The 66,004-nt window shown below is 40.7% G+C and overlaps 1 protein-coding gene across 1 annotated transcript; it reads left to right on the top strand.

Moving 5' to 3' along the window:
* Positions 1-16,210: 16,210 nt before the first annotated feature.
* Positions 16,211-32,396, top strand: LOC309973959 (uncharacterized protein C8orf89; the record flags this gene model as incomplete). The annotated part of the gene is made up of 5 exons (XM_082858429.1): positions 16,211-16,337; positions 17,892-18,045; positions 21,729-21,784; positions 30,358-30,396; positions 32,266-32,396. 5 exons carry the CDS (start codon positions 16,211-16,213, stop codon positions 32,394-32,396), a joined length of 507 nt encoding a protein of 168 aa, XP_082714555.1.
* Positions 32,397-66,004: the final 33,608 nt, after the last annotated feature.

Genomic DNA, 66,004 nt, shown 5'->3' with positions numbered 1-66,004 from the left:
CTTTCACATCTTTACCTTTTCCAGCAGGGTCTCTACCCACATTTCTATCTAAATGTCATTTTCTAGTTTCTTCCGAGTCTTTTTTGAACCCCCTTGTGAAAGTTATATCTCCCTCCTCTGAATTCCTCAGATGTGAGATACTGTATATCTGTCCATCTAGCTCCCCTAAGACTGTAATGTGACACTTTGCCTTATACTATAGTTGTATGAGTGGCTACAGTTCTTCCTTTTGGACTGGAAAATCTGTGAAGGCAGAATCTCTAGTTCGCCTTTGTATTTGTCATGCACATGGCACATAGACTTGCAGATAGTATATGCTTAGTGAATATATTTGAGTAAGTGAGCTAATATATTCACCCTTGGGAATAAAAAATTGCATGTATTAGGGTATTGATAGCTATAACGACAAACAGTCCCCAACATTTTAGTGATTTAGGATACAGAACTTTAGTTCTTGCTCACATAACAGTTCCAAGGCAGGTGTTCCTGGTCAGCAGGGAGCTTTCTTCCCATTGATAGTAGGACCCAGGCTCTGCCATTCATTAGCTTCACTATCGGCTAACTGCGGCCAGCAGGATGGGAAGGAGGAAGTATGGAGAAAGCAGGCCTGGGGGAATTTCCTGGCGGTCCAGTTGTTAGCATCCTGACTCTCACTGTCGTAGGGCCTGGGTTCAGTCCCTGGTCGGGGAACTAAAATCCCACAAGCTGCGTGACCTCAAAAAAAGGAAAAAAAAAAAAAAAAAGCAGACCTGCTTCTGAAGTTTCTTGCACAAAGTGTCACACGTTGCATTCACTCCCATTCCAACCACAAGGAGGTAACCACTTTCTAGGAACAACTGTATTCTCCAGAGGAACCAGAATTTTGGGCATCCAGTCTTCTCTGCCACAGTCCATTTCTATTTATCAAAACCCGTGGGACTTGGCTTGAACAACCCTTGCCCATAAACAACAGCAAAACTCTCCTTCTTCCCCAGTCTGGTTAGGTCAGCAAAGGCCCTGTTGTCCCACAAAATCTAAACACAGATTTATCATCAATATATATCATAGTGAAGTGTAATTGTTTGGTTACTTTGTTCCCCCAGTAGACTGTACGCTTTTGCATCCTAATCATTTTTGTATTTCACCTCCTAGCACAATGACTGGCATTGCAAATATATAAATAACTAGCTTTCTCAATGAATCTACAACTTACCTTTCTTTATGTTCACTTGATTATTTTGGTTTAATCAAAGCTAAAAATAAAGATAATCTTACCATCTGCTCTTTGATGTTGGGCTATTTTCAGCCTTTTTGCTTTTCTATTATAGAACATGTAGGATTTGACATCCTTGAAGGTAAATATTTGGATGTATCATTGATTGTTCCTTTAGGATAAACTCCTGGAAGTGAAATTGCTGAGTCGAAAGTATATAAAATTATAGGGACATATGTATTGCTAGATTGCTCTCTGGAAATATACTAATACTTCCACTGAAACCTTATGAGAGTAGCTGTTTCCTTGAACACCATCTTACACTGTCTAGTAGTAGAGAAAAAAAGTTTTGCTATTTTCAGGGCAAAAGTTGTAGCTCATTGTATTATTTTGCTTTTTTTTGAGTATTAGTGAGGGCAAACTTTTATTGACCATTTTTTTCTGTAATGAGTTATCTGTTCTTTAATAAACACACTATCTTGGGGTCCACTTTCCTATTGATTTTTAAGTATCTTTACATACAAGAGAAATTAAATTCTTCAGTTCTTTATGTCATCGTTTGAAGAGCTATTCTGGGAACTTCTGGTCAGTGTGGCAGAGGAAGGCGACATGAAGAAATTCCATACTGCTTCCATATATTTCAAATGCGGGGTAAAGTATTTTAAGATAATTTATGGCCATGTGGCTGAGCTAGGAACCAAGAGGAGGAAACCCCCAGGTGGCAGAAATGAGGGAATGCTCACACAGGAAGGCAGCGTTGAGCATCTGCTGAGAGCTGGGAGTCACAAAGGAGTACTGTTCCAGTTGCCATGGATGCATCACAAACTTCTCCAAAACTTAGTGGTGCAAAACAACCCTTTATTGTCCTCATGGATTCTGTGGGACAGTGCAGGAATTTGGACAGTGAACGGCAGGGACAGCTTGGCTCTGTTTCACCATGTCTGGGGCCTCAGATGGAAGATTTGAAGGCTCGGGGCTGGAGTCACCTGCTCACTCACTCCTATGTCTGGTGGCTGATCCTGGCTGTGGACTGAGACCTCAGCTGTGGACGTCAGATGGAACCTTTCTACGGTGGCCCCTTCCTATCACTTAGCTTCCTCACAAAATGGTGGCCGGGTTTCAAAGGTGAGTGTCCTGAGAGAGCTAGCTAGTGGAAATCGTATCATCTTTTATGACCTAGCCTTTAACATCACAGTGTCAATTCTACTGCATTTTATTGACTAAGGAAGTTAGTTTCAGAGAAAGGAACACAGACTTCACCTCTTGATTGGAAGAGTGTCAATGTGACATTGAAGGAAAAACTTGCAGAGATGATATGTATTGGTGCATCCTTCTTTGGAAAATACAACCTGACACAAGTACCTTGACACAGTGATGATAACTAGAAAAATACCCCTTATTGGCCTGGGGAGACTGTAAGGAAGCTTGCCATCCACTTGAACTATGGTAGGAAAGAGTCAGCTGCTAGACATTAGAGCATCATACCCCGCACCAGCTCAAGTCTGAGGTCTGAATTCACTTTACTATATGACTCAGGGAACACAGTCTAAGAAATTGGCATATTAACTGGCCTGACACCTCTGAAACCCAGGGCCAGGCAGAGACCAATGGGAAGTATACAGAGGGATGTATAGCACAGTTTCCACAACTCAGGGAACACTGGACTCCTGTAGATAGCAATCTCTCTAAAGATGAGCTCACAGTCAAAGATTACAAATCATATAAGGAAATGGAACCACAAGGAAGGAGACTTGGTGAATGCAGCAAATGGGAAAACTAAAAATAATAGACATCTTGGAAAAATATTTAATATTATTCAAGGAGAGGAAGGAATGGAAACCGTAAGGCAAGAACGGGACAGTATGAGTAAGAACAGGAGAGATCTAGGGCTGCATATTTACCCTGACAGGGAAAGAAGCAGCACTGAGTCAACCAGTACCTCCTGGACCCCAGGTATTAGTTGACTCTTGTCCTATAACAATAACAGTCATGATGACTATGATAATAATAGCAGCTGTCGTTTGTTTCTGTGTATAAAAATACCTTACTGTGGTCTGAACTGAAGATTCTTCTTTGAGAATTAGAGCAGTGTACTGGGCATTTAGCTAGGTGCTTTTCTTAAATTCCCTTTAAACTCTACAATAATTCTGTAAGGCAGAGATTATTATTCCCTAGGTAGGGAGACTGAGGCACAGAAAGGTTAACAAGAAAATAAGTGGGTTTTTTCCATCCAGGATTGGGTGACAGGCATGGGGAAGGAGCAGAGGGCTTTAGGGTGTATAGGTGGGTGTGGATATATTGTAGAAGCTATTGCTTCTTTATTTCTTCATTTCTTTTTTTTTTTTTTTTAATTTGGCTGCTTTGGGTCTTCGTTGCTGCGCGCGGGCTTTCTCTAGTTGTGGCGAGCAGGGGCTACTCTTCGTTGTGGTGCGCGGGCTTCTCATTGCAGTGGTTTCTCTTGTTGCGGAGCACGGGCTCTAGGCGCGCGGGCTTCAGTAGTTGTGGCTCGCGGGCTCTAGAGCGCAGGCTCAGTAGTTGTGGTGCATGGGCTTAGTTGCTCTGCGGCATGTGGGATCTTCCCAGACCAGGGATCGAACCCATGTTCCCTGCATTGGCAGGTGGATTCTTAACCACTGCACCCCCAGGGCAGTCCCTATTTCTTCATTTCTTAAATCACAGGCTAGTGTGTTCTTAACTTAGAGAATGCTTAAGTAACTCTTCCGGTGAGTTGAATATTTAAACACAAATGGGCTAATTAACTGCTTATGAATTTTGGGAAATGGGAAATACTTGTGTCCAGATAAGAACTTTGCATACAGTTTTAGCAGTTACTTTCCCTAGTATTTTGCATGCTTCTTATTTTTAATTTTGCTAGAGCTTAATCTTAATACTTTTTAAATTGCTTTCCTTTGTCCATCTCTCCTCCCTCCTAAAAAAAAAAGAGCAAGAATTTGATAAAATTAATAGTTATTTTTTTTGTTCCTTGTTATATACACATTAGAGGTAAAGCATTTAACCCTCCCAAACCTCAGTTGTTTAATTCAAAAATTAGAAGATTAGGTCTCTTACTGGTCTGTAAGTCAGTGATTTCTGTTGAACCAGTCCTTAATTTTCAAGTAAGAATTGGAATTCAGACAGCAGTAAGATATTCTTTTTATACAGATGTATAGACCTGACTGAAAACCTATGCTTACCTTACTAAATTTCCAATGACTTTCACTTAACTCCTTCCTCATCTTTAGATTTTGGCTTGTGGATGTGGGAGTATGGACAATTCTAATTCCAGGAATTCTTCCATAAGAATGAATTTTTACTGCAATGACCGAGGCTGTTTTTATTTTTTTCTCTCTCTGTTTGTTTATTTACTTAGGCTGCACTCCGAGCCTTGTGCGATCTTCCCCGGGGCCTCAGGCAGTGAGAGCCCAGAGTCCTAACCACTGGACTGCCAGGGAATTCCCAACCCAGGCTGTTTTTAAAAACAGAGGTTTTAAATAGTTGTTTTTCATTTCACTGAACAATTTTATTCTCCATCACTAAGAAATTAAAGATTTTCTTGATACTATAGGTTCTTAATGAAAGTTCCTATATTAAGCTCAGCAACTTTTCATTAACATGCTAGTGTTACTTCAGTATGTTCAGTCTCTATTAACAGGTACCTCTTACCTTCTTAGTACTTTCAAAACTAAAGATAGATCTAACCAGATTTCTGTTGAAGCCACCTTTTATTACATTTAAAACATTTTGGGGGCTTCCCTGGTGGCGCAGTGGTTGAGAGTCCGCCTGCCAATGCAGGGGACATGGGTTCGTGCCCCAGTCCGGTCGGGGAGGATCCCGCATTCCGCGGAGTGGCTGGGCCCGTGAGCCATGGCCGCTGAGCCTGTGCGTCTGGAGCCTGTGCTCCGCAACGGGAGAGGCCACAACAGTGAGAGGCCCGCGTACTGCAAAACAAAACAAAACAAAACAAAACAAAAAACATTTTGGCTAAGGATTCTGCTTTTAAAAGCAATATGCTTAAGGGACTTCCCTGGCAGTCCAGTGGTTAAGACTCTGAGCTTCCAAAGCACAGGGCACGGGTTCGATCCCTGATTGGGGAACTAAGATCCTGCGTGTTGTGTGGTGTGGCCAATCAATCAATAAATAAAATATAATACATTCTTAATTTTTTAAAAAAGCAGTATGTTTAAAATGCTGAGTAGTGCTGATCTTAAAAGAATAGTCCAGTGAAAGCTAAAGCTTTTTGATGCCTACTCCATTCCAGGTGCTGTATTAAGTGGTTGTATCATGTGGTCCTTAATGAGCTGGGTTGTTGATGTTGCATCATTGAAAGAGGCAGTAGTACATGCGGGCAGAGTCCAGAGGAACACTTAGTAGATCATTCTTTAAATCTACTTACATATATTAAGTGCTCGGAAAGGTCTGATGAATGGATGAATTTATCATGTGACAGGGTCCCTGGAAGAGTCTGTGGCCCACATTAATGGAGGGGGATGTTGTGGTTTTGCCACTATTTACCATCAATATAGATTCTACTGTACTGATTATTCAAATTTTTCTATTGGGCTTGGAAAAATTCTCTATTATAACAGAAACTATCGTTACAATGTGGGTTATTGTAGTAGTATTTGACCTATAGTTAACTGATAAGTTTTCATCTTGATTTTATATTTTAGGAGAGCAACGACTTATTGCCTGTTTTGTTTTTGTTTTTGTTTTTTGCGGTACGCGGGCATCTCACTGTTGTGGTCTCTCCCGTTGCGGAGCACAGGCTCCGGACGTGCAGGCTCAGCGGCCATGGCTCACGGGCCCAGCGACTCCGCGGCATGTGGGATCCTCCCGGACCGGGGCACGAACCCGTGTCCCCTGCATCGGCAGGCGGACTCTCAACCACTGCGCCACCAGGGAAGCCCTTATTGTCTGTTTTTAAAGAGTTGTGACATAACGACCCAAAATCTGTCATACTCTGATACCTTTTGCTCAAATTCTGCTGGACCATTATTAAATAGGTCCTGTATTATGTTATCAGACATGGAGGGAGGGAAAGACATGTTCACATGTTTAAATAGATATTTTGCCTTAGCCAGTGTGGCAGGACTGCTAAAGTTTTCTCACAGCGCCTGTTCCCTCGTCTTTCTAGTAAAAGGACCCCTGATTTTTCAGCTGGGTACATGATGCCCAGAATGGAAGATATTTTATCACTTCCTTTTACAGCTCGCTGTGGCCACGTGACTATGTTCTGACCAATGGGATGTAAGCAGAATTGTATGACTTCCAAGAAGTGACTTTAAATAGACGGAGAGTACCTCTCTCTCTTCCCTTCCTTCTCTCTGTAAGCTGGAGCTCAGTTTGGTATTTTTTAATCGTGGAGAGTGCCCAGCGTATCCAAAGGTAGAAGGTGGTGGATAATAAAATCCAGTGTCCCAGCCCCTGAGCTGTGACAGTTAGCAGCTCACGGCTGATCTTCTTTCATCTCTACTCTCACCACCACCGTCACCCTCTCACACCCGTTGTATTGAAGCAAATCGCAAACATTTTATCATTTTATCCATAAATATTTCAGTACGTCTCTTTAAAGATAAGAATTCTTTTAAAAACACAAACCACTATTTTCAAAACAAAACCCACCATTACACCTTAAAACATTAATTGTAATCCCTTAATGTTACCAAAGATCCAGTCAGTGCTCAGATTTCCGTGATGGTCTCATAACGGATCTTCTTTTTTTTTTTTTTTAACAGTTTATCCAAATGAAGTCCATACATTGCAACTGTTTGCTATGTCTCGTCTCTGTTAATCTATATATTATCCCTCCCATCCATCTCTCTATTTATTTATAACAATTTATTGGTTGAAGGAACAAGATTATTTGTCACAAGTCGAAACTCCACAATCTGTTATTGCTGATTGCATCCCTGTGATGCCATTTAATATGTTCCTTTGTGCTCTATATTTTTTTCTAAATTGATAGATCTAAAATCTTGGTCAGCGTCATCATGTTTGTTTGTTTTGGCAAGAACTGCCTTTGATAAACATTGCTGTATCTGTCCGGAAATATATACACACACACACACACACACACACATATACGTGTGTGTGTGTGTGTGTGTGTGTATATATATATATATATATATACAGAGAGAGAGAGGGATTTCAAGGAACTGGCTTATGGGATTATGGGGGCAGACTGGCTGGAAACTCTCAGGCAGGAATTAATATTGCAGTTTTGAGGTAGAATTTCCTTCCTCAGGGAAAACTCAGTTTTGTTTTAAAGACTTTCAACTGGTTAGACAAGGTCCGCCTAGGTTTTTGAGGGTAATCTCCTTTACTTAAAATCAACTGGCTGTAGGTTTTCCCCACATCTACAAAATACCTTCACAGCAACACCTAGATTAGTGTTTAATTCAATAGCTGGGTTCTAGAGCCTAACCAAGTTGGCACATAAAATTAACCATCACAATTGCCAAGATCCATTAATTAATTAAGGTTTGCAAGACTATAACACTGTAATACTATCATTTCTTCATTTAGTAGCTGGGGTACTCTGTGAAGAGAAACTTCCCTATCATCATTCATGTGGATAAATGCTTGATTCCTCTATTACATGACCCGGGTTTCAAATCAAGTTGATTCTTTAGTGCCCTCCGAAGATGATGAGTGAGGTGTTGTTTTCTTAAAGTATCATTATAAACATTTAATATATTTGTATACCTTCCAAGTATATTTCATATAACATATACATGTTTAATATATTTCAATTCATTACAGTTAATATCTTATTAATATTTATACTCTTAGCTTTGGTTAGTTGGATTCTCTTCAAGTTGGTGACTACCATGATCGTAGTCATCTTAGATTCCTAGATTTCTGGAGTGAAAAGATGTACTAGGTTCATCTTGTACATTTCCTGCCACAGACCTGGAATTAAGTATTTCTTCAAGGGGCCCTAGCTGTTTTTAGTTTTGGATTTTTTTTTTAAGTTAGGAATGGGCCCACAATCTAGTTACTAGGTTCAGTGGACAGAGCTAAGAAACACTTTTTTTTTTTCTTTTAAGATAGAAGTCTTATACTGATACTTCCAATTCATATTTAGGACTTTGGGGTTTTTAACTTATCATATTGATGTTAGATCTGTATCTTTTTCTTCCACCCAATAATACTTGTTCCCATCAGCACTGATATGAATGTTCATTTATTCAAACAGCCATCTTGAACTCTGAAGGTAGATACTGTATGTTCAGGGTGGTGGAACCATAAGATAAAAGGAGCCTGGGTCCCTGATACCTTGGCACCATCCCTGTTGTGGGAGAGGGGGGTCTGTCTAGGCTTTTATTTAAGGGAAAATCTTCTTGTTTAAGCCACTTGTTTTGGATTTTTCTGTCATTTGAAGCTAAATAATACAGGAGCTATAGAGGGGTGGGATAGGGAGGGTGGGAGGGAGATGCAAGAGGGAGGGGATATGGGGATATATGTATATGTATAGCTGACTCACTTTGTTATACAGCAGAAACTAACACACCATTGTAAAGCAATTATACTCCAATAAAGATGTTAAAAAAAACAAAACAATAAAATTGTGATGGTTGTACACATCTGTGAATATACTAAAAACCATTGAATTTTACACTTTAAATGGGTGAATTGTATGGTATGTGATTTATATCTCAATGAAGCTGTTAAGAAAAAATATGATGATACAGGAGCTACCATGGATTTCCAATTTTTAAAGGATTCATGTATAGTAAATGCATGTAACACTAAAATATTACTGAACTTAGCCTTCTCACTGATAAAGACCTCTAAGAATCTTTCCTTCACATTGCTATGAATATCAGTAGTCATTACTGTACTGTAGAATTGTGAAGGTCCCAATTATAGCTATATTATCCTTTCTTTTTTTCTTTAGAAATTGGTTTGGTAGGAGTGAATACATTCTTTTGTCTGCTTGTTTCTTGTTTTTTTTTTTTTTTTGGCTGTGCCACGTGGCTTGCAGGATCTTAGTTCCCCAACCAGGGATTGAACTCGGGCCCTGGCAGTGAAAGTGCTGCATCCTAACCACTGGACCGCCAGGGAATTCCCTATGTCTGCTTGTTTAAGTAGTGTTTTTTTTTCTTAATTGTCTCCAACACATATTTTATATTGGCTGTGATGTGTTATGTGTTAAATTGTACCCCTCTGCCCCTGCCCCCGAAATTCATATGTTGAAGCCCTAACCCCAACCTTGGAATGTAACCTTATTTGGAGATAGGGTCTTTACAGAGGTAATCATATTAATATGAAGTCATTAGAGTGGGCCCTAATATAGTATGACCAGTGTCCTTATAAATAGGGGAAATTTGGACACAGAAATATGTACAGAGGGAAGACAGTGTGAAGACACAGGGGGAAGGGAGTCATCTGCAAACGAAGGAGAGAGGCCTGGAACAGATCCTTCACTCACAGCCCTTAGAAGGAACCAGCCCTGTCGATGCCTTGAGTTTGAACTTCTAGCCTCCAGAAACATAAGACAATAAATTTCTGGTTTTTTAAGCCACCCTGTGGTACTTTGTTATTGTAGCCTAACAAAGTAATATATATTTATTGTTTTCTTGGTTCTGTTTCCTTATTCTGTCTGCTATTGTTTAATGATGACATTTTATTTTTTTTATAGATCTTTATCGGAGTATAATTACTTCACCATACTGTGTTAGTTTCTGTTGCACAACAAAGCGAATCAGCCATATGCATACATATGTCTCCATATCCCCTCCCTCTTTTTTATTTTTTTTTTTGCGGTACGCGGGCCTCTCACCACCGTGGTCTCTCCCGCTGCGGAGCACAGGCTCCGGACGCGCAGGCCCAGCGGCTATGGCTCCTGGCCCCAGCAGCTCCGCGGCATGTGGGATCCTCCCGGACCAGGGCACGAACCCGTGTCCCCTGCATCGGCAGGCGGACTCTCAACCACTGCGCCACCAGGGAAGCCTGACATTTTATTTTTTAATCTTGGATTTTAAAAAGCAGATGTTCTTGATCCTTACTCTTTCATCTCCCCCAGGAAAATGCTTAATCAATTATTTTCAACTTCTGTGTTTTCAGTGTCTCTCTTTTAATTGTCTTCATCCTCAAAATACTATACCCATGCTCAAGAGTCTCTCGTGTTTAAATATAGCTCTTTAGACATTATCGTTCTCTAATGAAATTGTTCACTGCTTCCTTTTTCTTAAAACTCTCTTTGCCTTTGATTTTTATCGGCACCCCATCTTGGTTCTTCTGTCTCTTTAACCTTTCCTTTTCCGTCTCCTTTGTGGTCAACCTATTCTTTGCCTGTCCCTCAAATATTGGTGCCCTTGGACTTGCTCTTATTCTTAACTTTTCACTTATACCCTCCACTAGCCCTGGACAGCCTTATCTGTTCTCAGAACTTTAACTATGCTGATGACTACTAAATCTGTATCTCTTGGCTAAACCCACTCCCACCTCTGGACCACATGTACCTTGAGCTCATTTTATCCACAGCTGAATTTCGCTTCTCATTCAAGCTGGTTCCTCATCCCTAACTCTTAACATCGTGAATGGTGCCAGTCATATGCAGTTCCCAGGTCCTCTAGATGCTACCACATTAAACTCTATCCAGCTTGTGTCTCAGTCTGCTTTTTCCTTGGTTTGGGCCCTCACTACCATTCACCTAAACAATTGTAATAGTTTCCTAATTGGCCTTCTCATTCCCATCTGTCTTCTAATAGTGCCAAAGTTAAAGCAATATTTTAAAATCTTAGGTCGAGTCCTTCACCAGCTCCCACTGTTTATAGCTGTGGCCTCTAAACTAGGGTGCATGCACCTCAGGGTATGATCCATTGAAAAAGAAAGTAGAATTCCTGTAACATATATATTTTAAATTTCAGAAATTTCATCTAGCGTAACACCTAGTAAGTACTCAGTAGATGCTTGTTGAATGAATTAGAGCCGGGGCTGGCAAACTTTAGTAAAATAGGTACAGTAAGTATTTTAGACTTTGTGAGCCATTGAGTCTCATTTGCAACTACTTAACTCTGCTCTTGTAGGCCAAAGGAAGCTATAGAAAATATGTACAAATGGACATTTGTTTCTGTGTTCCAATGCGAAGGTACTTACTAAAACAGGTAGCAGGCTGGACTTGACCTGGGGACAGTTTGCTGACCCCTGAATTAGAGTATGGGAGAGGGGGAACTGTCTAGTGACAAGATTGCAAAGGTAGGTCGGGAACAGATCCTAGGGGATTCTGTTTGCAAAACGAAAGAGCTGGCAAACGAAAGAGCTGGCAAAATAGAGTTTGGAGTTTTATTCAAATACCTGTGTCAGAGACAGACAATAAATAATGACATATAAATACAGGATGCTATTAACATGTAGCCAAAAAGCCCAGAAGGCTGCTTGTCCACTCTATAGTGATACTGAGGCAAGAACTGGCTGAAAGGTTTTAGCTCTTCTGCTCCCCCTTCTGTTCTCCAGGCGAATAGAGATATGTGAAGAGGTAAGAATCGTCTTTTTAAAAAGCAGCCTTCTGGGGCTTCCCTGGTGACGCAGTGGTTGAGAGTCTGCCTGCCGATGCAGGGGACATGGGTTCATGCCCCAGTCCAGGAAGATCCCACGTGCCGTGGAGCGGCTGGCCCTGTGAGCCATGGCTGCAGAGCCTGTGTGTCCGGAGCCTGTGCTCTGCAATGGGAGAGGGCACAGCAATGAGAGGCCCACGTACCGCAAAAAAAAAAAAAAAAAAAAAAAAAGCAGCCTTCTGGGCTTTTCACCTACATGTTTATAGCATATTGCCCATATAAGTGTGGGCTCATTTCTGGCCTCTGTGTTCTGGTCCATTGAGCTATATGTCTGTTTTTGTGCCAGTACCATACAGCTTTGATTACTGTAGCTTTGTAGTATAATCTGAAGTCAGAGAGCATGATACCTCCAGCTTTGTTCTTCTTTCTCAAGATTGTTTTGGCTATTTTGGACCTTTTGTGCTTCCATATACATTTTAGAATTATTGGTGGGCCAGGCTGGGGCCCACAGGATCCTGGGGCTGGTGCCCACCCACTGGTGGGTGAGTCTGGGTCCTAGGCCTAGTTCTGGCCCACTGGTGGGCAGAGCTGGGTCCTGGGGTCTCTGGCTGTAGGGCCTTGCGTGTCCCAGGGTTGGTGTGTTGGCCTGCTGGTGGGTTGGACCAGGGCCCTGGGGTCCTGGGGCTGTTGCCTGCCCACTGGTGGGTGAGGCTGGTCCCAGGGCTAATGCTGGTACACTGGTGTGTGCAGCCAGGTCCTGGAGCAGCTGTGGGCTCAGGGGTTCTTAAGGCAGCCAGCCTGCTGATGGGTGAGGTTGCCTCCCTGCCTGGCCAGTTGCTTGGCCTGAGGCGTCCCAGTAGTGATGTCAAAAGGCTGATGGGCAGGGCTGGTTCCCAGTGCTAATGAACTAGAGGAAGGACTCCAAAAGGGCACTTGCCAGCACCACTGTCCTTGTGGTAGAACGAGAGTCCCTGAATGGCTCCCATCAGTTATGTCCCCAGGGTGAGCTCCAGGGGACTCCTGCCTCTCTAGGAGGTTCTCCAAGATAAGCAGGTGTGTCTGATCCAGGCTCCTTTCAAATTACTGCTTCTGCCCTGGGTCCTGGATGTGTGAGATTTTGTGTAGATTTTTAAGAGTGGTGTCTCTATTTCCCACAGCCCTCTGGTTCTCCTGAACTTAAGCCCTACTGGCCTTCAAAGCCAAACATTCTGGGAGCTCATCCTCCTGGTGTAGGTCCTCCACACTGGGGATCCCAATGTGGGGCTCAGATTCCTCACTCCCTGGGGAGAACCTCTGCAAACTGTAATTATCCTCCTATTTGTGGGTTGCCCACCTGATGTTATGTGGTCTCAACTGTACCACATCTCTGCCCCTCCTACCTGCCTTGTGGTTCCTTCTTTATATCTTTAGTTGTAGATCTTTTTCTGCTAATCTTCTGGTCTTTCTCATCTATAGTTGCTCTGTAAATAGTTGTGATTTTGGTGTGTCAGTGGGAGGGGTTGAGCTCAGGATCTTCTTACTTCACCATCTTGGCCACACCTTCTTTAATTCCTGTGTTTTCTTTTAGGAGTTTTACACTTTCAGGTCCTAGGTTTATGTCTTTAATTCATTTTGAGTTGATTTTTGTGTATGGTGTAAGATAAGGGTTAACTTCATTCTTTTGCATGTGGATCCAGTTTTTCCAACACCATTTGTTAAAGGGACTATCCTTCCCCTATTGTGTATTCTTGGCACTCTCAGCAAAAATCTGTTTACTGTATATGTATGGATTTATTTCTGGTGTCTATTCTGTTCCATTGACCTATATGTCTGTCTTTATGCCAGTATTATATTGTTTTAATTATTTTAGCTTTGTGACATATTTTAAAATCAAAAAGTTTGATGCCTCCAACTTTCATCTTTTTCAAGATTATTTTGGTTATCTGGGGTCCTTTGGGATCCATATTAATTTTTATTTATTTAAATTGAGGTATAGTTGATTTACAATACTGCATTAGTTTCAGGTGTACAGCAGAGTGACTCAGTTATACATGTAAATGTATATATCTGTATTCTTTTTTTTCAATTCATTTCCATTATAGTTTATTACAAGATATTGAACATAGTTCCCTGTGCTATACAGTAAATCCTTGTTGTTTATCTATTTTATATATGGTAGTGGGCATCTGTTAATCCCATATTCCCAACTTATCCCTCCCCCCTCTTCCCCTTTGGTAACCATATGTTTGTTTTTTATGTCTGTGAGTCTGTTTCTGTTTTGTAAATAAGTTCATCTGTACTTTTTTTTAGATTCCTCATATGTGATACGGTATAATATTTGTCTTTGTCTGACTTACTTCACTTAGTATGATAATCTCTAGGTCCATACATGTTGCTGCAAATGGCATTATTTCATTCTTTTTTATGGTTGAGTAATATTCCCTTGTATATATATTTACCACATTTTCTTTATCCATTCATCTGTCAATGGACATTTAGGTTGCTTCCATGTCTTGGCTATTGTATATAGTGCTGCTATGAACATTGCAGTGCCTGTATCTTCTCTAATTAGAGTTTTCTCTGGATATATGCCCAGGAGTGGGATTGCTGGATCACATGGTACCTCTATTTTTAGTTTTTTAAGGAGCCTCCATACTGTTTTCCATAGTGGCCGCACCAATTTACATTCCCACCAACAGTGTGTAGGAGGGTTCCCTTTTCTCCATAACCTCTCCAGCATTTATTATTTGTAGACTTGTTTTACAATGGCCATTCTGACTGGTGTGAGGTGATACCTCATTGTAGTTTTGATTTGCATTTCTCTAATAATTAGGGATGTTGAGCGTCTTTTCATGTGCCTGTTGGCCATCTGTATGTCTTCTTTGGAGAAATGTCTTCTGCCCAGTTTTTAATTTAGGTCTTCTGCCCAGTTTTTAATCAGATTGTTTGTTTTTTTGATGTTGAGCTGTATGAGCTGTTTGTGTATTTTGGAAATTAAGCCTTGTCGGTTGCATCATTTGCAAATATTTTCTCCCAATCTGTAGGTTGTCTTTTTGTTTTGTTTATGGTTTCCCTTGCTGTGCAAAAGTTTATAAGTTTGATTAGGTCCCATTTGTTTACTTTTGCTTTTATTTCTATTGCCTTGGGAGACTGATCTAAGAAAATACTCCTACAATTTATGTCAGAGAATGTTTTGCCAATGTTCTCTTCTAGGAGTTTTATGGTGTCATGTCTTATATTTAAGTCTTTAAGCCATTTTGAGTTTATTTTTGTGTATGGTGTGACGGAGTGTTCTAAATTCATTGATTTATATTCCATATGAATTTTTAAATTGTTTTTAGTAAAATTTTAAATTCTTTTACATTGGCATTTTGATAAGGATTGCATTGAATCTCTGTAGATCATTTTGGGTAATGTGGATATTTTGACAATATTAAGTTTTCCAATCCATGAGCATGGGATGTCTTTCCATTTGTATGCGTCTTCTTTAATTTCTTTTATCAATGTTTTATAGTTTTTCAGCATACAAATCTTTTACTCCCTTAGTTAAGCTTATTCCTAAGTAGTTTACTCTTTTCGATGCTATTATAAATTGGATTGTTTTCCTAATATCCTTTTCAGATAGTTTGTTGTTAGTGTATAGAAATGCAAGTGACTTTTGTTTGTTAATTTTGTATCCCTCAGCTTTCCTGAATTCCTTTATTAGTTCTAACATTTTTTTGTGGAGTCTAGAGTTTTTGATATATATAAGATTATGCCATTTGAAAACAGGGACAGTTTTACTTTTTTCTTTCCAATCTAGATGCCTTTTCTTTCTAATTGCTCTGGCTAGGACTGCCAATACTATGTTGAATGGAAGTTGTGAGAGTGGGCATCCTTGCCTTGCTCCTGATCTTAGAGGAATGCTTTCAATTTTTACCTTTGATTATGTTAGCTATGGGCTTTTCATATACAGCCTTTTTTATGTTGAGGTAATTTCTCTCAGTTCCTAGTTTGTTGAAAGTTTTTAGTATGAAAGTGTGTTGAATTTTATCAAAAGCTTTTTCTGTATCTATTGAGATGAGCATGTGACTTTTTTAATCTTTCATTCTGTAATGTGGTATATCATATTAACTAATTTTTGTATGTTGAACCATCCTTGCATCCCAGAGATAAATCTCACTTGGTCATGGTGCATAATGGTAATAGTTTTGAGAGAATCCTGAGCATTACATTGTCATGTACATGACAATTTGCTGTTGAACCTTAGATTTTTTTATATTGCCAAATATCTGTAACCTCAAATTTGAAAGAATTCATTAAAATATAAAATATTTAAAAGAAAAAAGTCTTACAACTTATTTTAGCTATGTTCTTAAAGGCCTCTTGCTTTAAAATCCCAAGAATATGTATTTACATGTTATAAGTAAACTTTTCATTTAAATCTATGTTAGTATTTAATTTGTATGATGGAAAACAATTTGTTTTTTTGTATTTTGTGTCCTGAATCTGGTGCAGCATCTTACTTTCATCAGCACTGTTGAAAAAAGAAGAAAAAATGCCAATGCTGCCTCCTGAAATCAAACTTGAACCTTCTAATGTCACCAGAAATTCCCTTGACAGTTGTTTTCTTTTTGAGAGAAGTTGGAGGAAAGCAATTTTAGAAACACAAAAGATGAGGAAAGGTAACTTCATTTTATTCTTATTTTACTTACAAAAATATAGAAGTAGTACCTTGAATTTACATGTACTTTTTTAATCAGTCAAGAGACATTAAATAATTTTTGTAACATTTAGGTAAGAAGGCTAATACCATAGGCTTATGGAAAAGAAAAATGGAAGCAGATAAGGAATAATTTACTTACGGTAATTCTATAACTCATGATAAAAAACAAATTCTAAAGAACTACTCTTGATATCAGTGTAGTGCTACCTCTGTTGGATCATACTTCTTTTTGTAAGTCATGTTTGTTTTAAAATACCTCAAGTTGGTATTTATATTTTAAGAAACTCAAATCTTTAACAGCACCTTTTTGTATTAATAATTCTAACCCAAACTTTATTTTTTGAGTGAGCTATGTGGAAAGTATCTTATATCTTATAGTTGCTCAATAAAGACTAATTTCAGAACTTTTGACTTGTATATGAGTGTAATAACTTTCCCCCTTAATTTCAAATTATAATTGTATTTTTTGTTTATACTGAATTTTGCCTTTGCCTTTATTAATGGAGATAGAATTCTTGAAAACAGCAAAATTCAAACTCCCCAGCCATTTCATCACTCCTGGTTTTGAGTGTGTTACTGTATTTTTTCGACGTTTTTACTAGATTCCTATTAAAGATACACCAGTTTATCTGTTCTCCTACCTCCAAATCTAATTACTGAAAAGAAACTCTACATGATTTTGATCAAGAGAAACTATTTTTTCCAAAAAAGAATAATCAAAGGTTGAAAAATAGCATTTTGAGCATTTAATATTAACTCTAGTCCCATTAAATACTATTTCTATTGCTATGCTAGATTTACTTAGTAGAGAAAGCTTAGAAAACAATTCTCTATGTTTAAAAATCATCCAAACCTTTAATCTCTTAATCTTCTTTTTCCATTTACTGTCTTCATTTTGAATTTTTTTTAAAAAAAAGAAAAATTTGAACAACGTCTTATACCAGTGATACCTGAGGTCAGTAGAAGAAGCCCTCCTGATGCTTCAGATGTTGCTGTTTATAGATTTGATGGGGGACTTTGCAGAGTGAAAGTTAAAATCAATGCCTGAAATGGAATTCTTTTCTCTCTCACTGCTAGCTCCGATAATCATGTATTTGTACCTCTTGATTTCTACACAAAAGCAGGAAGGTGACAGGATTTAAAGTAGCAGATATTACAAGATTCTTGAAAGAGCCTTTAATCTGTCTTTCAATGTGAATGTATCTAATGTTCTGGGAATTCTGATTAAATAAAATAATGAAGGACAGTGATGACTATGGGAGATCTGTGAAGCTGCCCTTCTTCCTTTTTCTAATAGTTCTTAGCGACTTAGTCAGCTCTTGCCTACAGTCCCTATCCTCGGAATTGAAAGGTATTCTCTTGGGAAAGATGCTAGCTCAATTACAGTAGCTTAATTTTATTTTCTTAATGACTGATTTGGTATATTTATTATACATTTTAGTATATAGTAAAAAAAATTATATACATTTAATTAAGAAGTAATACAGATGGTTATTATACTATTTTTAATTAGAATACACCACAGCATTTGGTCTAGAAGAATTCAAAGAATGTGTCAAAATGCCATATTTACCAGGATTGCAAAATTGCCAAAAAAGTGTAAGTTCCACTCCACCAGCGGTTCATAAAAGACTCCTGCATGCTGATACCGAGATGCCTCCTGTCAGGTAGGTCATTTCTGTTCGATTCTCTTTTGTTGAATATTTATTTATAGTAACACTGCTGAATGTAGAGGTTTTTCTGGCTAGTGAATCTAATTCTTTCTTGCCTACTATTTTTTGCATAAAGGATTTAATTTTAAAAAATCTCAATTAGCAATTTTATTCAGTTTGACCAGTAGGTCCTTTTTTCTGTTTTCAAGTGACATTGCCAGAAGGAATTTAAGGACTTATTTAAAAAAATCTGTATTGCTTTAGCATAGATTGCTCATGAGAATATTGGAATTTTTAGCAATATAAATAAATGAACTCTTTGCAATATTAACAGGTTTCTGTACCGTGAATAGAGAACCTTGTGTTTCATTTCTAGTTTGACTGAAGTGGTGTGAGGGGAGATTCTGAATGAGATGTCAGCCTAATGAAGACCTTGCATTGCTATCAGATGAAATGAGTTTGTCAGCCAGAAAAGTCCCACTGACTTTGAATACTGGCATTTAAACACATTATGATAAACACCTTTCCTACTTTAAATCAGGTTGCCTGACATAGCATTAAAAGAAAACTTCTTTCTCCAAAGGGACCTGTAAGTTAGTAAGACAGTCTCATATCCTATTTGGTTTCTGCTTTGATTTATTTATTTATTCATCAAGTATTTATTGAATGCCTAGTACTAATTCATTTTTCCAGCCTAAAAAAAGATGAAGCATTTATAACAGTCTGAGTTGTAGCTCTCTTTAGGGGAGGATGTATATTTTCATATTATCTCCTGCCATAGTGTGCTTTGAAGTCATCTAGTTATGCATAGCACACACATATTGGAATTTCAGAATATATTTCTTGAGTTATCCACTAGTATTACTGGTCTTGTTAATTACTCTGGAAACAAATTTTGGTAATATAAATAAAGAATTAGAATATACTGAAAATGAAAAGTTGTGGATAGTTTATATCTAAATTATGAAAATAAGAACTTTGTAGAAAATTTGGGGAAAAAATAAAAATAATTATTTGATAATTTATCCATCCTAACATATCCATTTTTATTGTTGGAGGTTCTCTTCTACCCTCCTTCATTTTGGATTTTTATTGGAGTTGTGATTTTAGTGTACTTACAATTTTTTATTCTGCCCTTTTTTACTTAATAGTACACGTATGCATTTTTTTCATGTTATGACATAATCTTCAAACAGTCTTTACTGGCCACATTATATTTCATTGTTAGAGCCATAGTTTATTTAATTTCCCTATTGTTGGACTTTCAAGTTGCTTTGACATTTTTTTGATTTTGCAAATAACACCATAATGAACAATAACATACATAAAGCTTTTCCCATCTTTTTTTTTTTTTTTTTTTTTGACGGTACGCGGGCCTCTCACTGTTGTGGTCTCTCCCGTTGCGGAGCACAGGCGCTGGACGCGCAGGCCCAGCGGCCATGGCTCACGGGCCCAGCCGCTCCGCGGCGTGTGGGATCTTCCCGGACCGGGGCACGAACCCGTGTCCCCTAAATCGGCAGGCAGACTCTCAACCACTGCGCCACCAGGGAAGCCCCCCCCATCATTTTTGATATCATTCGAGGACAGATTGTCAAGCTATAAAAATATAAAAAGCAAAATTACTCTTTCTGAAGTGAGGTTATGGTGAAATAAGGCAGAATCAGAGATGGTAGAAGAGAGATTGTGAGTTGCTAGTGGAGTAGATGGTAGCAGTTAAAGAGGAGGGATGGCAGGGATGTAGAAAGAGGAGACACCATTGGAAACATGAATATGAAACCTACTTAAGGGCAGTGAGTTTCCACTGTTACCGAGACACCTGTATCCCTGACACTCAGCTCACTCTTGACCTCTGGGCAAACGTATGTAGGGCTGCCTATGGCCATGGACTTGTCTCAGTACAGACCAGTCTTTCAATGCATATGATCATCTTAAAGAAACTGGAAACCCAGAAAGCACCAACAATTAACCCATTGGGCCTCTAGATTTTAAGTCTTCAATTTGCTTCCTTTTTCATCCGATTTCAGTTCATTATTTTTTTCATTTGCAATTTGGCTGTTTGTGAAATGATCCCTTAATATTTTATGTTGACTTGAGTGTGAATTTACTTAATTTAATGAAGAATAATTTGACTATATTATATTCGTGTTATGACAAGTGTTCTTCAGACACAAAGTGGAAGAGTGGTGGCTGAGTGTCACACTGCTTATGAACTGCTTGGCGAACGTAAATGTTGGTTCTTTTCCGTGTCTTTATTTTAGCCATTCTACCGAGAACATGTCGGGTTGCCTACAAGTATTTTATTCTCTGCATATTGAACAACGCCTTGTGAAAGAACAGTCTTGGCAAAGCAGGGAAGTACTAATTTTTGTCTGTCTTGTATATAACCCTGTATCCTTTTTTTAAAAAAATCTCCATATGTGGATATTTGATTTAAAAACTCTGATAAAAGTTTAATGTGTTTTTAAATTTCTTAAATGATAAAATTTTTCAGTGAATCTCAAGGCATACTTTGATAATATAACTGAAAATAGTCTCCGAGGTGAAGTGCATTTAAAAATTACAGCTATCCTGCGGTATGACAAACTGCCTCTAGCTGGCAGGCTAGCAGACCTGATACGATGATTTGTGAGTTTAATTCCCTTAAATTAATATTATGAAACTGAAGCAATATGGCCTCTCAACTCACCAGTGTTATCTTTAAAAGTTCCATGCAGCCAATACACAAAGATATTTGTTCTGATATTGGACACTGTTTTAAAAAAATGGATGTTCTATGTTTTTTGAAGGACATAAAGCCCTTCACGCTAAGGAGATGAATCATAGAATTTCAGTTATCAGTCAGTAGGTGGAAAAGAATCTGAGGTGTGTCCGTAGGGACCACTAAAACCTTATCACATAACAATCATTAAGGCTGGTCTTGAGTTCCAAACCTCAGTGTGAATACTAGGTCGGCTCATCTTGACTGTACCCATATTTGACAACTACGAAGTGTGATGTTGCCATGGTAATAAGTTGCTAGGATACCTCCAAGCAGCCGTGTAAGCTGACTTCATTAAACTGTATCACATGGATTGAGAACTAATATATGTTTTGATTGAATAGAGAACAACAAAAAAAAAGTTATAGCTGACTTCTAAAGTTTAATGAAGTTACAAGAAATTTGGAATTCTTATGGGTTATCTCGCCCACAGCAGATTCAATCGTGACATATTTCCTCTAATAACCTACTCATTATCTATATCTATTCCAATAGGAACAAAAGTTAATTATGACAAAACTCAGATTGTGGTAATTAATAGGTAAAAAGAGCACAAATAACTGATAATTGGTATCTGGCATATCTAGATACCCTGTTCATCTAATCTTGAGTCCCTTCCTCTAGCATTTCCTGAATCATGATTAGTCATAAGATAAAGGTGGGAAAAGTCAGACCTAACACTCAGCCACTGGTAAAATTTATTAACCAAAATCGAGATACTGAGTTGGTTCATATCTGCTTCTGATTGGATTATTTGTGATAGAAGGAGTTTCCTTGATAGAAGGAGTTTCCTTTCTTTAACGTTTATTTAATTTTCATATGATGTCCTTCAACAAGTGAATTTCACTGAAAGCAAGCTTCTTATCTCTTACTGTATTTAAAAAAATTAATGTACCCTGGATTTATGTAAGAGTGAATTTATGATAATATATAATTTTAGGTTAAAGAAGACTAAGCCAGCATGTACTGTGGCACTACTTCAGGAGAAATCAAAAGGTAGGCTGGGTCATCTTTTTCTCCTACCACATGTCTTATTAACTATTCCATACTTATCTTTTTTAAACTTCCTTTCTTTCCATTGACTTAATTGTCTTTGTTTTGTTCATGTTTCTTTTAAGCTTTGTTTATAAACTTAGTGGATGTTGTGTTCAATATATACATACCATCATTATCTCATGTTGGAGGATGGAGGGAACAAAAAGTGCCTACCGAACTGAGAAGGCATCTTGAGACCAAAACCCGAGGCAGGCAGCTCCACAGAATCAATGGATCAGCTTATTATATGGTAACTTACTCACAGGATGGGATTGAGCGGACAGCCATCTGGAAACGTGTAGTCACACTCCACACTGCCGAGGGGCCATTGAGACAACTTTATAGTTAACCTAGGGCATGGGGAGTGTGTGCTTGAAAACAGGAAGTGTATTCCTAAGTCAAGATTTATGAATGGGTAACTATGCTCATGGACACCAGGAATATGTCAGGGAGGTCTTCATCATTGTTTGGAGGCTAACAGGGCATAGAGGTCACCTGGTCCTAATGATTATTAAGCAATATCTATTAACTACAAAGCCCTTAACAACAGAGAAGTGATTGACTGCACAGTACAGTCCCAGGTAAGGTCAGTGGGAGGACAGGAGAAACTGTGTGGACCCAAGATGGCATCAGTTATGCTAACAGGCATACCTCTCAGGACCTTGGGATAGGCCCTCATCATCTCTCATGTGGACCGTTGCATAACCTGCAAAATGGTCTTGCTTTAAGAGTTTCTGACCTTGGAAGTCCTTTAACACTACAACAAAAGCCTAAAACTTGGCCTCTAATCACATCACTCCCTTCTTCAAAAACAACTTGTTGGGCTTCCCTGGTGGCGCAGTGGTTGAGGGTCCGCCTGCCGATGCAGGGGATATGGCTTCGTGCCCCGGTCCGGGAAGATCCCACATGCCACAGAGCGGCTGGGCCCGTGAGCCATGGCCGCTGAGCCTGTGCGTCTGGAGCCTGTGCTCCGCGACAGGAGAGGCCACAACAGTGAGAGGCCCGCATACCGCAAAAAACAAAAACAAAAACAAAACAACTTGTTACCTACAGACTAAAGTATGAACTCCTTAGCTTGGCCTTGAACTCTTTACCGTCTTCCCCTAACTTTCCTTTCTAGCCTTATCTTCTAATTAATTTTTTCATGAACCTGTGTACCTATAACATCCAACTACAAAAACCTATCTATATGCCAACAGTTTGGGTTCCATAAAACTACTCCATGGTGACTAAGACACTTTACAGCACCAAGGAGCATTTCCACCTATTTGGAGTATGAGTTTGTCCTTTGAAGCTTTAAAACCAGACATTCTCACTTCCACCTTTCTGATACATTTAATCAGAATTTTGTTTTTCAAAAACAGACACTGTTGAGTCAGTTAGTTACACTTTTAATGATGCCTACAAGATTTTGGAGAATTTCCTGGCAGCTCTGGTATCTACACTTACTGCCTCATTCCTTGCTTCACGTGTTACAGATTCATGGGGCAACATACTAAAGGAACCATTTATGGCATATGACACAGTGCATATGTCTAGCATTTATGTTCTCCAATAAATTCTTAGCCATTTCCTGAAGTGATTTTACCCAAAGTCAGTGGTGAAGATTCTTGAGCTGTACAGTCAAACAGTTTTCATTTTGTCATTATATTTTCTTGCCTTCTGTTGATTATTATCTAAATAGGATTTTTCAACAGTGACAGTATTAACATTTTGGACTGGATAATTCTGCTCTGGGGGTCTGTCCTGTGCATTGTAGGATGTTTAACAGCATCCATGACCTTTACTCACTAGATGCCACTAGCACCTCCCAAGGTGTGGCAACCAAAAATGTCTCCAGATGTTGCCCAATGTCTCTGGGGTGGCAAAATCACCCTCAACTGAGAAACACTGTTTGAAGCATTACATCTTTAACATTATATGTTCCCTGTTACTTGTCCTTCAGACTATCAAGTGTTTCATCCTTTACCTGTGCACAACAGTTATTTCCTTACCAGCATAACATGTTTTAAACCTTACTTATTTTTAATTTTTGTCATAATCATAGTTGTCTTCTTACAGTGCATTCATCACTTCCATGATTTTGCACTTATGCAGGAATGGAGTTGATAGAGCACCTCCAAACAAACAACAAAAATGAAAACTACTAAGTAAGACTTCTATTGAGATTGTCAGTGGCAGTCCGATTGATTTGTTAGCAGCTTTGTAAGTTTAGCCTGTGGAAGTTCATAAACTTCTTGGATATTTCCTTTATCTGAATTTCCATCAGCTATAAACAACTTCTGTAATCAACAGGTAACATGAAATAAAAATATAAATGTTAATTAGAACAAAAGACATTTGTTTTGCATCTTGGCCCAAATGAATATTCGCCTGCCTATTTTCCAGTAGGCCAACTTTATGGTTCTTCTGGGCTGGATACTATGTCTTATTCACCTTTGTATCTCTGTAGTGCCTGTACCAATCCTACAACATATGGAGTCTTCAGGAAATATCAATACTTGTTGCTTTTCCTTCAGAGTCATATAAGAAGGCAGTTCATTCATTCATTCATTCATTCACCAAACATGAATTTAGCATCTACTCTGTGCCATTCATTGTTCTAGTTCTTAGGCCTAGAGTACGTCTCTCAACAAAACAAAGATCCCTGCCCTTGTGGAGCTTACATTCTAGTGAGAGAATACAGCCAACAAACATTAAATATAATAAACAAATCCATCACACAGTATATTAAAATACATACTATTTTTTTAACTTTTAAAATTTTTATTTTATTTTATTTTTATTATTTCTGGTTGTGTTGGGTCTTCGTTGCTGTGCGCAGGCTTTCTCCACCTGCGATGAGTGCGGGGCTACTCTTCGTTGCAGTGCACGGGCTTCTCATTGCAGTGGCTTCTCTTGTTGCAGAGCACGGGCTCTAGGTGCATGGGCTTCAGTAGTTGCAGAATGCAGGCTCAGTAGTTGTGGCTCGTGGGCTCTAGAGCGCAAGCTCAGTAATTGTAGCACATGGGCTTAGTTGCTCCACAGCATGTGGGATCTTCCCGGACCAGGGACTGAACCCATGTCCCCTGCATTGGCAGGCAGATCCTTAAACACTGTGCCACCAGGGAAGGCCCAATACATAGTATTTTAAAAGGTGGAAGTGAGGTAGAAACAACAACAAAAAATAGAACAGGGTAAGGTAGATCAGGAGATCTGCGGAGAGAAGGATGATTTACAATTTTAAATAGGGTGGTTGGCAGTGATATTTGGGCAAAGATTTGAAAGAGGTGAGGGAGTTAAACTCTGGGAAAATGTTATTCTCTTGGGGCCAGCAAAGGTCCCAAGGTGGGATGGTACCTGACCTGTTGGAAAAAAACATCAAGAATCAAGTATTGCTAATCTCAGAGGGTGAAAGATGAGGTAAGAGAGGTAATGGAGTATCTGACCTTGTGGGGCCCTGAAAGGGACTTTATATTTAACTTTAATTGAAATGAGGAGCCATTACATGATTGTAACAGAAGAATGATTTTAATGTGATCTGATTTAAATTTTGAAAGGATCATGTGGTCACACCTTTCAAAAAAATGGCCCAGAGAACTTCCATCTCTGATTATGTGGAATAACTTATATCAGACCAACTTTACTACCAAGAATTCGCATAAGAGCTAATCATAAAAAATAATTTAGGGCTTCCCTGGTGGTGCAGTGGTTGAGAGTCCGCCTGCCAATGCAGGGGACGTGGGTTCGTGCCCTGGTCCGGGAGGATCCCACATGCCGCGGAGTGGCTGGGCCTGTGAGCCATGGCCGCTGAGCCTGTGCGTCCGGAGCCTGTGCTCCGCAGCGGGAGAGGCCACAACAGTGAGAGACCCGCGTACTGCAAAAAATAAATAAATAAAAATAATAACTTAAATATATTTTATGATATATAAAATAAGTATAAAAGTAATATATTACATACATATTAATATACAGTAAAAACATTATTTTAAAAATATAAAATAATAAAAGTATTTAAAAAACAATGTTTTAAGTTGTCAAGAGCAATCATTTCCAACTCAAAAGGCTGAGATTCTGAAGGAATAACTGCAGAGAACTGAGCCCAAATGTCTGTGAGCAAATTCCCCAACAGGTGTTTGCCTGTTTCTAAGTGACATGTATGCTGGGTAATATTTTAGGACACGAAGCAGAAAATAGCTTCTTGGAGGCTAAAGGACTGAGCAGAGATTTCAGTAACTTAGCATTTGCCAGGGAGACAGAGGTGGGAGTTGAAGGGAGTTTAAGGCTTGCTAACGGCATACAATAGACTAGCTTTTTTTTTTTTTTTTTTTTTTTTGCGGTACGCGGGCCGCTCACTGTTGTGGCCTCTCCCACTGCAGAGCACAGGCTCCGGACGCGCAGGCTCAGCGGCCATGGCTCACGGGCCCAGCCGCTCCGCGGCATGTGGGATCTTCCCGGACTGGGGCACGAACCTGCGTCCCCTGCATCGGCAGGCGGACTCTCAACCACTGCGCCACCAGGGAAGCCCTAGACTAGCTTTTAAAAAAGCCTAAAACCCCATTTTTTTTGACATTTGGCATGCTATTTATTTCATCTTTAGCTCATCCTTTTACACTTTCTATTTATTGTGTTAAAACCCAGTTTTGACTGGATTAAAGTGATATGCCTACCAGAAGAAAATTAAATTTTCTTTGGAAAACTATAAGATAAACCAGAGCCTTACAGGTTTGTGTACACAGTCTCAAGCATTCAATCAAAACTTACCAGACATTAAAAGAAATATACCTTGGACTTCCCTGGTGGCGCAGTGGTTAAGAATCCATCTGCCAATGCGGGAGACACGGGTTCGAGCCCTGGTCTGGGAAGATCCCACATGCCGCAAAGCCACTAAGCCCGTGTACCACAAATATTGAGCCTGCATGCCACAATTACTGAAGCCTGTGCACCTAGAGCCTGTGCTCCACAACAAGAGAAGCCACTGAAATGAGAAGGCTACACACCGCAATGAAGAGCAGCCACCACTCGCCACAACTAGAGAAAGCCCACATGCAGCAATGAAGACCCAATGCAGCCGTAAATAAGTAAATAAATTTTAAAAAGTACAACTTATCAGGCATAAAAGAATGACAAAAACCAAGAGAAGAAACAGACAATATCAGCAGACCAGCAAAAGATCCAAATAGGCATTATTTGACAGGGATTTAAAAAACTATATTTAATATATTCAAGATAATAGAGAAAATGATGAAAAATTATATCAGAGAATTAGAATCTATAAAAAATAAATAGAAATTATTGAGCTGAAAAATACAATAATAGATTAGATTTAACAGGTGATAGGGCATAGGCAACAAAAGCAAAATAAACAAGTAGGATATATCAAACCTACAGGCTTTTGCACAGCAAAAGGAAACAATTAACAAAATGAAAAGACAGCATATGGAATGGGAGAAAATATTTGCAAACCATATATTTTATAAGGGGTTAATATCCAAAATATATAAGGAACTCCTACAACTCAATAGCAAAAAACCAGATAACCCAATTTAAAAGTGGGCAAAGGACCTAAGTAGACATTTTTCCAAAGAAGACATACAAATGGTAGTAGATACACTTGTCATCAGGGAAATGCAAATTAAAATGTAGAAAATAAAAGGAAGAAATAATAAAGAGCAGAAATCAATGAAGTCGAAAACAAATATTCAGTAGAGAAAATCAACAGAGCCAAAAGTTAGTTTTTTGAAAATGTGAATAAAATTGATAAATGTGTAGCAAGTCTGATGAGAGAGAGACAGAGAGAAAGAGACAGAGAGAGAGAGAAATTACCAATATTATATAAGAAAAGAGAAAACACAACTTAGAATTGACACAGAATTGACACTGGTGAATTCTTCCAACATTTAAAAAAACTATGTTACGTAAATTATTCCAGAAAATAGGAAAAGAGGGAACACTTAAAGACCCATTTTATGAGGTCTCTAACCTTGATTCTAAAACCTAGCTTTGACGTTATAAGAAAGTAAAATTATAGACCAATTTTTCCTATAAAATGGAAGTAAAAATTCTAAACAAGACACTACCAATTCAAATTCAGCGATATATAAGAAGGATAATGCAACACAATCATATCAGATTTACCTAAGGCATGCGAGATTGATTTAACGTTAGAAAAGCAATCGGTGTCATTCATCTTATTAATAGAATAAAGGAGAAATCTCATATGTTCACTTTAATAATTGCAAAAGATATTTTAATGAAATTCTATATTCATGATTAAAAATATTTTTAGCAAACTATGAGAAGGGAACTTTCCTAATTTGATACAGATTATCTTTTTTTAAACTCCTACAGTAAACAGTATACTCTTAAACAATTAATGAGTCAAAGAAGAAATCACAAGGGAATTTAGAAAATATCTGGGGACAAATGAAAACAGAAATATAACCTACCTATAGATTGCACCAAAAGCAGTGCTAAGAGGGAAATTTATGGTAAACACATAAAGAAAGGAAAAAGATTTTGAATGAACAACATAAACTTATACCTCAAGAAACTAGAAAAAGAAGAATAAACTAAGCCCAAACTTACAAGAAGGAAGGAAATAATAAGATTAGATTAGAGATAAATGAAATAGAGAACAGAAAACAACAGAATGAAGATTTAGTTTTTAGAAAAGATCAGCAAAGTTGACAAATCCTTGGTTAGACTAAGAAAAAAAGCAGAGAAGACCCAAATAGCTAAAATTGAGAATGAAAGAAGAGACATTATAACTGATCACAGAAATAAAAAGGATTATAAGAGGCTACTGTGAACAATTATATGTCAACAAATTGGGTAACCTAGAAAAAAATGGATAAATGTATAGAAATATACAACCTACCAAGATTAAATCATGAACAAATAAAAAACTGAACAGACCTATAACTAATGAGGAGATTGAAGCAGTTATCAAAAACATCCCAACAAAAACAAAAAAACCCAGAAATCTAGGGTAAGAGGATTATAATTCAAAGATGACCAGAAAGTTGCACATTTGCTCATATCTTATTGGTTCATACTTATTAACAAAGCTCTACTTAGCTCTGAAGCAAGCTGAGAAATGTAATCTCTACCTGGATGACCTTGCGCTCAGTAAAATCCTGTTTTGGAAGGAGTAAAAAGTTTTGAAAAGATCATTAGTAGTCTGCCATAATTCTTTTTTTTTTTTTTGCGGTACGCGGGCCTCTCACTGTTGTGGCCTCTCCCGCTGCGGAGCACAGGCTCCGGACGCACAGGCTCAGCGGCCATGGCTCACGGGCCCAGCCGCTCCGCGGCATGTCGGATCCTCCCGGACTGGGGCACGAACTTGTGTCCCCTGCATCGGCACGCGGACTCTCAACCACTGTGCCACCAGGGAAGCCCCATAATTCTTTTATAATTAAGATTTCTAACATTCTATTACAGATATTTGGAAATATAGTTAATTTTTGCAATTTGATCCACATTGCTAAAGTCCCTTATTATTTCTTGATATATATTATACATTTTATACTGTGTATACATACATATCATATATGATATATATAAATTTTTGAGTTCTCTACATAGATTATCATAATCATATGTGAATAATGTCAGTGTTATTCTTTCTTTCCGAATCCTATGCCTTTATTTTTCTGATTTTTCTAAGCTGGCTAGAACCACCAATACAATAGTGAAGAGAAATGAAAAGTTGGCATCTTTGACTTGTTTCTGATTTTAAAGGAAATGCTTTTAATATCTTCTCATAAAGAATGATGTTTGATGTATGTTTTGGGTAGATATCCTTTATCAAGGTAAAGAAGTTCCCTTTAACTTTAATTTGCTGAGAGTTTTGTTTTTTGTTTGTTTTGTTTTGTTTTTTTAAATATAAATGAAAGTTTAATTTTATCAAACATTTTTCTGAATGTGATTTTCTGTTTAATTTTTTAAAATAAATTTCTCATATTTTTAAAAATATTTATTTGGCTGTGCAGGCTCTTAGTTGCAGCATGCGGGATCTTTTTAGTTGTGGCATGCGAACTCTTAGCTGCAGCATGTGGGCTCTAGTTCCCTGACCAGGGATCGAATCCAGTCCCCCTGCATTGGGAGCGCGGAGCCTTAGCCACTGGACCACCAGGAAAGTCCCCTGTTTAATTTTCTAATGTGGACAATAACATTTGTAGATTTTGTAATGTTAAGCCACTCTTACATTCCTTGGATACCCCCATTGAAGGCATGATGTATTATCTTTTTCTGTGTACTGCCATATTTAATATGCTAATATTTTATTGGGTTTTAAAACCTATGTTGATGAGTGAGCTTACCACTAATTTTCCTTTCTGTCCTCTCCTTGTCTGGATTCAGTGTCAAGACTGTAATGGCCTCATGGAATGAACTGGGGAGTATTCTGCTTTTTCTATTCTCTGAAGGATAGGACCTAAAATTGGAATGATCTCTCCCTTGAAAGTCTGATAGAGTTCATTTGTAAAATCATTTGGATCACTTGTTTTCTTTGGAGGAATCTTTTAATATTAATTCAGTTATTTTAATTTTAGGACTCTTAAGGCATTCTAATTCTCCTTCCATCAATTTTGGTAAGTTATATCTTCTAGAATGTTTTGCATTTTGTCTAAGTTTTCAAATTTATTGGTATAAAGTTTAGTCTTTGCTCTACCTATACTTCTCCTCATATTATTTATTTGGGCCTTCTGTCTTTTTTTTAATTAATCTACCTGGAAGTTTTCCTTTATTATTAGTCTTTTCAGTGAAGAACTCTTGTCTTTTTAAAAATCTTTCTAATTGTAAGTTTGTTTTCTACTTCATTGATTTCTCCTCTTTCCTGTATTGTCTTCCATGTTCTTTGGGTTATTCTTTTCCTAACATATATCTTATATCTAGCTTACTAATTTTCCGTCTTCTTTTCTAACACAGGAAAAGAATGTTCAACTATGTTCTAACACAGGAAAAGAACTATGTTCTAACACAGGAAAAAGAACTATGTTCTAACACAGGAAAGAACTATGTTCTAACACAGGAAAAGAATGTTCAACTATGTTCAACTTTTGTTGCATCACACAAGTTTTGTAATATTTTCTTTATCATTTAGTTACAAGTATTTTTAATGTTTATTACAATTTCTTTTTTTGATGGATGAATAATTTAGAATGTGTGTATACATTTCTAAATATTTGAGAATTTTAAGACTTATTATTAACAACTTCCAACTTAGTTGTATTGGTCTGTATGATACCAATTCTTTAAAGTTTTTTGAGGTTTGCTTAATGCTTAGAATCTAGTTATTTTGTAGCCAGAGAGTCTAAGTGTCAAGTCCATCTTACTGCTAAGAACTGGAATCCTGATTGATTCTTCCCTTCTACTCTCTGTCTGAAATTCCCACTCTCATTACACACCCAAATAAAACAAAACAAACAAAAATTCCAACCACATTGGAGAATTGAGGTCAATTTTTGTTTTTGGCACGTGAAACTGAAGTTAAACAATAGTATTTTAAAGCAATATGGATCAGTGTATTATTTTCAAAGCCTTGTATGCTTCCAAATAAAAGTATTTATACATATTACATATTTAGGGCAATATTTGTGATTACATGGGAACTCCAAATTGATGCATCTGGGTTTAAATCCTGCCTCTAACAATGTCTAAACTCTTTTTTAAATCTGTAATCCAAGATAGTACTAGTTACCTACTTCATAGTTTTGTTGTGTGGATGATATAGATGAAAAATACTTGAAATAGAGAGATCATTCAATAATTGTTATCTGTTATTATTGTTATTACTATCCTTCAAAATAGAAGCTTGATCAATGCTGTTTCAGTTAGTGAGTGACTTATTTTACTTTATAATTTTACTCTTTCACCTCAACGTTTATGAGAAATCGTTTTGTTTGGAGACAGTAACTTGATAAGCATGTAAGGTATGAAGTGAGTTATTTATGGAGATCATGCCTTTTATTTTGGAATAAATTCCACAGCCATCCCATGTTTTAAGAAGCATACGACAGACTCAGTTTTATATCATTAAATATAAACATTAAGCATTTTTTAGTTAAATATTTTTTGAGATGACTTGCCATCCCAGTCACTTTAGAAAGTTAAGTAGCTTTCATTTCTACTTCAAAGAATGTGTTATATGAAGAGCTAGTGGTGTTTTTTTGTTTTTTGTTTTTGTTTGGCTGTGCTTAATTTTTTTTTTAACATCTTTACTGGGGTATGATTGCTTTGCAATGGTGTGTTAGTTTCTGCTTTATAACAAAGTGAATCAGTTATACATATACATATGTTCCCATATCTCTTCTCTCTTGCGTCTCCCTCCCTCCCGCCCGAGCTAGTGGTGTTTAATGGTGATTTGAGGAACAGATATTTGGTGTATACTCTTTTAGAGAATATCATTCATGTGTGCTTAATTTAATTGTAATAACAGTTTTGGGGTTTTTTCTTTACAGGTTCTGGCTTCAGCGATCCTCTCACTGGAGCACCATCTCAGTACTTACAGAGACTTTCTAAAATGGCCATTTTGGAGTATGATACCATTCATCAAGAAACAACCAGAAAATTTGAAAAGAGCAAGGAATAAGAGCTTTGAGACTGCTGATTATCCTTTCGTGGGATGCTTTCTTCACTGACTTCTAAGGTTTGTCTTTTTCCTTTCTTTTCCTTTTTTCGATATATGCTATGATGTGCAGCGATTTACATATAATGGAAATGTAAATAGGAAACAAATATTTTCTGTTATATACGGCATATGTTGTATTTTGTTAATCTTACAGACGTTTAAGTTATTATTTATACAGTTTATATATGGGGACATAAGCCTAAGAAGAATTATATTCTATGAATTTTATGCACATTGGTTATATCTTTTGATTCAGTTTGATAAATGTTTTTTGAGTATCTGCACAATGACGTTTGCTAGGAGCTGCAGAAGATTCAAGAATGAGTCCTCACTGTTAGGGTTAGAGGCTCCCCATGAGAACCCCTTCTTTTCCCTGCTCGAGCTTGAAAGCAGTTGTGAGATAAGTATTCAAGCAGATGAAAATGAAAATATTAGTTTTGTTTGCTGATAAAACCTGGAAGGGAAATCCTGGTTTAGATGTGTGGCAACAGTGGGTTTCCTAACACTGAACTTCAGAATTGGGCAAATGTACACACTCAGGTATTGCTCACCTCAGGCTCACCTGCTGAATTGGGCCTTTGCTACCAAGCAGAACAAGGCATCTCTGCTGCGTAGACAGGCGGATCCCTGAGGGGAAAGTGGGTGGGAAGAGGGACTCGCTCAGTCTCTAGGGGAGGAGGAAGAAGGTCTAGGTCAAGAGGAAAAACCCCTCCTCAAGAAAGCCTGAGGTGTTTGTCAGTGCAAGTCCCTGAAAAACAGGGAGAAATCAAGGATACCAATGGCCGATCCAGCAGAGAATGAGAAATGGGCCATAAGAGAACAACACAGTGTTAACAAAGGAACGAAAATGAGGCAGTAATGTCCAACAGGGAGGTAGAGAAAGCTTCATGGAGGATGCAGTGTTAGAAATGGGCCTTAAAGACATGAAAGATGGAGGGAGAAGGCATTTCTAGAAAGATGGAATAACATAGCAAGGACATACTATGCATTTGGGAACGATATACTTGGCCGGAGCACTAGGTGGTATAGGGCAAACTTCATCAATTCACGTGCCTACAGACACCAAGCCAGTAGCACATTGAATGACACCAATCAGATGAAGGCTGTGGTGACCTGGGTCATGTTTCTCCATTCATAAACAGGCACTCACTGCCTAGTTTCAGCCCTCTTGTCGTGTGGGAATGTGGACCCAAAGTTGCCAGATATTCTAACCTTTCATGAGAAGCCAGAATCTGGATTTTTGTGAAATCTTCCAATGTGTAAATATTAGCAACTAATTCAAAATAAGCAACTTATAATTAAAAATTTATAAAGCCATTGTGCAAGCCAAAGAAAATTACATGGGCAAGCCAGATCTGGTTTTGCGGGGCTATTTATTTAAATTTGTTTGTTTATTTATTTATTTATTTTGGGCTGTGCTGGGTCTTCACTGCACGTGGGCTTTCTCTAGTTGCAGCAAGCGGGGCCTACTCTTCGCTGCAGTGCACGGGCTTTTCATTGTTGTGGCTTCTCTTGTTGCAGAGCATGGGCTCTAGGCGCGCGGGCTTCAGTAGTTGCGGCACATGGGCTCAGTAGTTGTGGCACATGGGCTTAGTTGCTCCACGGCATGTGAAATCTTCCCGGACCAGGGCTTGGACCCGTGTCCCCTGCATTGACAGGCAGATTCTTAACCACTGTGCCACCAGGGAAGTCCCTGTGGGGCCATTTATTTATGCATCCTCGGGATCAAAGGACTAGAGGGCGATAGGGCTTATAACTTGATCACATCTGGTAGAGAAACTTCAGATGCCAAGCATGAGTCTATATTTCCTCTGTTTCACAATGGAAGATTTTGACAGTGAAAGTAAATTATTGCTTTTCTGATTTAGGAAGATTCATCCAGGTTTCATTTGTAGGCTAGATTGTAGTGGGAGGAGACTGGAGATAGGGAAACCAATCAGGAGGTTTTTATAAAAATTGAGGTAGGAATCTCTCAGTAGAAAGGTAGAAATAGGAATGGGAAGGACAGATTAAGATAATTAGGACATCAAGGCAAAGGACTTAAGATCCTTTGATATAGGCTATCAGGAGAGGAAGGATCAAAACCAGCTTATTTCTGGTCTTAGACATAAGATTCTCAGGAGATGCTAGTTTGGGGGAAAATGAGGATGAGTGCAACTTTGGGTATATTCAGTTTAATGTGCCATCAGGACATCCACAGAGAGATGCCAAGCAGGTAGTTGAAAGCAGATGTGTAGTTCCAGAAAAAGATACTGACTGGAGTTAAAACTTTGAGAAATATTTGCATAGCCAAGGCTGTGTTTTCCCCAATAAAAGAGGAGAGAGAGAAAAGAACCCAAATTTATAAGAGATGAGAGGAAATAGGTAGAAGATAAATGAAGAAGGAGAAGGAGAAGGAAGAGAAGAAGAAGGAGAAGAAAAATAAACTGTCACAGATGTAGGAGGATGAACATTTTCTATGTCCTTGCATGCTCTATATTAATGTATAAAATACACTATTAATGTGTGTTTATATGCATTACATGATGCATTAGTTTCTAGGGAAATAACCAAGTAAACTTAAGTGGATGTGTTTTTGCTTACATCTGAATTTTGACTGAGAATGATTTAGATATTACCTGTACCTTTTCTATGTTCTGACCACCTCCTCCAAGTGTGGCCAATGATTTAAGAAATGAGAAGCGGGAGAAGAGGTTTTCTCAAACAAAAATTTGATGAACTTTCAAAAAATTTATTTTATTAAAGTATAGTTGATTTACAGTGTTGTGTTAATTTCTACTGTACAGCAAAGTGATTTAGTTATGCATATATATACATTCTAAGAACACTGTACAATTTATGTCAGAGAATATTTTGTGGATAGGCACTTCTAAACACCTTTGCTTATCAGATGGATTTCATTTATTGAGCTCCTACATGTACTCTAAACATTTAATACTTTTGTAAACCTTATGAAAACCCTAAAAAGTAGGTAGGTGATATTATTCCTATTTTATGAAATAAGTAGATCGAGGATTGTTTTATACTTGGTCTCCAGCTAAAAATAGGAGAACTAGAATTCTAACCTACTAGGATTTAAAGCCCATATACATAAAATCAGTAGAATAATAATTGTTTTTAAACTTAGTTGATACAGCATGGTTTAATTACTTAAAATTTAGAGCAAGATAGTAAATACTTGCACAGAAAATAATATCTCCTAGTATTGAGTTGAGTTCCTGACTTATGACACTAACACATCTTGGAGCATTTATACCAGTAGAGTAGAAAGACCCCTCCCCCATCTCCCCTATGAAAGAGTTCAACTGAAGTCAATTCAAGAAAGGAGTGGAATGTTTATTTCTTTTTAATAAGTGAGATATGCTAACAATGATTAATCATCTTGGGATTGAATTTAACATGTTTTTCATTAAATCTTAAAAAAAAAATCCAACAACACAGGCTCTACTTCCTTACATTGCATTTACTCTTTTTGTTCCTCATGAACTTTTTAGAAAAACCAACATGTATTTGGTACTCAGAAGGCTCAAATCATCCCCAGTTGAGCACACCCAAGATTTAGACATAAAGATAAGATGCCAACTTCTGATATTGTAGCTACCGTGGATGTTAATTTTATGCTTGGGATGAAGACAATGTTGCCAGCATGACCCTTTTGCATTTGTGATTTGGAAATTCCTCCAGTGTAAGCAATATCAGTCACAATTTGGGGAAACTAGACCTTACGATAAATATTTAGGATGGAAGAATGGAGTCCTGATTTCCGAAGACATTTCCTGAGAAGACATTGTTCATCAAGCAACATTTTAATATGTAATTTAGACTCCTGAGTACATATGGCCACCATGAAGCAGATGCCATGTCTTAGACTAAGAAATGGGTATGTTAATTAATATCTTGTGATTCTGATTCACAGTCTCTGTGAGTTTGGTTGATGTGAATTGATACGCAGATCCTGATCATCCTGGGCAAATTAATGAAATGAGGGGTTGTTTTTTTTTACTAGAAAAATAACTTTAGTATTTTTGGAAAAATAGTGTACATTTTTAGGAATGTCAGCAATGTAGAAAAGTACAAATAAAAAGTTTACAAAACACTTCAAATCTCACCCACTCATAAATAACATCAGGTAAACATCTTTCTCTGCATATATGCAGATAGATACAGAAATACCTGTATTAAAACGGATCATTCTGTGCCTCCTATGTTTAAATAAAGTTAATTTTACTCTTGTAAAAGAAATAAGTGAAACTGAAGTCATTGCTAAAATCCAAATGTTATTAATTTTAAAATATTTTATAATATAGGTCTAGATCTTCTTTCCTAAAAGAGATTTTTTTTTTTTTCCCTAAAATATTCCTCTTCAAGAAACTTCTGGTTCTGGTCAAAAACATTTGTCAACTTAGAAAAACCTACCTAGTCTTCTAAAGATGAGTTTAAAAAGTTTCCAGATACCGCCTTTGTTGCAAGGGAAACTTAAGCATAAGTACTACACAGAGACCTTGGGACTTGAACTGCATTCTCCACTAGGATTGGTCTCTGTTTCACTTAGTCACTCACACTTATAACGGGTCTTCTATGGGACAATAAGTCACCGCACCCAAAGATAATTAACCCCTTTGCAGAACCAGCAAATCTTTACATTAATAAAGTGAACAAAATGTTGAGAGAGACACAGAGAGAGAGATTCTTCTGTAAGGTTTTTCAAAGTTAAGCGTGCATCCAGAGCTGGAGAGCTTGTTAAAATACAGATTCTTATAGGTCTGGGGTGGGTGTGAGAATTTGCATTTCTAACAAGCTCCCGGGTGATGCTGATACTCTGATCCACGGATCACACTTTAAGTAGCCTGCCTGAGAATCACCTGCACTTAGAGTTACCTGGTGCATTTTTGAGACACCATAGTCCAGGCTCTACTCCCAGAGAATCTCATCTAGCTGGTTTGGGGTGGCCACTGAACATGGGTAAGTTTTAAAATCTCCCCAAGGATCCTAATGTGCAACTAGGTCTGAGGATTACCGTTGAAATGTTAAGAGATTATGAAAAATATCAAGAAATTGAAATAACCTTTTTCCTTCTATTCAGAGCTTTATGGCCTCTATTACATTGTCTCCCGGCATTAGTTGTTGCTGTGGAGAAATCTGATTCTTCACCATTTTTTAATCCCTTGTAGATTATTTGCCATTTCTGCCTGGATGTCTAAAGATTTTCTTGATTCTTGAAACTGAATCAGAGTATGACTCACTGTGTGTTGTCCTAGATCAAAATTTCCTGGAACATAGTATGTTCTTTCAAAGCTGCATATTCCATTTTTTCTACATTTTTGGGAAATTTTTTCTTTCATTGTATCTTTGAATACTTACTCCTTCTGTCCCATATTTTTGAATTCTCTACTTCAGGAACACCAAACATGCCTGAGATCATCTTTATCTGTTTTCAGTATCTGGCGAGTTGGAAAATAAGATTTGTCAATATTTTTCTATTTTCTTTCTGATTAATCTGTGGAATTTTTTTTTCTCCCCTAGCTGTGTTGGCTGTTGATGATTTTAGTGTTTCTTCTAGGTCAGCTATTCTCCACTGTGCCCAGCAGGGTGAAGGTATTATTTTCCCATTTTATAGACAAAGAAATTGTGATTTAATAACTTACCCAAGTTTCCACAGCTCACAGGTTCCAGAGCCCAGGTTTGAACCTGGGTTTACCTGAATCCCAGGTCCCTGCTTTCTCCATCACAGTACAACCCTCTTTGAAAATGTTATCTTGAATGTCCTTCCAATTCAAAAAGTGCTTGTGGGCAGGTCCCTGCCTGCCCTACTCAGACTCACCCATCGACAACAATTAATGGATGGGCCATTTGTGCTGGGTGCTAGATGAGGGCTGTGGGGACATTGTCGCCTGTCGCTAATTCCTCCTTCCTCACGCCATGTAGGGCATGAAGCTTCAGAGTGACGGTCTAGCTTTCCCACCTCAGAAAACAAATAGAAATATTATAGAACCCTAAGGAATAGTTTAAAATTTAAATAATCACTGGCATCTATATAGTGATTTATGGATTACAAAGCCCTTGCACACACAGTTTCATTAGCACCTTGGAAGATGACGTCACACAGGGATGTTACGTATGGATGACTTCTTGGATGAGGATAGCAGAGGGTTCCCTTGGTGCCACACGGTTACTGACAGGCAGCTCCACTGTATCTTGCCATCAGAAACACTTTCTAAATCTCCTTTAGGTCCATTGTAGACTCATATAATCAGCCATATAATTTCAAGTGCTTGACATTTATTTGTTTTTTCCATCTGGATTTTTCTCCTTTGAAAATCAGGGTGGACTGCCAAGGGAAATTATGAACTGGCTCCTGTTGGAATGGGTTTGGGGTGTTGAATAAATGACTGATGTCAGCAGACACCCCGAGTCAGAAGAAAGGTGAACTAAGACCTGCTTTAGAATAAATATTTGTGATTCCTCGAGCAGTTCTTCCCTCTTAATGTATGGCTTTTTCAGAACGCTTACGGTCTGTGTCCTGACTGATGCCTGTGTTTAAAGAAGTATAGAAATTGCCACCAGTGCCTGGTGATTCCATCAAACTATTCAGCTAAACACAGAAAATGTACGAGTTCACAGTTACAGGCATAATGTACCTTCCTCGGAATACAAGTTGATACCTACATAAAATGGACATGTGAGGAGAAGAATGCTTTTGATTCATGGCGTGTTTTTCTTGTGTTAAATTTTTAATCTGAAACTAAAGAGATATCAGTCTGTAATTTTTCTACAGCTCCACAAGCCTGAGTATAAGCTGAGATAATGTGCTCATGAAGAGAAACCAAAATCCTATCTTCCAAAAAAACTGAATCTGATCAAATAAGGCCGCCAGGGACCTTATCCTAAAATTGATAACTGAGGGATATGACAGACTTAAAGTCCATGCTTATGGAGCGGTGTTTTGGCAACAACAAAAAGATGGAAGAAAAAACATCTCTGGCGCATGTCAGGTCAATTTCATTTAACGCAAATGTATTTTAGCAGATTAAATACGTTCACAAATTGTTTTATACTTTAGAAGATTTGGCACATACACTTGAAACAATTATGGACGGCTGTCCATCCCCCCACTACAGTCTTGTTTGGACAGTCTGTGTGTGTGCTAAAATACACATAACATAAAGTTTACTATCTTAGCCATTTTTTTTAGCACACATCCTGTCTCAATTTTATTAAGTTTAATATACATGAAATTTTCAATCCCATTCATTAAAACCATGAAGATTCAATGTATGCATTTCTACAACTAAAATTCCCTTTCTTGTGGATGGCAGAAAGAGGAAACACCAACATATTGATGATTCAGTATTTTCGGAAGTTTTTTTTTCTTTTTCAATATCTTTTTTTTATTAGAGTATAGTTGATTTACAATGTTGCATTAGTTTCTGCTGTACAGCAAAGTGTATCAGTTATACATATACATATTTTAAGTGTTCAATTCAGTGGCATTAATACCCTGCCATCGACAATCTTGCATTCTCTTGGTTTTTTGTTTAGGACTGACTTCCTTTCTTCTCTCCTACTTCACTTCTGTCTTCTTGGCTTGACTCTGGCCATCCTAACCCACAGGCAAAAAATTCTGACACTTTGTACAAAAGCAAAAATAGAATGGTCCACATAGCACCCCTGGCAGGATATCTAATCAAAACCTGACTTCAACAATGATGGAAATTGGTCTTGGAGAAAGAGTTGCAGGCTCTCAGGGAAATGCAGGCACTCTGATATGTGTACATAGACTGAATAGGGCTGAAAGCAGAGTCCTGGTCATGCACTGTGGTGGGAACTCAACACACAGTGGCAAGATGTAGCCTCCGCTTTGGGAATGGAGCCTTCCAAGAGAGGAAGACAGGACACTCCTGTTACAATGTAGTTCGATCCCCTGAATTCCTGTGAAACCTGTTCAAGGAATCTTTTTTTATAATTTGGTAAAATTAGAAGTCTGCTCCTATACAACTTTAGCATAAGTTGTAGATGGCCTTGGGTGAGCATTTCCATCTAAGCATAGGGTTTCCGCTTATTAGAGATTATTTAGATCAACTCGACAACCGCCAAGCTGACCACGTGCAAAGCACAGCAGAGGACATTTAAAGGGAAGTAGGATACAGCTTTTGCCTTCAAGGATTTTACACGCTAACGCAGATGGGTGAGCGTGGATAGCTGTGTGATGGGATGGCATAAATGTTGTAAACTTAGGTAAATACACAGCACTGACTTTCTTTGAGACTTCACTTCTTGTATGGAGGGTATATGAAACCAATAAGTGAAATACAGTTATGAGGAAATCTTCAAGAAAAATGACTAATTAATCAATTTACTTCAATATGAATTGATTTTGCATGTATCAGGCCCTAAGTTAGTGACTGGAAATCCAAAGAAAAATGAGCACAGTCCCTGTCCTTGAGAGTCTGACACACAGGAAGGGGAAGCTGACAGCCACTGACAGCGCAGTGTAAGGAGAAGCATCTGGTCCCCCTGGGTCTCTGCATCCCTTTCTTGGGTGGAACTTCTAAGGATCATTTGGGCCCTGGAGCATCCTGATCACTGAAGTTGTTGAAGGAGTAATGGGCCTAATCCTGCAGTGCTTGGGTAGACAGGGGACAGAGGGGAAGGGAGCGGAAGGGGGAAAAGGGCAGTGCAAGAAAGGGCAGAGGAAGGAAGATCATCTGCCACGAGTCCAGATGTATCGCCACCTGCTGTCTAAGTGATGGCTCTGCTACGGCTGAAACTGATAGCTGCCTCTTTAAGATGGAACAGTTAAAGCTTCATTTGCTGTCAACCCTGCAGGTGAACTCATCTACCCCTTTCTACTTCTTGGCAAGCCAAACCGTAGGGTGTGGCTATGGCCTGAAATAACTTTAGTCCCTCCTGAGATCCAGCCCAGGGTCAGGGAGAGGGCCTCGGGGGCCAGACTGAAGCCCCACATGGCCGAGTGGTTCCTGGGTGCCACATGTGTTGCTGTCAGAACAGTTGGGGAATGTGCAGTATCCTGGACCTTAGACCTCCCAGCAACATGGTGAGTATCTTTGCCCAGCTGGATGGAGTTCTGAGAGTCACGTTAGAATAGGGGTTGACCACGTGGCGTCTGATGTCACGCTGCCTGGGGTCAAATCCCCACTCTGAAACTTGCTAGCTGTTTAACTGTGGTCAGGTATCTTTGCCTCCCCAAGTGTCACCTGGAAAAGGGAGAAGTTAAAAAAAAAAATCCAGAATAATAACAATACCTACTTCTTGGGGCTATTGGGAGAGTTAAATAATGTATATAAATCTCCGAACCCCATGTCAGCCACTTGGTGTTTAATTATGTTATTTTAATCCTTGGGGATGGTTCCCACCTTGGAGTGTCAGGGGTGGTGTGGAAACAGACGCCCTGCGTGAATAGCGCTGTAACCCGAGAAGGGCTGATCAGACGCTCTCCCCAATTTGGAAGGGGTTGAGTGGGATACAATTACCAATTCCTGATTTTCTTTTCAATCTTGGCAGAAAGGGTATAATATTTTTTTTTGCAGTACGCGGGCCTCTCACTGTTGTGGCCTCTCCCGTTGCGGAGCACAGGCTCCGGACGCGCAGGCTCAGCGGCCATGGCTCACGGGCCCAGCCTCTCCGCGGCACGTGGGATCCTCCCGGACCAGGGCACGAACCCGCGTCCCCTGCATCGGCAGGTGGACCCTCAACCACTGCGCCACCAGGGAAGCCCAGAAAGGGTATAATTTTAATAAGATGAAAGGAGGCTCGCAGGTTCCTGACAACAAAGAAAATCACAGGCTACCGCCGTGTATTCACACCTTCTCTGGATCATCGTAAGGAAGCGGATTAAGGAATCCACAGGGAAGGGAGACTCTGGTGCTCCCCACTGAGACGTAGCTTGCCCTCAGGGGCACAGGCAGGGGAGGGGAACCCAACTCGAGTCTTGATAACTGCTGATGGTAAGATGGGGGTGGTTGGTGGTACAGGTGTGTTGGGGGAGACTTTTCTGAGCATTCCTGAGCTCTCCCGCCAGGCCTGTGGCTCTGATTTCTTCAATGACCTGTTCACAATTGTGAACTCAGGGGAAAGTGAGTATGTCCCTAGCTCCGTGTTTGAAAGATAATAAGTAAATGCTCATATCAGAGTTTAAATGTTGATACGTATTCTCTTAAATGAACTTTTACATTGGCCCCTTCTTCTCGCCTTCACTTGCCAAATAAAGAACAGCAATATCCAACTCTTGTTACTATTTTGGTTCAAGAAAACAGCCGAGAATCTAGGATTCCTTCCCACACACCCCTTCTGGCAGCCCTCTAGTGGCTTTCTCCTCCTTACAGTGTTTTCGTTTGTTTGTTTTTTCCCTTTATTCACAGCCCTATTGCCCAGTGCTTAACCCTGATACAAGAAAGACACATATGACCAGTACACTTGAAATTGCCAGTCACTGAGTGACTTACTATATTCTGCCTCTGTCTTGAAAACAACAACTTTTGCTGTCTCCTCCCTCACCCCCACTCCCCTAGTTGCCAAGGAAGTATTGCTAGAAGTCTGAGAACAGCAAACCATAAGAGTTGTTAGATTGCTAAGAAGAAGTGTGACATCTCCTTGGAGACCTGTGAGCTGAGGATGGGTCCAAAGCAGGTGACTTTTAGAAGATGCGCAGATCAGTAACTACTGCTGTCGTCTGCCCTGTCGATGTCAGATGCTAAGTATTTAACCAACATTGTTTCATTTATTCCTCACAGCGGCCCAGTGAGCCAGGTATGATTGTTATTATTATTATCCCCATTTTTCAATGAGGCTCAGAGAGATTAGGTAACTTTCTTGAGGTCTCATAGCTGGTTAATGCTAGAACTAGTATTTGAACCCATGTCTGTCTTACACCAAAGCCCATGCTCTTAACCACTCCAGGATGCAGGACCCTTGTGGGGTTACACTCTACTCAAGCAGCTTATAGTCTAGAATGATCTGGGACGCACGTCATTGTGTCTTAGCACATCATCACTATTTGTTTACCAAACAGAACATACGTAGCATCTGATTTTGTCACACGAGGGAAGAGTCGCACTGGTAGACTCAGGTCCCAATGTGACTGAGGCTCACTTTCCCCAAAGGCAGTCTCATGAAGACGTGAACATTTACCCCATAAGCACAAATGGCAGACCCAGCACGGTCCTACCAGATGAGGAAACAGCCTGGGGACAGGGGTGGACTGGCCATGCACTTTTACTGCAGAGGGCCTGTGTTCTATCCCTGGTTGGGGAAATAAGATCCCGCAAGCCACGCGGTGCAGCCACAGGAAAAAAAAAAAGATGTGATTTGTGAGCTGTTGCAGACAAATCCCAATATTTTTATCGAATGAAGAGCACTGTTTTCTCCAGGGGTGGCCAAGTTGCAGGCCCATAGCGTGACGGAAGGGTGGGTTCCCCTGATTATTGCAGATTCACTTCCACAATTCAGCACTAGCTGTGTTATGGGTGGTAACAGGATAGGCACTGTGACAGGAGTTAGGAACACAGCGATGATTTGTCCCTTCGGCCCTTCGTGGAGGGAAAGCCAGACCCACAAGCAAACAGTTCTAATCCTGAAGTCCAAGTGCAGAAGTGGGAGTGTGCGTAAGGTTCTGTGTGAGCACGGAAGTTAGAAGGGCTAATTTTCTTGGAAGACTTCGAGGAGAGTCTCAACTTTTGGAGGAGGCTTTGTGCATAGAGAAGAGAAGAAGAGGTCGTGTCAAGGGAACAGTATATTCAACGGCTTGGAGGTCTGACCGTGTGGGTCATTACTGCGGGATAGTGAGTAATTTGTGACCAAGGCATGGGATGTGTATGGGGAGGTGAGGAAGTTGGGGACCCCCCCTTAAAAAGGGTTTATGACAAAGATAGGCAGCAAATCTCTTCGTGTTATAGTTTAAACACAACTTCATATCAGTAAAAGTAGGAAAAAAGGAAGCAGTATAATGTTCATGACCACTCTTTTTAGAAAAAGGTTTATCTTTCCAAATATTCAAGAGCATAATAATTCCTTTGGGTCATGGTCAATTTCTGGACACTGAGCTCCCCATTCAAGAAGAACTCTAGAAAGCAGAGGGGTCTTCCTTTTACAATTACATAGAGGCAAGACTGGTGATCATTTATAAGAAGGCTTTCTGGCAAATGGAGGTGGGACTCTTGAATATTTTCTTGATCTTGGGAGGAAAGAAATTTAAAAACAACACTTCAAGATAAAATAGATAGGACAAAGAGTAAATCTACAGAAGTTTTTGTTTCCTTACTCTTATCATTCAAATAACTTCCATGAATTAGTAGTATGTGCGTGCAAAGAATCCACTGGAAAATTATTTCTAGCTATTTACAAGGTTGCTCTATTTCATAATTGTAAGCTTTCAAATGGACATTAATAATGAACTCCAAATGCCAAATGAAAAACTCAATGCATGTCATAAGTCATAGGGCTTCCAGTCCATTCCAGTCTTTATATCTGCTACTCAGTTAATGATGACACTTAAGCAAATTAGAAACTACGGCAAAAAAAAGGAAACTTAATTTGAGAATGCGCTTTGGGATAACGCTAGAGTGGTTGAAAAAACGATGGAGGTTCTGGAACCCCTAGGACATCTCCTGAGGGATTTGGTGCGTCAATTTCAAGTTTGGTTCTCTGAGCCTCTCCCAGAGGATGAGTTCTGTCCAGTTCTGGCTCCTGACCCACTCAGAAAGGTCCTCAAAGAAAGAACAAGTTTCTGGAATAAAAGAAAGACTGTTGGCAATTCAACCTTTCCTCTTTGGCGATCACAACGAGAGGTAGAACACATACTCATAACAGAATGGCTTAATTTAAATGACAAGAGGAGATAATGAAACATAAATACAAAAACATAATTCCAATTCCAAGGAGAGATGAAAATTAGCATCAATTCCCCACTTGGGCCCCTTCTGTGTTAACAGAGTCTGTACTGCCCAAGGAATCACAGGGCTGGCCATTATCTTGGAAAAGGAATTTATTATGAGCGTAATGATGTGTGTTCTCAACCATTTTGTGGATTTTAGTTTTCAATGCCCCTCTTTCATGTTTCTTGAGTTTTTCTGGGACAAGATCTCTCCCTCCCACAGGACTACACATGGCCAAATTCATTTTACATTGGATGACAAATTGCATTTGAATTTGTAGAGTTGAAAGGTCAAGGCTGTTCTCTGTTAGTCAGCCAGGCTCCCTCCTGGTGTTTCAGTCATGAGACTGTGTTTGAAGGTCCTCTGAGCCGCTGCCTCCTCCAATCCTCATGAATACCTAATTCTGCCCTGACTTGTATTCCTAATTACTGACTCTACCCGCAGGAGGGGATCATGCCAGGGGATTGACAAAATAAACTGCAGCGGGCCCAGCTCCATATTATTCATCCTGGGGCAGTCAATAGTCAACCATAACCCAGAATTTTGAAAAAGGTCCATTTTCTGAGCCCGTGTCTTGCCCCAAGCTGTCAAGCAGGGAATGCTCCGTGAGAATCAGCCTCTTTGCCAGAGCTCTATACGTCCAAAACATTAATTAGCAGGGAATTCCCTGATGGTCCAGTGGTTAGGACTCTGCGCTTTCACCGTTCAATCCCTGGTCGGGGAACTAAGATGTGCAACTGTGAAATGCATGAAGGATGTCTCTAATCTGAGTAGCCCGTGGGCCCACCAGCCTTTAGCACATAACCTTTACCTAGTGGAGAAGGTTTTGTTGTGCTAAATTGACATTAATTGGATTAAAAGTGACTGACCCCAAGGTGCGTCGATCTCCTATGAGGACTCTGTCATGTCTCCGCGTGTGCTATGTATAAACATCACGCTGCATACATACAAATGCACATGAAGAGAAAACACACATCACTCAGACCGTGCTCATTTGAAATGTTGTGCCATTCACACAGATACTAGTTAGAATTTAATTTTGTACTCTCTGCAATAAAATGAGTTTTCATAGACCCTTAGTAGTATAACAGAGATTATAAGTAAAATACTCAGGAAAAATTTTTTTCCAAGTACTTACAAGCTCTAGCAGAAAGACAAACAACTGAAATGCTGATTCAAGTCATTTTTACATGGTCATTTAAGGAGATCCTTTCAAGATGTTTACTAGGTTATATTAAGAGTTGTTTCGGGACTTCCCGGGCGGTCTGGTGGTTAAGACTCTGCGCTTCCACTGCAAGGGGCACAGGTTTGATCCCTGGTTGGGGAACTAAGAGTCTGTGCGCAGTGCAGTGCCTGCCCCTGCGATAAAAAGAGTAAATAAAGTGTCAAGAGGAAAAAACACGAACCTAGAATTCTATACCCCATGAAATTATTCTTCAAAAGTGGAGGGGAGATAAAGACCTTCTTAGACAAACAAAAAATGAGGGAAATTGTTGCCAGTAGATTTGCCTTGTGAGAAATATTAAAAGAAGTTCTTGAGAGAGAAGGAAAACAATATAGATCAGATACTGGGATCTACATAAAGAAAGGAAGCGCATCAGAGAAAGAATATGTGAAAGTAAAATTAAAAAGAAAAAACAAACCCTGTTTCTTCAACTAGTTATTCACCCCTTCTTTAGCCTATGGCACAGAGTACCCTAAATTAAGCAGGTTTTCAGAAATGTCTGTTGATAATTCTGTCTAACATTATGATAGTCATCATGTGTAGTTTAGTTAATAAATGTATATTAAAGTAATAAATATATAATAAAAAATTCCACAAACTTTTCCCTTCAATAAGTACTTAATAATAGCTATCATTTATTAAGCCCATATTTTATTAGGGTGCTAAATGCTTTATATCCATCATCTCTTAAAATTTTTCACCAGCCCTGTGATGTAAGTATAAATATGATATTGCAGATGAAATTCAGAGAAATTAAGTAACTTGCCTCAGCTCACACAGCAAGTGAGTGGCAGAGCTGGGATTCAAACATGAGTCTTCCTGATTCCAAACCCAGGACTTTTAATCACTATGATGTACCACATTCAGGGCATGGTTAAACTTGTCCCCCATGTGTTTGAATGGGTAGAATTTTTACTGACGGTATCTATGCCCCACAAGGCCTGGCCTCCATTCAGTCCTTTAGCAAACACTTGCCCTGCCCTTGTGGACACTTTAGATGAATGAAGAGCCAAGGTTAAAGTCAAAGCAAAAGGTAATATCTATCATAGGAAAGACTTGGTAGCAAATTTATGAATCAGATTTTGATAATCCAGTGTGAAACAAACCCCCAGATCCTGCTTGCTTTTGTTGGAATATTGACTAAAAGACTTAGCAGTTATTGTTCATACTTTTGTAGAAGGCAGAAGACTTTAATTAAAGTGATAATTAATGTGGAAAGGAGAAGTGCTAACATCTTATTCATTTTTTAAAACGCACACTTTAGTTTTGTTAGAGTGAAAGAACCTAAACCTTTCCTTAAAAGGTTTCAGATTACAGGTCCTAATAAATTCTTTTTAATTGATCTGAATCTGTTCTTTAGTCTTTAGATACATTCCATATATAAAAATGTGAGAAATTCACTTCAATTCTTCACATATTTCTCGACCATCTACCTGTACCTTTCTCTGAGATGGATGTTGGAGATACTTTTCTTTAGGAACCCACAGGTAGCAAGTCAGGCAAATGTACACGCAATGAGTCTGGAATTGAAGTTTTTTTTTTTTAAATATAAATTAATTTATTTATTTTTGGCTGCTGGGTCTTCGTTGCTGCGTGCTGGCTTTCTCTAGTTGCAGCAAGCAGGGGATACTCTTCGTTGCGGTGCACGGGCTTCTCATTGCGGTGGCTTCTCTTTGTTGCGGAGCACGGGCTCTAGGCGCACAGGCTTCAGTAGTTGTGGCTTATGGGTTCTAGAGCGCAGGCTCAGCAGTTGTGGTGTACGGGCTTAGTTGCTCTGTGGCATGTGGAATCTTCCCGGACCAGGGCTCAAGCCCATGTCCCCTGCATTGGCAGGCAGACTCTTAACCACTGTGCCACCAGGGAAGTCCCTGGAATTGAAGTTTTTAAATGATGTTTATGAACATTATGACTCACGTAAAAACATTGGCCTGAGCACTGTCACACCAATATTTGGCTTCAGCAATAAGAGAATAATAATAAAGTCATGAAGCACTTTCCTTCCTTCTGCTTGCTTGAGTTTGATTTACTTTTCTTTCTCCAGTTTCTTACATAGTTGAAACTTACATTATTGACTTGAGATCTTTTTATTTTCTAATATAAGCATTTCGTGTTATAAATTTCCCTCTAAGAACTGCTTTAGTTGCATCCCTCTAATTTTGGTATGTTATGGTTTCTTTTTCACCTTATTAAAAATATTTTCTAATATCTCTTGTGAATTCTTCTTTTAACCAAGGATTATTTAGAAGGATGTTGTTTAATAGGAAGTATTGAGTGAATTTTCTAGCTGTGCTTGTGTTATTGATTTCTAGTTTTAACCTATTGTGGTCAGAGAACAGACTTTTTGTGTGATTTTAAGTTTTAAAACATCATGGAGGCTTTTTTTTCCATCTTTTTTTTTTTTTTTTTTTTTTTGCTGTACGCGGGCCTCTCACTGTTGTGGCCTCTCCCATTGCGGAGCACAGGCTCCGGACGCGCAGGCTTAGTGGCCATGGCTCACCGGCCCAGCCGCCCCACAGCATGTGGGATCTTCCCGGACCGGGGCACGAACCCGTGTCCCCTGCATCAGCAGGCGGACTCTCAACCACTGCGCCACCAGGGAAGACCATGGAGGCTTTTTTTATGACTCAGAATGTGGTCTATCCTGGCGAATGTTTCATAGGCATGTCAAGTGAATGTGTATTCAGCAGCTGTTTGTTCAAGTGTTCCCTAAATGTCAATTAGGTCAATTTGTTTAATAGCGTTGGTTACTATAGCTTATTGATTTCCTGTCTACTTTATCAATTATTGAGAGAGAAGTACCAAAGTTTCCAATTATAATTGTATATTTATGTATATTTTTTTGTTCAATCCGTTTATGCTTTCACATATTTCGAAGCTCTGTTAGGTGCATGCACGTGAAGGATCAGTACATCTTTCTGATGAATTGACAGCTTCATCATTATGCAATGTCTCCCTTTATCATTGGTAATATTCCTCTTTTTCTGAAATCCACGTTGTCTGATATTAATGTACCCACTTATGCTTTATTTTGAGTAGTAATTTCATGGCATATCTTTTCTCTATCTTTTCATTTTGAACCAGTTTTGTGTTTCCCTCTTTTTAAAGTGGGGTTCTGATGGACAACATTATACTTGGGTCTTGTTTTTTTAAAAAATTAATTTATTTTTGGCTGCGTTGGGTCTTCATTGCTGCCCATGGGCTTTCTCTAGTTGTGGTGAGCGGGGGCTACTCTTCGTTGTGGTGCATGGGCTTCTCATCGCGGTGGCTTCTCTTGTGGAGCACAGGCTCTAGGCACGTGAGCTTCAGTAGTTGTGGCTCGCAGGCTCAGTAGTTGTGGCTCGTGGGCTCTAGACCGCAGGCTCAGTAGTTGTGGCCCGCAGGCTTCGTTGCTCTACGGCATGTGGGATCTTCCTGGACCAGGGCTCGAACCCGTGTCCCCTGCCTTGGCAGGTGGATTGTTAACGACTGTGCCACCAGGGAAGTCCACTGGGCCTTGTTTTTTAATCCAGTCCGAGAATCATAGCCTTTTACTTGGGCTTTAGCTACACCTGTACCACTAAGAGGGTCTCTCTCTGGTCTCTTGCTCTTTCTCCAATCTTTCTCATAGGCACTGGCTACAGGCCAGTGGTAAAGAGCTTGCAAGTGCAGAGTTCTCTTGCGTCTGGTGATCCTACCTATTCCAAACTGACCAGCTAGCCCACACTGGCTTTTAAGAACATGTCAAAATGTTAGATAATTTCTTTCTACCCACTTGTATGGCAACCACCTCTTCCTTCCTTGCCCAAAACAATATTTGTATCCTTACAGTCGCCTTGTGACCTCAACTCCTTGATGTGTTCAAGAAAATTATGATTTTGTAGATTATCTGCTATTTTCTCCTTGCTGGGGAAGCTATGTTCTCTTGCACCCTAAGCGGAAGCAGAAGCTTCCTGGAGGGTTTTAAGCAGCCAAGTGATATTATCTGATTTACTTTTTTTTTTTTTTTTTGCGGTATGCGGGCCTCTCACTGTTGTGGCCTCTCCCGTTGCGGAGCACAGGCTCCGGACGCGCAGGCTCAGCAGCCATGGCTCACGGGCCCAGCCGCTCTGCGGCATGTGGGATCTTCCCGGACCGGGGCACGAACCCGTGTCTCCTGCACCGGCAGGCGGACTCTCAACCACTGCGCCACCAGGGAAGCCCGGATTTACATGTTTAAAAGCTCTCTCTGTCTGCTTTGTGGAGAATGCATTTTAGGGTGGGTAGGAGTGGAAGTGGGGAGACCATCGAGGAGCTAACAGAGCAGTTTAATCACGAGAGAACGGTGGCCTGGATGAGGCTGGTGCCGGAGGGGAAAGAGGGGTTTGGGACATATTTTAGAAGTAAACTAAGAGGATTTGGTGATGGATTGAATGAGGAAGGGGAAGACTCAAGGATGACTCTTAGGCTTAGTTTGAGCAAAGGAATGAATGTTGGGGCCACTTACTGATAGGAAAACAGATCTGGGGGCAAATCGAGTTCTGTGTTGGAGATGTGAAGTCCTCGATGAAGTAGAGGTATCAAGTCAGAAGTTGGTTCCTCAAGTCCAGAGCTCAGAGGAGAGTTCTGGGCTGACAATTTACCTGTGAGAGTTAACAGTGTGGAAATGATATTTAAAGTCCTGGGACTGGACGAGGTTACCCAGGGAAAGGAGATGATAGAAAAGGTCACCCATTTGACATAGGATGGAGGAGGGAGCATAAAGGAGGCAGAGAAGCAGTGGCCAAGGACACAGAGGAGAGACTTTAATAATCCCTTGAAGGAAGATTTTAATCTAGACTTGGTAGGAATCCATAAATCACAAAAACACTGTATTTCATTCAAGAGAAACTGGAGATAGTACAACTCTATTAACTCTTTTGATTATTAGGTAAATAAGACTGCCAGTTGCTTCTGGAATCTTGGGCCTAAGATCTTTCATTGATCCCAGGGAGGAGTCTGCCACTGCTGGGAGGCATGGGGACGCTCAGTAACAAGGCTTATTGTAGTTCAATGCGTGGGTAGCTTAGCGAAACTTTATTAAGCTTGGCGGGTATGTGCACATATCAGAGGCTTGATCGTCCTCTTTAAATTTTCCCCCCTCCTTTCTCTCCCTCTGAGGCAGATGCTCCTGGCCCGTTGGGTCCTGGCTGCATCACACAGATTCCTTTCTTGGTCTTTGCATGTGTTATTGTGAAATTTAAAGCTTCTTCAGAGGAGACATGCTCTATTAAGTAAGAGAAATGTGGCTAAAGGAACATAATAATGAGGCTGATTAGATGTTTTTGTTGGTGGTGACCTTTCTACTTAACTCCGAGAATGTGTTGTTTTGGGTTTTAAAATACATCATAGGGACTTCCACTCGAACGAGACGTGTGGGTGAGTTGCAGGCTGAATGTGTTTGATTGGCGTGGAGATAGACTTCAGGGCAGCACAACTTCACATTTAATATTAGACATCCTGTATGAATTAGTCAGGATTCTCCAGGAAAACAGAACCAATAGAATGTGTGTGTGCATGGGTGTATGTGTGTGTGTGGAGAGAGAGATAGAGATTGATCTATATATCTATAATCTGTAATCTATCTATCTAGAGATTGATTTTAAGGAATTGACTCGTGATTCTGGAGACTGGTAAGTCCTAAGTCTGCAGTTTGAGTCTGACGGCTGACAGACTGGAGACCAAAGAAAGAGCAATTCAAGTCCACAGGCCACCTGCTGGCAGAATTTCCTCTTGTTGGGGTGTGTCGGGGGAGGACATGTCAGTCTTTTGCTCTAGTCAGATCTTCAACTGATTGAATGAGACCCACCCACATTATGGTGGGCAATCTGCCTTCCTTAAAGTCCACTGATTTAAATGTTAATCTATGCAAAACACCATCACAGAGACATCCAGAATAATGTTTGACTACATATTTGGGAACCTGATGGCTCAGCCAAGTTGACACACAAAATTAACGGCCACCCTAGTTTTCAAAACTCTTTTTCTACTGCAAAAAGCTGCTTAATAACCCAGTCTCTCTACCCACCCCAAATGCCTGCTAATTTATAACCCTGTGAAGTTTGGCCACTTCTCTTACTTGGTTGAATCTTCAAGGTCTCATTTTCCATGCCCAAATGGCTTATCAGTGTGCTTAGAGTACTGGAGCCAGATGTTAAGATGACCATTTCCCCCACTCCGTTACATCTATAAAACTGCTGTTGATGTAATGGCAATTTAAAAATCTTTCAGGATGTCCTGTTTTAAAGAAACTGAACAATCACTTGCATTTTTAAAACCTATAATAACTTATAGTATAAAAGGACTTATTGTAAAGAGTCTATTAAAAAGGAGAATTCCCTTATGCATTTAAAACATGAGTGTGTATAAAGTTTGGTTTCACTGCAATCTCTCAGGACACACTGATAACGAAAACCCAGGCACAACTGGGACTTCCCTGGTGGCGCAGGGGTTGAGAGTCCGCCTGCCGATGCAGGGGACACGGGTTCGAGCCCTGGTCTGGGATGATCCCACATGCCGCGGAGCAACTAAGCCCGTGCGCCACAACTACTGAAGCCTGCGCTCTGGAGCTTGTGAGCCACAACTGCTGAGCCTGCTCTCTAGAGCCTGTGAGCCACAACTACCGAAGCCCGCGCGCCTAGAGTCCATGCTTTGCAACAGGAGAAGCCACCGCAACGAGAAGCCTGTGCACCGCAACGAAGAGTAGCCCCTGCTGGCCGCAACTAGAGAAAGCCCGCACACAGCAACGAAGACCCAACGCAGCCAAGATAAATAAATAAATGTATTTAAAAAACCCACAAAAAGCAGGCACAACTAAAGTTTGCCTTTTATCAAGCAAGAGTTCATGGTGTGTGTCCAGAAAGCTGGAGTCTCCTCTTGTACTTTGCGTTTGCACTGGGTCAGTTCTATCTCATGCCCACAGCTAAAAATACCTCACTCCTGGCCAACCCTAGAGTGGCTGAGGACACTAGCTACTTAGAGGCAGAGATGCTTTTTCCTATGATTTTATTTTTAATCATTAGTACTCACATGTACTTATTAAAATGATAACAGCTAATAGTTTTGGATACCTACAGTGGACCAGGGCCATGCATTAAGCACAGTATATGCTTTGTCTCACTGAATTTTTAAAAGTCACTCTTTTAAAACAATTTTACTTTATTGAAATATGGTTTATTTACAATGTTGTGTTCATTGCTACTGTACAACAAAGTGACTCAGCAAAGTGTGTGTATATATATATATATATATATATTATAATTATAATTATTATTATTTTTTTGCGGTACGTGGGCCTCTCTCTGTTGTGGCCTCTTCCGTTGCGAAGCACAGGCTCCAGACGCGCAGGCTCAGCGGCCATGGCTCACGGGCCCAGCCGCTCCGCAGCATGTGGGATCTTCCCGGACCGGGGCACGAACCCGTGTCCCCTGCATCGGCAGGCGGACTCCCAACCACTGCGCCACCAGGGAAGCCCTATATATTCTTTTTCATATTCTTTTCCATTATGGTTTAGTACAGGATATTGAATATAGTTCCCTGTGCTATACAGTAGGACCTGTTGTTTATCCATCCTGTATATACTAGTTTGCATCTGCTAATCCCAAACTCCCAATCCTTCCCTCCCTCACCTCCCTCCCCCTTGGCAACCACAGGCCTGTTCTCTATGTCTGTGAGTCTATTTCTGTTTCGTAGATAAGTTCATTTGTGTCACATTTTAGCTTCCACATACAAGTGATATCATGTAATATTGGTCTTTGGCTTACTTCAGTTAGTATGATAATCTCTACGTCCATTCATGTTGCTGCAAATGGCATTATTTCATTCTTTTTTATGAGTAGTATTCCATTGTATGTGTGTACTATATGTTCTTCATCCAGTCGTCTGCCAGTGGACATTTAGTTTGTTTCCATGTCTTGGCTATTGTAAATAGTGCTGCTATGAACATTGGGGTGCATGTATCTTTTTGAATTAAAGTTTTGTCTGGATATATGCCCAGGAGTGGGATTGCTGGATCATACGGCAACTCTATTTTTAGTTTTTTTGAGGAACTTCTATACTGTTCTCCATAGTGGCTGTACCAGTTTACATTCCCACCAGCAGTCTAAGAGGGTTCCCTTTTCTCCACACCCTCTCCAGCATTTGTTATTTGGATTTTTACAAATCACTCTTATTAGGTACTTTTATCAGCTTCATTTTACAGATGAGGAAATGGAGATTTGACTACTGTTCCCAAGGTCACACAGCTGTTTGATCCTGAAGCTGGGACTTGCATGCAAAAGGATCTGAGTCCAAGCTTAGCCAACATGCCAGGCCCTCTCTTAGCCAATATGGCAAAACACTCCCCAGCCTCTCTCTGACCATGTGCTGAATATTCTGCTGGATGTCTCCTCTAGCAAACCTACTGGTTTTGCAAAACTTTAGGGATTCAATCAGATTACCTACTAAACCGCGTCATAGTATTTTACAATAAAATTAAGAACTCCCTTTTTTCTCCATGCCTTTTCACAAATCAATTTTTAGTGTGTGGGAGGGAGCCCCTGGGGGGTGGGCAGATTCTTAAGGCTCCAGCCTGCAGAGTCTGTGGAACAAAATTCTGCCTCGTTCATCAGCCACATAGCTTGGGGCCAGTGTTGGCGTCAGCCTGGCGCTGTTAATGGCAAAGGCTGGGGAATCATCCTCCAAGGCTGCCACCTGCTCTGATGTCTCAGTGGCTGTTATCTGTCTTGTTCTGAGTGACTTTTAGAAAAGAAGCTTCTTGGACAGTTTCCTGAGAAGTTATCCCAGAACCTTAGAACTATCTAAGTCAGGAAGAAAAGAAAAATGTAAGACAGAACGACAATAAGAACATCTGGAATTTCACACCGGGCAGGACTGGTGATGATATCCATGATATCTATGGAGAGGAGGAAAATGAGGACTGTCACTTGGTGTTTCTCTTGTCACCCCTGCAGTAAGGGGCACACAGCGAGTCAGCCACAATGCCACCAAGCTCCTCCTGAGCTCTTGGGAGACTGAGAGGAGGTGTCTGTTTAATGCGTTGCACAGGAAGTAACTAGGCTGGAAGTGGATGATCCCAGTGGGAGGGGCTGAGAGCAGCCTTCCACTGCCCTGGCGAGAGGACACTGGCCACCATGGGGGTGAGGACCTGGACACACTGAACTGAGCAATTCAGCAACAGTGGCAACAGCATCACCATACTCTTTCCTACCAAGGAGCACAGGCAGCCAGAGACGTTCAGGACATGTTGAAGTGCAAGACAGCCTTCCACTCAACACTTAGGAGACTCTGACCAAGTGCAAGTAGAGAACGCTGTAGCAGACCACCCAGCCTAAGGGTGGAGGGAGGCCCAGCTGGACCATGCTACTCCCTTCTCCATGCAGATGTTGGTTAGGGAGGGTACTGGCCGGGTGGGTGCAATTTACATTGTTAAAATTGCTCTTAATCATTTCTTTTCCTTGTTATCCAAGTAAAACACAGTGATTGCAAAGGAAAGAGAGAAGGAGGGAAGGAGAGAAGGAAGGAAGGAAGGAAGGGAGGGGGGAAGAAAGAGAAGGAAAGAAAAAAAAGGTGAGCAAAAAAACAGGGGTTTGCCATTTGGGGGAGCTGGGTGAAGGGCACGTGCGCCATGTCTGTACCATTTTTTGCAACTTCCTCTGAATCTATAGTCATTTCCAAATAAAAATAAAGGAAGCAGGAAATCCCATAATTCACTCCACGGAAATCACCACCATTACTATTGCAGCATATGTCTTTGGTTAGTGTTTCTGTATAATTTATTGTAATTAACAAAGGCCTTCATACTTTTTTCGGGGGGGGGGGTCTCCCTTTGATTGTTTACAACAATCCCACAAGGTGTAGCAACAACTTAATATTTATTGAGGATGGTAGCAAGCAACACAGACATTGTTACTCTCAGATACCAGATAAGTTAGTGGTATAAGTAGAAGTAGGATGAGACCTCCAATTCCCTGTTACCATCCTATTACAAGGGATGCACATGGTGTAAAATCCCTCTTAGACAGTGCTGACTGCGACTTCCCTCAGCCAGCAGGCAGAGGTGTCACTGGGAGAAGAGGCAGGCTGGTTCCTCAGGCAGGATCTAAAGGACTGGTGGTGCCTTGGGGTCCCATGGGCCAAGAGATCCAGATATGCAATTCCAGAAACTGTTCATGCCAAGGGGCGTAACTTCTCCTCACCAAACTTGCAAAGACTGACATGTCAACCAGTTCTCCAACTTGCTAGTCCACGAGGAGATCCATGACTGCCAACTGTCATGGATGTGTGTGTCAACTGTTCAGTTTTAAGATGCATCGTTCCCCCTCACGTTTTAACATCGCTGACACAGGGATTCATTCTACAACCACTGCCAGCCAGACAGCAGCTCCGACACAGTTGCTGTTGCCTGCATATAGAAGAATTTGGGTGTTATTTCCTGTGACATGCCTGGAAAACTACAGCCATTCATGCTTCAGTCAGCAAACAAGTGAGGACCACTTAGGGGGAGAATAAGAGGTATGATTCTTTTGTTGTTGTTTTGTTTTTTCCTCCTTCCTTTTTTGAAATTTTTAATATTTTATTTTATTTTATTTTGAGTCATGATTCTTGTCTGAAAACTTCTACTGACATCCATCTGGTAAAATCAAGAAAGCACTGGAACCAAAACCCTCCAAACTGGTATTGACAGCTTGAGAAAACTTGGAAGAAAATCTGAATGGATTTCTTTCTTTCTTTCTTTTTTAAAATAATTTTTTAAATTTTTAAAAATTATTTTATTATTTTTAATTTTATTTATTTTTGTCTGTGTTGGGTTTTCATTGCTGCGCGTGGGCTTTCTCCAGTTGCGGCGAGTGGGGATTAATCTTTGTTGTGCTGCGTGGGCTTCTCATCGCGGTGGCTCTTGTTGTGGAGTGCGGGCTCTAGGCATGTGGGCTTCAGTAGTTGTGGCACACGGGCTTCAGTAGTTGTGGCTCGCAGGCTCTAGAGCGCAGGCTCAGTAGTTGTGGCGCACGGGCTCAGCTGCTCTGTGGCATGTGGGATCTTCCCCGACCAGGGCTCGAACCCATGTCCCCTGCATTGGCAGGTGGATTCTTAACCACTGCATCACCACTCGTCCCCTGAGTGGATTTCTTAGTAGAACACTTTTCTTTCTCATAACAGTTTTTTGAAGATTTTTAAACTTACAGAAAAGCTTAAAAAGTTATTTGACAAATACCTAGATATCCTTCACCTAGATTTTCTTAATGATATCATTTAGAGACATTTGCGTCTCCTCTCTCTGTTTTTTGGGGTGGTTTTGTTTGTTTACTTATTTGTTTGCCGGATCATTTTGAAAATGATGTGCAAATATCATGACACTTCACTCCTAAATACTTCAGCACGTATCTTTTAGGAACAAGGACATTCTTTTCGATAACCGCAGATTATTATCACGCTCAGGAAATCTAACATTGATATCTTAATATTATCTGATATACAGCCCATATTCAAATTTCTAGTGGAAAGAATACGCGTATCAGTTTTATTCTCTTTTAAGAAGCTGCGTCACCAACATTGTTGAAAGTAGAGGATGACTGTGTAGGAAAAAACAGAAACATCAAAGGCTCTGAATCTAAAAGTGATTCAGAGAATTAGACACCAGACATGAAAAAGCTTTAGGAAGCCATTTTAGCCGTTTTACTTCCCTTCCATTTTTCCTTTTATGGGTGCACAAGGCTTGATGTATTAATAAAATCTGTATCTCAATAAGTCACAAATCCTCTAAGTGATTAAATGCCGAAGGGATAGGAAAGCATTGTATTATAGTGTAATTGGCATAATTGTTTTTATTTTGCGGTACGTAAAATGATGGTGCATCTAACATATGATGGAAAACTTTGGGCAGCTGGAGGCTCAGAGCCAAGAAGAAAACATGGCGGTACATGATCTTCGTTGATCGTCCTGAGTGTGACTGTTTGCACACCTGATCCCCAGCGGTCAAGGCAGGATGGCCTCCACTCCTGCATCCATCGGCTGGAGACAGGCTGACCCACTCTCACTCTCCTCCTCCCCTTTCAGGACTCTGAGTGGGGGGGTGGCCTCTCCAGCCATGTCTGTGGTCACGTTCTCTCTTCAGAAATTAAGTTGTGCTTTCAGTCCACATGGACCAGCTCTTCCCAGCTCACCTCTGTCTGAGCTACTCTCCTGGCGCATCCTTTAACTTGCTTAGCTGGCTGATCGCACTCATTTGGAATTTATTCTTCCCTGTTCTGCTCTCTCAGAGCGGTTGGATTTCTGCTTTCTGGGCTCACCTTCCCCGCAACCTTCTGGGTTCTGGCTCCCAGTGCCCTGGATTCTACTCTGTGCGCCATGAGTATGGTTGAAGTTAGCGGGTCCCACTCCAGCTTTTCCCAACGCAGAGGTGCAGGGAAGCCCTGAACCAGTGACATTTGACCTTCTCTTCAGGGAAAATTTCAAAACAGTGAATTTGCCTTTGGCACCTTCTCACCTGCCACCCACAAGTGACTCCTTCCTCCCTTCTCCAGAAACCCCCAAGGTGCCTTTCATTCCCTTCCTTCCTGCCTCCTGCCAAACTTCATACCCCAGCAAAAGTTTTCTGATAAATTAACCCGTGCACAGGTGTGAATAACACCCTTCTGTTGATGGTTTGGGAGCAGATTCTGTAGAGAAAGGACAGGAAGAAAGTTTTTGTTTTCTGGACATACTCAAGCCCTAGCAACCCGGGCCAGAGGGGTGGGAACATCTCCTTGCTTGATAGATCCAGGGGATTGTTTAGTGGGACCTACAGAACTGCTTGACCAGATTCCACCATTTGAGTGCAGAAATGCTTGCTTTCACCTGGCAAAATAGTATTTAGTAAAGTCATTTAACTACAATGAATTTTAATAAATTGTAGTGGGTTGTCTAGCTATGGTTTTTGGTTTTCTAGCAAACTTTCTTCCATCTCCCTCCTTTTGGTAGCAGACACCCTCCCCACTGCCCCCTACCCCACCCCGCCCCGGCCATAAACGTGTGGGTACATAGCCTGGGCTGAGCCAGTCAGAGAATTCAAGGCTTCTGGATCCTGACCCAACTGGGGCTATTCAAAATCCTCCTGCAAGAATCAGTCATGTTCTCAAAGTGGTGGAAGAGAGAAGCTCTCCTTTCAAAGGGGTTGCTATACTTGGAGTATGTAAATCTAGAGATGCCAGCATCATTTTCCTTTCCCCAGAGACAGAGATAGAGATCTTTCTTCAAAATAAAGGCAAGACTAAAGAGACAGAAGGAAACAGGAAGTGATGAGAAACAGAAAAAGAGAAGTCTAGTGGTACTAGGTCCTCTGTCCCTGAAGGTCCTCTGTCCCTGAAGACTGGTTTCTACAGAAATTCTTCCTTTGATGCTATGAGTTAGATCCCCTCTCTCTTTTTAAAATCTAGTTTTAGGTGGGTGTCTGCCACTTGCATCCAAAAGCATCCCAACGAATGCAGCCATTATATCCATTCATGGCCCCCAAGCACTGTGTCAGGGACACTTGGCTGTACCTTTTATTTGATTACAACACCGTACTTTCCCTCTGTCTCCAACAGTGTTTGCCCACTAAATATGTTTGCTTTTAAACGACTGAAAAGACAAAGGGGGACTCTGCTGTTACCCAGTATTCTTTCTATTTTACCACTGTTGTGATTGGTGCCTTCATGTACACACACACAAGCCACACATACACACTCACAACCCATATCAGGTCTAGATCACAGATTACAAGCTCATTTAATTGCAGAGGTGAAGCAGGTAATGTGAAATGAATGAGGAGAGGCAGATAGATACTCTGGTAATACAAGGGGTAGTAGAAAGGCTGCAGCAAACTGAAAGGAGGATGCTCTGCCTGAAGGCTGCCAAATTCAATTGAAAACAACAGCCTCAACACCGTGTGGGCCGCAGTAAACACGTCTGTGATCCGCCCTGCAGGCCGCCGTTTTGCAACTCCCAGCCTAGACTGTATCTACCTGCCTCCCTCTCTTAGTCAAGAGGAGATTCTGGTTGTGAAGAGCAGAGCTCCGCTCGAGATACGTCCTGTAAAGGGCCATGGCTTAGAAGAGTATAACAGATAATTTCTTGGGTATAAGATCCAAAGTTCATCCAGCCTCATGGGAACAGGGATGTGGGCACTGTTCAGAGCCAGGTGTATTCTCTGCTCTGAGTACTGTCTCTCTGTTGTACTTCAGAGTCTCGAGGGAGTGTTGACTCGCTGCTGGCCGGTGGACCAGACATCCGTTCCTTGTCTGACAGGCATATGCTGGAGACGGGGTCATGGACAACCGTGCCCAACTAAACTTCTGTCTCCAGCAGAAGCTCTGGATTGGGGATAGGGTTAGGGCTGGGCTGGGGCAGACAGTTAAAGTTGCTTCATACTGTGGCTTTGCCACTCCAGACATCATCAACGCCACAGTTAGTTCGGATTTGGCGCATTGGTTAACTTTGCATATTTCCTTCTAAATGTTTTCCCAATCTGAAAGAGGATGTGGGGCTTTGAATAGGAAGTATGGTACCTACCATTAGTCATCAGTGAACATTCTTCTGAACTTAAACTGGGTCGGCTCTTACAGCATCTTTTCTCTGTCCCCTTGGTGATCATACGTCTCTCTTTCCAAACCTTCTCTTCCTCTTATTCCCACAACAGTCCTGTCTCATCTTCTGCACAGATTAGTATAAAATGTCTGGTTTCTTCTACCTTGGGATAACCCTGAATATCATCTCTTAATTAATCTTTTCAAAGTGCCATTGCAATTAGATTACTCTTCTCCTGGGAACATACTATTGTTCTCCACAGGTTTTTGGTCCTAGAAAAGTTAACTAACGTCTCTGGATCTTGTACTTTATTATAAAATGGTACAATATTACCAGTCTCGTAGAGCTGTGATCAGGGCTAGAGATAATGTCCCGAATGCCTGGGACAGTGCCTGGCCGAGTATAGGTGCTCAATCGATGTTCATTTGTACTTCACATTTTCACACCATTTCCTGAGTCTACGTCATTTCCACAGAGAGACCTCAAGCTCCTTTAGAACATTCTCTTGCTTTCTTCCCCTTTATTATCTACAGCCTTGGAACGTCTAGATAGTTGGAACAGCCTGGCACCCCATACACATTCAGGGAGGCGTGGGCAATGAAGCTAAAAATGGTGAGAGCAGCGTCTGTAGGAGAAGTGGGAGGGGGTGGGGCCCCTGTGGCCAGGAAGCAGGTCACTGCCATTGTGCTCATTCATCCCAACCCCAGGGGAGGCCCGAGGGTGGAGCCCAGTGTTTCCCAGCACCTACAGGTTGATTCCTAGGCGGCTAATGGGTTCCAAGCTTTCCTGACCCTGCTCAGGGTGCTTCTGTGACACCTTCCATAGCCCTGTCACCGCACGATGAGGACTGTGGACACGTACACTTCTCTTCCCAAGACAGGACTAGGAAACCGCACGATAGGAGGTTAAGTAACAGTCCGTACGCTGCTGACAAATCCCCACCGGGGTCTGGCTCCCTGGACGCCTGTGTGTGTTCCTCGTCCTTCCTGGGTGACCAGGAACAGAAGCGCCCTCACCTGACTTCAAGGGCATTGTTGTCAGGACACCATAGAAATAAGGCCAGAGGAACCTCTGCCACAGCCTCCTGGGCACCATGAAGAGCTGGGGCTCACCCAGGATGGACGTGGTTTGGGAATGGAAAGGTCTGTGTTCTTCTGGTGCCCCATCAGCGGCATGAGTACCCCTTACCATGTCCAGATCGTCCTGTCTTTGTTTTTTCAAATAGTTTTTTCAAGTTCTGCTCCTTCCACTACTGTTCAAGCCTCTTTTTCGTCTCCTGTTCCAACTCCTCAGATAATAGGATTCGAGTAAGGTACGAGGTCATTGTCATGCCTGATGGGCAGTTTTGCCCCAAGCCATACCCTAGGTCCTGAATGGGTTGCCTCAGGTCTGGTGCCCACCCTAGTCCAACAAACTGTGGCCAGGGTGGAGAGGTCCCAGGCAGCAGGAAGGCACCCACAGGAACCACGGAGGGGGTGTGGGTCTCAAGAGGGTTCGTGGCTCAGGACTCCTTACTTTTACCCTTGTCCCATAAAAGATGTCAAATAATAGTCAATATTTATGGAGAATATATTGTTTAGGGAAACAAGCTATTTCTTTTTTGAAACCGTCTTGAACTTTACTGCTTTCCCCTTTCAATTCAAGCTCCACACTACTGCTAAAGTTCTCTTTGTAAATATGTATTAAATCACATGAAGAAAAAAAAATCTTGCATTGGTTTTCCATTACCTTCAAGCTGAAATTTTAACTCCTTGGCATGACGTTCAAGACCCTTATGATCTGGTTGCAACCTGTTTCACTGGTCTCATCTACTCTTCCACTGCACACACCTCTCACCCCCCACAGTACACACACACGTGCGCACACACACACTGTGCATATAGACACCCTTTGCTCTAACCGTGTCCAAATTTTGCAGTCCCCTGAATTTATCATATTCTCCCATGTCTGGAGGCCTTTCTAGAATATCTTTCCCTCTCTCTCCTGTTTAGCTTCTATTCACCCTTTGGGATTCCAGTTTCTTAACACAGTCTTCCCTTATTGTCCAGAGCTGACTTGGATGCCTTCTGTCATGTATGCGTAGCGTACGACCCCACCTGGAGCAGCTCACCACACTTCTTTGTAACTGTTGATGTACTTGTTTATTTTCTCTGCTGAATGACAGACCTACGGGGGGGCAGGAGCTATATTTTATTCACCATGATATCCTCCCATTTTATGGGAGCTCAACAATTTTTTGAATGAATGAATTTCCTCCAAAACAGGTTCCTGTTGCAAAAGCAATGAAATGAAGTTAAGAACATGTGCTTTGGAACCTTGAATCCCAACTCTGCCACTCACTAGCTGAGGGACCTTGACCTCTCTAGGATGTGCATTGTTTGTTGGGTAGAGTGAAGGCTTGGGGGTTGGGGTGTGTGGACTGAGGTCCTACTCTCTGGGTTCTAGACGCTCAAGGACAAGTGTCCACATAGGGCCACCCAGCAGAGCCTAAACGAACCTTCCCTGTTCAGGACAGCTAGTCACCAGGCACGGGACAAGACTTTGCTCCCTCCTCTCAACTTCTGCAGCATGAACGGCATTGTTCAGTAGCTGCTTCTCTTTGGCATTTTTAAGAAATGGTGTCTTGACTCAGTTTATTTTCTCTAACTGGCCTTTAAGAAGAACAAGCTTTAGGATTTCCCTGGTGGCACAGTGGTTAAGAATCCGCCTGCCAATGCAGGGGACACGGGTTCGAGCCCTGGTCTGGGAAGATCCCACATGCTGCGGAGCAACTAAGCCTGTGCACCACAACTACTGAGCCTGCACTCTAGAGCCCACGAGCCACAACTACTGAGCCCGCGTGCCACAACTACTGAAGCCCGCACGCCTAGAGCCCGTGCTCTGCAACGAGAAGCCACCGCGACGAGAAGCCCGTGAACCGCAACAAAGAGTAGCCCTAGCTTCGCAACTAGAGAAAACCCGCGCACAGCAACAAAGACCCAGTGCGGCCAAAAATAAATAAATAAATAAACATTTTAAAAAAAAGAACAAGGTTTAAACCTGGGGACTAGCCAAAAAGGGGGAAAACGGGACTCTGCCTACAAGTCCACACTTTGTCCTTGTGCTATATGTCTCACTACATACTCCCTTTTCTTTGAAACTTTTCTTTTGAAATATTTTTAGATTTTTCCTACTTAAATCCTCTCCTTGATTTGGAATTTTTCTGGGATAAACAGTGTCCCAGAGACTTCCTTCTTTCTCATGATAGTATTAAAATTTTGAAGGACCATGAAATGCATGGAACGCCCAGAGTACCTGCATTCTGGACAAGGCACAGCCACACCCACCCGTTGCCATGACTGTGGCCAGAATGTGTTGACCTGAGGCCCAAGCAAGTGAGTTCAGTTAGTTGCTGATATCAAACCCCTTGCCTTTCAAGTTGAATATCAGTCCGCCTGGTCATGGTGGCCAAGAACTCTGAATAGAACATAAAGACGAGGTGGATTATGGGCCTCCAAGTGCCCCTCAGAGGCAAACCTTGCCTTTAATTGGGTTTTTATGTGGATATTCTCTCCCGTCATGGTGTTCAATACCCCTTGCCCTGCACGCCAGAGCTGAGTTATTGGTGGGGGAGTGTTTACTAGCCTTCTGGGGATAAGCTTTTAATCACCTGCAGAGAGCAGTTGGCCGCCTCTAAAAACACTTCAATAAATTGGGATTCAGGCCTTAGTTGGCTCAGCCCTTGTCAGCCCCAGGCTGCCTTGTGCCAAGATGCACTGAAGCCAGAAATGAAGGTCAAAAAGTTACTAAGCGTTGGCGTGTCTTGCTTTCTGGCTTGTTTGGTAGATCCTTATTAAAACATAGGTGAGTGTTGGCTGGCTCCTTGCTCGAGTTATAAATACTGTACTGTCCGTTTTCATTCCTTTCTTCTCTGCCCACTTCTGCAAAGATGGTTGTGACGGGGGATGGACAAGCTGAATGCATTGGTAGAGCTGTCACCTTAGAAGAGGGATTCCGGACGTCCCACACGATTAGCACTGATGGTGCACATCAAGGGAGTGGTGTTATGAGATCACCTGGAAGCTGGCCAGATGGGCCAGAGCAGTTATGGCTAGACCCTTCCCTGGAATCCAGCTCTTCTGGGAGGGCTTCCAAACAGCGGCTAAGCCCTGAGTCCACTAGATGGCACAGTGACACCGGCACACACATCGTGCTGAGCCTCTGGGTGTCCTGCCCTCACTGTTCTGGGCTTGATCCCTCTTGAACAAAAGCTGGAGGCTAGTTACTGAGAAAGGGAGCTGGGGATAAACTCCTCGAAGTCCTATATCTTGGCTCTATTTCTCTAAATCTTCATATAGCCGTTGTGAAAATTGTGTGGATTTTGTAAAACTGTGGACAATAATGAATGATGAAGAATGATAAAAATACCTAAAATCCTTGATTATGTAGCAGAAATGTCATAGAAAGAGGATCTAACCATCTCTGATACTTTGAAAATGCATCCTAACATTTTGGGGAAAATATATGTCTTAACTAGCTCTTGTGTTATCCCAAGTAGTAAGTACTTTATCCGCATTAATTCCATTAATCCTTATAGTAACTTATGAGGTAGGTGCTATTTTTTTTTTCTTTTTTACAAATTTATTTATTTATTTATGGCTGCGTTGGGTCTTTGTTGCTGCTCTAGTTGCGGCGAGCAGGGGGCTACTCTCTGTGCGGTGCGCGGGCTTCTCATTGCCAGGGCTTCTCTTTGTTGTGGAGCACAGGCTCTAGGCACGCGGGCTTCAGTAGTTGTGGCACGCGGGCTCCGTAGTTGTGGCTCATGGGCTCTAGAGCGCAGGCTCAGTAGTTGTGGCGCACGGGCTTAGTTGCTCCGCAGCATGTGGGATCTTCCCGGACCAGGGCTCGAACCCATGTCCCCTGCATCAGCAGGCAGATTC

This window comes from Leucopleurus acutus, assembly GCF_964270905.1.
Source record: "Leucopleurus acutus genome assembly, chromosome: 17".
NCBI classification, from domain to species: Eukaryota; Metazoa; Chordata; class Mammalia; order Artiodactyla; family Delphinidae; genus Leucopleurus; species Leucopleurus acutus.
This window is presented reverse-complemented; position numbering and strand designations above follow the sequence as displayed.